This window comes from Leucoraja erinacea, unplaced genomic scaffold (assembly GCF_028641065.1).
Source record: "Leucoraja erinacea ecotype New England unplaced genomic scaffold, Leri_hhj_1 Leri_272S, whole genome shotgun sequence".
NCBI classification, from domain to species: Eukaryota; Metazoa; Chordata; class Chondrichthyes; order Rajiformes; family Rajidae; genus Leucoraja; species Leucoraja erinaceus.
Genome location: NW_026576173.1, coordinates 9096 through 81184, shown reverse-complemented (window position 1 = coordinate 81184; position 72089 = coordinate 9096). Strand labels below are relative to the sequence as shown.

Here is a 72089-nt window from a genome sequence, read left to right as displayed (position 1 = left end):
TATGTTACTTGCTTGGTTGCGTAATTCGTAGGTGAGGTACCCCAGCTTTTTTGCTGAGTGATCTGTCCTCACTGAGGTGGTTACATGTGGTGCCACTAGGGAAGCATTCTGTTTCCACAATCTTGCACTATCACGCAGTGCCGGGTTCGCCTGACACTGTTCCTATCAAGTGGATCGTGGACGCCTTCCCTATCAGTGGTCTAAAGCAATCTCCAATTTCAGAATTGCACCCTGTGGGATCATAAAATAAAGTCACATGCGGATCGAGTGTATTTCTGAAGACTGGTGCTGACAAAAAAATCAATGGCCCACCCTGGTGCTGGGAAATGTGCATCATCTTCTGCGTCTGGAGGTGAATTCCCTCTTCAGTGCAGGTAATTCCTGCTTTTAATCCTATCAATAGGTCTCTGCCTGTGAGGTTGCAGCCTAGATATGCGGTAACAGAAAAGGAGAGGGTGCATTGTTCCTGTCCATAGGTTACAGTCAGAGGCTGAGTTGGGGGGGGGTAACGCCGTACTTTCCTGCCAATCTTGATAATCGCGTTACATGGTCTGACATGGGAACTCCCAGAGATGCTGCAAGCTCCTGATTCAGGGTAGATGAGGTTGCTCCTGTATCAATCAAAAACGGAACTCTGGTGTCCCCCAGCATCATGTTTACTATGGGTTCCTCATTGGGGTTGGCGATTAGTGGGAATTGTAGAGGAGGGAGCCCGTCGAAACCCCTCCCTCTACCAAGGCGTATCCCGTTCCCTGGTCTCATGCCAGAATCTGGGAGCATTCCTCAGCTGCTGGACCCCACATATAATATTCTGGTTTTATTCTGCGTGTACTGGTGGCAGCAGTGTTTCCGGCACAATCGGCCCAAAAAGCAGTTACTGCAGTCTCATTTGGGTTATGTCGGGCTGTCCAGCTTAAGTTAGTTTTAATCATTGACTGTACTTTGAGTGGAGACAACTCATCAATATAGCATTCACAGCTGGGGATTTGTTTCCAGCGTTGTATACAGGGTCTCCTGCATGGGTTCTATAGATACTAGTGAAACGATCCAGATCCTGGGGGTCTTCTTTTGGACCGGGCTTACAATCCGGAGGGTTTTTTTTTCAAACATCCAAAGATGTTTTTAAGTGGCCAGTGTCGTTATAGAAATTCATTTATTCAAAAAGACTGGTCATCATAAAATTTACACAAACTGCCTGATCTGAATGCCCTGACGCATCTTTTAGTGCCTGCCATGTCTGATGTTTCATAGTATTCTTCCACTTCTGTTGTTCGGCCGCCGACAGAAGCGACATAGTCATGGACCAAATATCACGGTCTGTAGCCTGATAATATTCTACTGTACTATGGAGGTAGTCTACAAATTCCTGAGGGGTCTTGCGGCGGTCTGGGGCTTTATCCCGTTTCATACATTGTTCATGTGGTTTCCATGGTGCGTATATCTGCATGGTATTGTCCTAACTGCCTTCTCCTGCCCTAGGGTTTGGGACCGTTCTCATAGGGAGGTTCTGTGCAGCCCTTCTAGGGTTGTTTTTTACTCGCTCCCCAATTGATCCCTCTGTTAATTGCAAAATTTTGAGCACTTTCTATTACCGCACTCATTTCTTCCTTTGGTATTTCCCGTCTGGGTGAGTCTTCCTGTGTTCCCAATTATGGGGAGCTTTGTAAGGACGGAACTTCGGGGTATGTGGATGTGACTGACGTAGCTGCCACAGGTAATGGGGCCATCGCTACTGGTGGGGCATATGGAGGTGGGCACCTCCCGGGATTATCTAACTCCTCATCTTCACTACCAAACAGGGTCGTCGTGCCAGACATGAGGTCTCCTCCGGAAGATTTACCAGTACTGGGTTTATTTTTACTAACCATCACCTCCCGACTGTCCCTTAATTATTTACTCTTGTTTGTCTGCCCACTGGCATTCTGGTTGTAATACCTTCCATCCTTTCATAGTGTCATCCTTGATTCCTAACTATCCCTCTTACATGCAGTATCCATCCAACTTCGGTCTCTACTCTCCTCGTGCTTCTCTTCTGCTTCCGCTTTCCATTCCTTAATTCCTTTCTTCCATTTCTTTCCTGTATTCCATTCCCATATCAACATCTCTGCTCTTTTAATTGTCTGTACATTTCATGTGCCCCCTGCTGGCCAAGCTTCATCTCCCAAACGTTTTGTCAATTTATAACTTAATATTCTATAGTCATTGTTACTTTTAGGGTTCAAATAACATATATGTTGGACGGGCATTCTCCCATTACTTTTACCCAAATTATTCCCCTTAGCCGACAGTTTCTCTCTGCCCGGCAACTTCTACCTAACCCAGCCCTACCCAGCTAACTTAGCTGCGAGGTTTCTCAGCCCGGCTAATACAAGCTACCCTAGCCGTACCTAACCTAGCCACGAGGTTTCTCAGCCTGGCTAATTCTACCTAATCTTTTTTAAATTTCAAAATAGACTTTATTCAAGTAATAAATTTATACAATACGGAACCGTGCAAAAAATTCATCCGACATTTTCGGAGGCTATACAAATAGTTCAATACAGTCTATACATTTCTCAATTTTCACAGATCTGTCCCCCACCCATGCCACTCATGTGGCCCCCTGGCGTGGGATACCTTCCCGTATTTTGAGGGGCGTCTCCACCATACCGTGCCCCCCATGTCCAGCAGCGGAAGGACCCTAGACTGTGGCCCTCCCCCACCGAGCCTTGGCGTTGGCTGCACCGAGCTTCAGTGCGTCCCTCAGCACGTACTCCTGCAGTCTGCAGTGGGCCAGTCGGCAACATTTCCTGACGGACATCTCGCTCTGCTGGGTGGTGAGCAACGCTCGGGCAGACCAAAGAGCGTCTTTCACCGAGTTGATGACCCTCCAGCAGCACTCGGTCTCAGTCTCTGAATGTGTCCCTGGGAACAGTCCGTAAATCACAGAGTCCACTGTGATGGAGCTGTTCGTGATAAATCGTTCCAGGGACCCTTGCATACTTCTCCAGACTCTTTTTGCAAATCCACACTCTGCAAAGAGGTGGGCAACCGTCTCCTCTCCGTAGCAGCCGTCCCGAGGGCAGTATGCACTGGCAGTGAGGTTCTGACGGTGCAGTAAGGATCTGACTGGGACCCTCACCGCCAGCCAAGTCTTGGTGTTTGTTGGTCAGTTCTGGCGATGAGGCATTTTGCCAGACAAGCTGGGCAGTCTGCTCTGGAAACCACGCCACCGGATCCATCGAGTCCTTTCCCTGCAGTGCCTGCAGGACATTCCGTGCTGACCACTGCCCGATGGACTTGTGGTCAAAGGTGTTGGTCCGGAAGAACCTTTCCACAGACGACAGATGGAGCGGCAATGTCCAGCTGACTGGCACATTGCGTGGCATCTGCACCAGGCCCATCCTTCGCAACAGGTAGTGACGCTTGGTGCCGATGTGCCTTGGCTCTACACTCCGCCTGATGCAGCCACACACAAATGTGGTCATCAGGGTGAGGGCGACGTTGGGCACGCTTTTACCCCCGTTGTCTGCTGACTTGTACATTGTGGCCCGTCGCACCCCGTCTATCGTCGAACCCCCAGATGAACTGGAAGACGGCCCGGGTGATCGCTGTGGCGTAGGAGGGAGGGACAGGCTGCACTTGCGCCAAGTACAGCTGCCCCGAGAGCACCTCACACCTGATGTCCTCCAAGACCTCCGTGATAGAGGACAGGAAGTTCTGGGAGGTGGTGCTGTCTGTGCCCTTTTTGTCATACAAATCCATGTAAAAGGATTTGCAGATCCTCAGCGATGTCCATCTGCGAGGATGCTACCGAGCAGTCCTCCTCCCTAAGGCTGTTGATCACAGAGTTCCCCCTGTGAACCTTATCGAAGAAGAAACGTCTCATCCTGCTCCACATGGCGGACGATGATCTTGAAGAATTCAGAGGCAAAGAGCCGAGCTTGCTGGTCCTTCACCTCTCTAAGTTCCTCCCTCACATCCAACCCTCTCGACTGCAGAAGGAGCAGTTGTTGCAAATCTGTCTGGAGTTGGCACATTTCCCTCTGATTCTGTCTTGCTCTTTGAACCCTTTTAACTATGAAGAACCTCTTAATGAAGGTAACCAAAAAAGCTGGAGAAAGTCAGCGGGTGCAACAGCATCTATGGAGCGATGGAAAAAGGCAAAGTTTCGGGCCGAAACCCTTCTTCAGACTGATCGGGGGTGGGGGGGCGGAGAGAAGAAAGGGAAAAGGAGGAGGAGCCTGAAGGCTGGGGGATGGGAGGAGACAGAAGGAGGGCTGAGGAAGGGGAGGAGATGGCAAGGACTAACAAAATTGGGAGAATTCAATGTTCAAGCCCCCAGATGCAGACTCCCCAAGTGGAATATGAGGTGCTGTTCCTCCAATTTCCGGTGTTGCTTGCTCTGGCCATGGAGGAGACCCAGGACAGAGAGGTCGGATACGGAGTGGGAGGGGGAGTTGAAGTGCTGAGCCACCGGGAGGTCAGGTTGGTTATTGCGGACTAAGCGGAGGTGTTCGGCGAAACGATCGCCCAACCTCCGCTTGGTCTCACCGATGTAGATCAGCTGACATCTAGAGCAGCGGATGCAATAGATGAGGTTGGAGGAGATGCAGGTAAACCTCTGTCGCACCTGGAACGACTGCTTGGGTCCTTGAATGGAGTCGAGGGGGGAGGTAAAGGGACAAGTGTTGCATCTCTTGCGGTTGCAAGGTAAAAAGTGCCCGGGGAGGGGGTGGTACGGGAGGGAAGGGAAGAATTGACAAGGGGGTTATGGAGGGAGCGATCTTTGCGGAAGGCAGATATTGGGGGAGATGGGAAGATGTGGCGAGTGGTGGGGTCACGTTGGAGGTGGCGAAACTGATGGAGGATTACTTGTTGTATGTGATGGCTGGTGGGGTGAAAGGTGAGGACTAGGGGGACTATGCCCTTGTTGCGAGTGGGGGAGGGGTGGGGAGAGAGAGAGCAGTGTTGCGGGGTATGGAAGAGACTCTGGTGCGAGCCTCATCTATGGTGGAGGAGGGGAACCCCCGTTCCCTGAAGAATGAGGACATTTCAGATGCCCTGGTGTGGAATGCCTCATCCTGGGAGCAGATGCGGCGTAGATGGAGGAATTGGGAGAAGGGGATGGAGTCCTTACAGGAAGCATGGTGGGAAGAAGTGTAGTCCAGATAGCCATGGAAGTCAGTGGGTTTATAGTGGATGTCGGTCAGAAGTCTAACACCTGCAATGGAGATAGTGAGGTCAAGGAATGGCAGGGAAGTGTCATCAATGGTCCAGGTGTATTTGAGTGTCAGATGGAAGTTAGTGGTGAAGTGGATGAAGTCAGTCAGTTGTGTTATGGGTGCAGGTGGTGGCACCAAAGCAGTCGTCGGTGTAGCGGAGGTAGAGGTCGGGGATGGGGCCCTGGTATGTATTGAACAAGGATTGCTCGACGTAACCGACAAAGAGGCAGGCGTAGCTGGGGCCCATGCGTGTGCCCATAGCTACGCCTTGTATTTGGAGGAAATGGGAGGAGTCAAACGTGAAGTTATTGAGGGTAAGGACCTGCTCCGCTAGGGGGAGGAGAGTGTCAGTGGCCGGGTATAGGTTGCTTCTCTGGTCGAGGACGAACCGGAGGGCTTTGAGACCATCCTGGTGGGGGATGGAGGTGTAGAGTGACTGGACGTCCATGGTGAAGATGAGGGGGTGAGGGCTTAGAGAATGGAATGCGTGGAGACGACGGAGAGTGTCTGAGTTGTCTTGAACATAGGTGGGGAGGGATTTAACCAAGGGGGATAGGATGGAGTCAAACTATTTGGAAATTAGTTCGGTGGAGCACGAACAGGCAGAGACAATGTTTTTTTTTAGAAGGAACTGCAGATGCTCAGGTACCCGGCATCCCCACTGGAGTGGGTTTCCTGTGGCGTAACCCAAGGTTTAGTTGGAGGGGGACCTGCTCGTTCCACCCCCTTCTGGGTGCGCCGCTTCCGCCGTCTCCTGTAGCTGGGATACGATGGCAGATTCACTGTTCCCGGAAACTCGGAGCTGGGGCCCATCAGCCGCTGCACTGCTCCTGGTCGCCCGGAGCTGGGGCCCATTGGTCGCTGCAATGCTCCCGATCGCCCGGAGCTGGGCCCCATCAGCTGTTACGATGATCCCGGTCTCCAGGGGCTCGTCCGCTGCACTTCTTCCGATGTCCTGGGGCTGGAGCCCCTCAGCCGCTGCTCTGTTCTCGGTCTCCTGGGCTGGGGGACAATCGGAAGAAAAACTCCCCGGTTTTTTTCCTGTTCCTCCGTCGTTGGGACTTCTCGGTCGACTCATCCTCCGACGTGGAGAGGTTGCTGCCTTCTGTCAGGGAGGGAGATCTTTTTTGGGGGCTATTTTTGGACACCAGCCTCTTCCGTCCTCGGCTCTTTGGGCTGAACCCTCTGGTGTTTCTTCTTCGTCACCGTCGTCCATTTAGAAACATAGAAACATAGAAACATAGAAAGTAGGTGCGAGAGTAGACCACCAGGTCCGTCGAGCCCGCACCGCCATTCGCTCATGGCTGAACACTAAACAGACACACTTACCCACAAACAGTAGACACAAGACACAGAACACAAGACACTACCCTCCCCCTTATACCGCTATCACCCCTCTCCACCCCAAGAACCTCGTGATCTCCTGGGGGAGGCAAAAAACCGGATAAAAACCCAGGTCCAATTCGGGAAAAAAAATCCGGGAAATTCCTCTCCGACCCCAATCCAGGCGATCGACACTTGTCCAGGAGATCACTCAGGTCTTACTATACTAACCATACCTAGGTCCATATCCCTGCCCTCTCCCCGTAGCCCCTTATCCCCTTGGCAGCTAAAAAACCATCTATTTTAATCTTAAATATATTTAAAGTTTCTGCTTCCACTGCTCACTGGGGCAGTGAATTCCATAAATTAACCACCCTCTGGGTGAAGAAGTTCTTCCTCATCTCAGTTTTAAAAGAGCCCCCCCTTATTCTGCAACTATGTCCCCTAGTTCTAGTTTCCCCGATCATTGGGAACATCCTCGGTGCATCCACCCGATCAAGGCCCCTCACGATCTTATATGTTTCAATGAGATCGCCTCTCATTCTTCTAAACTCCAAAGAGTAGAGTTCCAGCCTACTTAACCTTTCCTCATATGTCAATCCCCTCATTGCAGGAATTAATCTTGTAAACCTTCGCTGCACTGCCTCCAGGGCTAGTACATCCTTTCTTAAGTATGGTCCCCAGAACTGTACACAGTATTCCAAATGTGGTCTCACTAATACTGTGTACAGCTGCAGCAAGACCTCCGTGTTTTTATACTCAATCCCCCTAGCAATAAAGGCCAAAACTCCATTGGCCTTCCTGATTGCTTGCTGCACCTGCATACTAACTTTCAGTGATTCATGTACTAATACCCCTAGATCCCTTTGCGTTGCATTACAACGCAGCTCCTCCTCATTTAGAAAATAACTTGCCCTATCATTTTTTTTTCCCAAAGTGAATGACTTCACATTTATTAGTATTAAATTTCATCTGCCAAGTTGTTGCCCACTCACCTAGCTTATCTATATCCTTTTGCAGACTCTTCCTATCCTCCTCATCCCCTACTTTTCCTCCCATTTTTGTATCGTCCGCAAATTTTGATATATTACACTTGGTTCCCTCCTCCAAATCATTTATATAAATTGTGAACAACTGGGGTCCCAGCACCGACCCTTGCGGAACCCCGCTAGTTACCGGTTGCCATCCCGAGTATGAACCATTTATCCCCACTCTCTGCTTCCTATTTGTTAGCCAATCCTCTACCCATGCTAATATATTACCCCCAATCCCATATTTTTTTATTTTTAGCAATAGTCTCTTATGTGGCACCTTGTCAAAAGCCTTTTGGAAGTCCAAGTATACCACACCCACCGGTTCCCCTTTATCCACCCGGGTTGTTACTTCCTCAAAGAATTCGAGCAGATTCGTTAAACAGGACTTCCCCTTCACAAAACCATGCTGGTTCTGTCCGATGAAGTCATGTTTATCCAAGTGCCCCGTTAGTGTTTCTTTAATAATTGTCTCTAACATTTTACCCACCACCGATGTTAGACTAACCGGTCTATAGTTACCCGCCTTCTGTTTACTTCCTTTTTTAAATATAGGTGTTACATTGGCCATTTTCCAATCCACTGGGACCGTTCCTGCCTCCAGGGAGTTTGGGAAAATTATCACCAATGCATCCACAATCCCCACCGCTATCTCCCTCAAGACCCTTGGATGTAATCCATCAGGCCCAGGGGATTTATCCTCCTTCAGTCTCATTAATTTCCCTAATACCACCTCCTTGGTGATCTTAATAGTATTTAGCTCCTCCATTCCTACCGCCCCCTGTTTATCCAGCGTTGGAATATTTTTTGTGTCTTCTATGGTGAAGACTGATACAAAATACTCGTTTAATGCCTTTGCCATTTCCATGTTCCCCACCAACAACTCTCCAGTCTCACCCTCCAATGGACCAACGTTCACCTTAGCCACCCTTTTTCTTTTTATATAGCTATAAAAACTCTTACTATTAGTTTTTATGTTGTTCGCTAAATTCCTTTCATAGTCTATTTTCCCCGTCTTAATTAATCTCTTAGTTATTTTTTTGCTGACCTTTAAATGCTTCCCAATCCTCTACCCTCCCACTATCTCTGGCTACCTTATATGCCCTTGCCAGCCGAATACTATCCTTTATAGTTTTACTGAGCCATGGCTGACTGTTCTTACCCTTACCCCTTTTTTTCTTCATAGGAATAAATTTTTCTTGAAGATTATACAGTATACCCTTAAACGTACACCACTGCTCATGTACCGTCTTATTCTTGAGTCTGCTATCCCAGTCAACTTTGATCAGCTCAGTCCTCATACCTTCATAATCCCCCTTATTTAGACTAAGCACCCTAGCCTGAGTTTCAACCTGCTCCCCTTCTATTTGAATATGGAATTCGACCATATTGTGGTCACTTGTTCCCAACGAGTCCCTAACTATGACATTTTTAATTAATCCTGCTTCATTACACAGGACCAGATCCAAGATTGCCTCCCCCCTTGTCGGTTCTGTGACATACTGTTCTAGGAACCCGTCTCTAATACATTCTATAAACTCTTCCTCTAGTCTACCCTGCCCAGTTTGGTTTGCCCAATTAATATGAAAATTGAAGTCCCCCATGATTACAGCAGTTCCCTTTTTACATGCGTCAACTATTTGCAGATTTATGTTCTGACTAACAGCGTCACAGCTATTTGGAGGTCTATAAATTACACCCACTAGTGTTTTTTTCCCCTTATTATTCTCTATCTGTACCCAAGCTGTACAGCTGTATTTCCCTTGCTGTTCCCCCTCCTCCATCGACTCTCCCTCCTGGGCAGGGTGCTGGGGGTCTCCTTCTGGCGCTTGGGGGCTCGAGCTGACCGGGCTGTCCTCATCTCTGTTCCCCCATTCTGCTGGGGACTTGGCAGTGGTGGGGGGTGTCTCGCCCACCCTGGGCAGCAGCCCCTCTTGTCGCCTGTGCATAGGTGCAGGCTCTTTTAGGGCATGCCCTGTAGTGGCCTGCCTCCCCACACAGGTTGCAGTTCTTGCTGGCCTGACAGTCCTTTGTCTCATGGCCCTCCATCTTGCAGTTCTTGCAGACAACTGCAGTGCATTGGGCCATCACATGCCCAGGCTTGTTGCATTTCCTGCACAGTCTGGGCTGCCCCACGTACCTCATGTATCCTCGGTTTTCTCCAATCCCGAAAACCGAGGGAGGGTGGAGGAGAGCTCCTTCCTTGTCCACCCTCAGCTTTACCTTGACCTGCCGCTTGCTCGTTGAAATCCCATGCAGGTCCTTCACGTCCACGCAGTTCCCTGTTCCCTCGACGTAGCGAGCAAGGAAGGTGAGGACATCCACTACGGGCACATGTGGGTTGAACATGTGCACCGTGATCATACTTTCCTTCTGGTTAGGGAGGGTGAACAGTGGCTGCACTTTCAACAACGACAGCGGAGCTTCATTCCCCTTCACCCGGAAGTCTTCCATCAACTTTTGCCATCCCGTCAGATACTTGAAGGTAACATCAAAATATCCGTTACCAGGGAAGTCCTGGAGGCAGTAGATGTCCTTGGCCTCAAATTTGCAGGTCTCTAGCAAGACCTACTTCACGAACAGTTCTCGTGAGAAGGGAACCCCCTCGCTGAGGTCCTTAACGCTGATTCTCAGGGTATTGCGGATACCCTGTACCCCCGCTCCAGTTGGTGCTACCATTGTGGCTGAATGAGGTGTTAGGTTGGTCACCCAACCAGCATGGATCGACCTCTAAGCCACGCAACCAACCGCCTCCTCATCACCGATTTCGCTCCGAAATCCACGGCCCTTGTCCCCAAGGGACCGCCAGAACTGTTCTAAGTAGAACTGCAAGTCTCTTTTACTCAAATATTCGTTCTGGGAGAACCGCCTTGGTGATCACGGTCTCTCCCCTGCCAGGTACCATTCTACCTAATCTAGCCGCGAGGTTTCTCAGCCCGGTTGTCCTCTCTCCACTTCACTGAACACAGAATTACATGGAATTATATACTGTTCTTTTGTCACCTTTTCACATTCCACAAACATTAGTCATGGTCAGAGGTACAGAGAATACATGTTACTACAGGATGCGTCTGAGTTGTCTTGTCACATCAGTTGCATCAAAGGCATATATCAAAGGCATCAGACATTTGTTTCAAGATACTTGCATACCAAAGTCATCAGTCACTGCATGCCTCAAAGACATCGGACATTGTCTCAATACCCCTTACTGGCATTAATCTGGGCTTCCTCTCGCCAAATGCTGGACACATTTCAAAGTCATTGGTCATTATCTCAATGTACAGCAACCTGGGGGTTCTGGGTTAGCTCAATACAGAGTAATTTGAGCGCAAGTCATAGTCTTAATACACAGCAGTCTGGGTAAATCTGGGCTTGTCTTTCTGTAAATCTACTGGAGAAAAGCCTGGTTTGAGACTAAATGTAAGTGTAAACTTAGCCCAGGAATCCATTCAATATATATATTTATATTAAACCTCATTCAGCCTTATCATATGCTCCCTCCTCTTTGGCCTGAGCAGCAACACAGTAAAAGGTGGTGATTATGACATAGGAACATAAAAAATAGGTGAAGGAGGAGGCCATTCGGCCCTTCGAGCCAGCACCGCCATTCTTTTGTATTGTATTCAATTTATTGTCATTATCTCATCTCAGAGACAACGAAATGAATTTTCCTTACAGTCAAGTAACATAAAAATAAATAATAAATAAAACATATTAAAATTGGAAAAGAATAAAAAAGCGCAAACACAGAAGTCCACGACACAACATAACCACAACACAACACAGTGGCACCAAAGTTGAGGAAGGTACCATAGTCCAGCCAGCCATTCATTGTGATCATGGCTGATCGTCCCAATCAATAACCCGTGCCTGCCTTCTCCCCATATCCCTTGATTCCACTAGCCCCTAGAGCTCTGTCTAACTCTCTCTTAAATCCATCCAGTGATTTGGCCTCCACTGCCCTCTGTGGCAAGGAATTCCACAAAAATTCACAACTCTCTAGGTGAAAAAGTTTTTTCTCAACTTAGTCTTAAATGGCCTTACCTTTATTGTAAGACTGTGGCCCCTTGTTCTGGACTCGCCCAACATTGGGAACATTTTTCCTGCATCTAGCTTATCCAGTCCTTTTATAATTTTATATGTTTCTATAAGATGAGATGCCCCCTCATCCTTCTAAACTCCAGTGAATACAAGTCTAGTCTTTTCAATCTTTCCTCATATGACAGTCCCGCTATCCAAGGGATCAATCTCGTGAACCTACGCTGCATTGCCTCAATCACAAGGATGTCCTTCCTCAAATTAGGAGACCAAAACAGTGTGCAATACCCCAAATGTGGTCTTACCAGAGCCCTATACAGCTGCAGAAGAACTTCTCTACTCCTACACTGAAATTCTCTTGTTATGAAGGCCAACATTCCATTAGCTTTCTTCACTGCCTGCTGTTCCTGCACGCCAACTTTCAGTGACCGGTGTACAAGGACATCCAGGTCTCGCTGTACCTCCCCCTTACCGAAGCTAACCCCATTTAGATAATAATCTGCCCCCTTGTTTTTGCCTCCGAAGTGAATAACCTCACATTTATCTAAATTATACTGCATCTGCCCACTCCCTCAACCTGTCCAGGTCACCCTGCAACCTCCTAACATCCTCTTCACAGTTCACACTGCCACACAGCTTTGTGTCATCCGCAAACTTGCTAGTGTTGCTCTTAATTCCCTCTTACATTCCCTCAATAATTAATTTATATGGTAAACAGTTGCCACCCCAACACCGAGCCTTGCGGCACTCCACTCGCCACTGTGTGACATTCTGAAAAGGACCCATTCACTCCTACTCTATGCTTCCTGTCTCAACCAATTTTCTATCCACGTCAACACCCTACTCCCAATACCATGTGCTCTGATTTTAGTCACCAGTCTTCCGTGCGGGTCCTTATCAAAGGCTTTCTGAAATTCTAGATACACTACATCCACTGCCTCCCCTTCATCCATTTCACTTGTCACATCCTCAAAAAATTCCAGAAGATTAGTCAAGCATGATTTTCCTTTCATAAATCCATGCTGACTTGGACTAATCATTTTATTGCTATCCAAATGCCCCATTATTACCTCTTTAATAATAGACTCCAGCATCTTTCCCACCACCGAAGTCAGGCTAACTGGTCTGTAATACCCCGTTTTCTCTCTCGCTCCTTTCTTGAAAAGTAGTATACCATTAGCTATCCTCCAATCCACAGGAACTGATCCTGAATTTATTGAACATTGGAAAATGATCACCAATGCATCCACTATTTCTACAGCAACCTCCCTGAGGACCCTGGGATGCAGTCCATCTGGTCCTGGGGATTTATCATCCTTCAGTCCCATTAGCCTACCCAATACTATTTCTCGCCTAATGAAAATTTATTTCAGTTCCTCGACCCCCTTAGATCCTCTGCCCTCCAGTACTTCTGGGAGATTGTTTGTGTCTTCTTTAGTGAAGACAGATCCGAAGTACCTGTTGAACTCTTCTGCAATTTCCTTGTTCCCAATAATAATTTCACCCGTGTCTGCCTTCAAAGGGACCCACATTTTACTTTGCTACTCTTTTTCCCTTAACATACCTAAAGAAGCTTTTACTGTCCTTTTTTACATTCCTGGCCAGCTTCCCCATGTAATTAATCTTTTCAGCCCGTATTGCCCGTTTTGTTTCCTTCTGTTGTCCTATGAAAGTTTCCCAATCCTCTGGCTTCCGGTTACTCTTTGCTGTGTTATACATCTTTTCTTTTAGTTTTATTCTAACTTCTCTTGTCAGCCACGGTTGCCCCCTACGCCCCTTAGAAACTTTCTTCCTTTTTGGAATGATATGATCCTGCGTCTTCCGGATTATGCCAGAAATTCCTGCCATTGCTGTTCCACTGTCATTCCTGCTAGAATCCCTTTCCAGTCTACTTTGGCCAGCTCCTTTCTCATGCCATCATAGTCCCCTTTGTTCAACTGCATCACTGACACCTCCGATTTCACCTTCTCCTTCTCAAATTGGAGATTAAAACGAATCATATTATGATCACTACCTCCAAGCGGTTCCTTTACCTCGAGTTCTCTTATCAAATTTGGTTCATTGGACAACACTAAATCCTGAATTGCCTTTTCTCTGGTCGGCTCCATTACAAGCTGCTCTAAGAATCCATCTCTGACGCATTCTACAAAATCTCTTTCTTGGGGTCCTGAACCAACCTGATTTTCACAGTCTACCTGCATATTGAAATCCCCCATCACCACAGTGGCATTATCTTTGTTACATGCAAGCTTTAACTCCTGCTGCAATTTACACCCTACATCCGGGCTAATATTTGGGGGTCTGTAGATAACACCAATTAGTGTCTTCTTGCCTTTGCAATTCCTGAACTCAATCCACAGTGACTCTACCTCGTCAGTCCCTATGTCTTCCCTCGCAAGTACTGAATTTCATCCCTCACCAGAAGAGCTACCCCCACCACCCCCACCCCCGCCTCTGCCCACCTGCCTGTCATCATAGAAACATAGAAACATACAAAAATAGGTGCAGGAGTAGGCCATTAGGCCCTTCGAGCCTGCACCGCCAATCAATATGATCATGGCTGATCATCCAACTCAGTATCCCGTACCTGCCTTCTCTCCATACCGTCTGATCCCCTTAGCCACAAGGGCCACATCTAACTCCCTTTTAAATATAGCCAATGAACTGGCCTCGACTACCCTCTGTGGCAGAGAGTTCCAGAGATTCACCACTCTCTGTGTGAAAAAAGTTCTTCTCATCTCGGTTTTAAAGGATTTCCCCCTTATCCTTAAGCTGTGACCCCTTGTCCTGGACTTCCCCAACATCGGGAACAATCTTCCTGCATCTAACCTGTCCAACCCCTTAAGAATTTTGTAAGTTTCTATAAGATCCCCTCTCAATCTCCTAAATTCTACAGAGTATAAACCAAGTCCATCCAGTCTTTCTTCATAAGACAGTCCTGACATCCCAGGAATCGGTCTGGTGAACATTCTCTGCACTCCCTCTATGGCAATAATGTCCTTCCTCAGATTTGGGAGACCAAAACTGTATGCAATACTCCAGGTGTGGTCTCACCAAGACCCTGTACAACTGCAGTAGAACCTCCCTGCTCCTATACTCAAATCCTTTTGCAATGAAAGCTAACATACCATTCGCTATCTTCACTGCCTGCTGCACCTGCATGCCTACTTTCAATGACTGGTGTACCATGACACCCAGGTCTCGCTGCATCTCCCCTTTTCCTAGTCGGCCACCATTTAGATAATAGTCTGCTTTCCTGTTTTTCCCACCAAAATGCATAACCTCACACTTATCCACATTAATCTGCATCTGCCAAACATTTGCCCACTCACCCAGCCTATCCAAGTCACCTTGCAGTCTCCTAGCATCCTCCTCACAGCTAACACTGCCCCCCAGCTTAGTGTCATCCGCAAACTTGGAGATATTGCCTTCAATTCCCTCATCCAGATCATTAATATATATTGTAAATAGCTGGGGTCCCAGCACTGAGCCTTGCGGTACCCCACTATTCACTGCCTGCCATTGTGAAAAGGACTCGTTTACTCCTAATCTTTGCTTCCTGTTTGCCAGCCAGTTCTCTATCCACATCAATACTGAACCCCCAATGCCGTGTGCTTTAAGTTTGCATACTAATCTCTTATGTGGGACCTTGTCGAAAGCCTCTGGAAGTCCAGATACACCACATCCACTGGTTCTCCCCTATCCACGCTACTAGTTACATCCTCGAAAAATTCTAGAAGATTCGTCAGACATGATTTACCTTTCGTAAATCCATGCTGACTTTGTCCAATGATTTCACCACTTTCCAAATGTGCTGCTATCCCATCTTTTATAACTGACTCTAGCAGTTTCTTAAATAAATATTTTTTATTGGAGATAGGTACATAACCTATTACATCATTACAGTCTTACATTTTTAAATTGATAATATTGTCAGTTATTATTACATTGTCTCCAATACCTTTTGCCTTTTTCTTCCTTTTTTTAAAAACTAGATAGAACTAAAGAGATAGATGAAGTAAAGAAAGAAAAGAAAGAGAAGAAAAACAAAAACAAAAAAAACAAAAAACAAAAAAAAGGAAAAAGATAGTTAAAGAAGAATGGAAAAATTTATTAAAATAAAAAACTTCGTTCGAGATATGTTCGTACATTTCAGAGTATAGCATTTCATCCATTCTTTAGCCCGAGTGCTAGTCAGGTTCCTGTGCTGAACTATTCTGACCCTTTAAGTAATCAATAAAAGGAGACCATGTTCCAACGAATAATTCCTGTTTGTCCAACAGGGAAAATCTGATTCTTTCCACGTTTAAGGTCTCCGTCATTTCTATAATCCACATTTTGATTAGGGCCTTTCCAAAATTTTAGAATTAATTTTTTTCCTGTTATTAAACTATAATCAATAAAGTTTATTTGTGTTATTCTAAATGTAAGATTTAATAGTGAGATTAAACGAGTACTTACCAGTACAAAGTTTGATCTGTATTTTATGAGGAGTTACGATGAGGGATTACGTGAAGAACCCACCCAGCGCGCAGGCGCGGCATACTTCCAAGCAGCGGTGTGGAATCACAGATAGACACAAATTGAAGTAAAGATAGTAAAGATTAATGAGACATCAGGCCGAGTTTGATCTATACAATGAGGGTGGGAGCGGAGGGCACGTAATCCCTCATCGTAACTCCTCATAAAATACAGATCAAACTTCGTACTGGTAAGTACTCGTTTAATCTCACTATTTTACTTCGGAGTCACGTGAGTGACTACGTGAAGACTTCAAAGGTCTGTGATTTCAAACCGTGTAACAGTTATATCACTCACTGCCGAAAGATCATCGAGGGAGGAAGTGGTATCTAAAGACCAACGAATTTGTTAGTTTTAAAAAACAAATGTTTATTAACAACAACAAAAAATAGCTCCCCCTGGGCTTTAAATTATAAATTTGCGGTTTCTAAAATTCTCTCCGCAAAGACGTCCTTCTCCATCAGCGGTTTGTGGTAGAATTTTTGGAATGTCGATTCCCTTGACCATCCTGCTACACTAAGGATGTGGTCTAGGGGAACCTGCATCCGATCCGCCGCTGACGTGGACGCTGCCCTGGTTGAATGGGATTTAAAAACATCCGTGTTAATCCCTGCCGTATTATGGACCTGTTTCAACCATCTGGATATTGTCTGGCTGGTAACCCGTCCAAAAGGCTTTCTATGGCTGACCCATAAGGCTTTCTCTCTCCCTCTAAGAGTTTGGGTTGTGTCTATGTAATCATAAAGGTGGGTCACCACACACAGCCTAGGTTCTGGAGGGTAGGCCCGGAAGATCAACGGGGAGTTGGATATACCTGGCCTGCTCTGTTTAACCAACCCCGGCATGGTAAAAGTAATGGAATCTGGGGTGGTCACCATGTGGTCCAGACTTAACTGATGCAGCGACTGAACCCTCTGAGCAGAGACAAGCGCCATGAGCATAAGGGTCTTGTAAGTGGACTGTTCCAGGCTCAGGGATCCCACCGGAGGCCAACCTCGAAGGTGTGACAATACTACACTAACATCCCACACATGGGTGTATCTAGGTGTAGGGGGTTTGGTGTTATAAATCCCTTTAAGGAGTTTGATAACCAGAGGGTGGGATCCAATACTATGCTGTCCTGTGGGCATAAGGTATGCGGACAGGGCGCTCCGAGCTGCATTGATGGCACTGTAGCTCATCTTTTGGTCATGGTGCAGGTGGGCCAGGAACTCCAGCACATCCGTGATCGAAGCCGTCTTGTAAGATGTCCCTGCTTTCAGGCAGTACTGTTCCCATTTCCTGATGTAGGTCAGGTACTGTTTCTTGGTGGAAACTCGCAGGGATGCCGACATGGTGGTGATTGTTCTCTCTGATAACCCCAATCCCTGGTAAGGTCTGTTCAGAATCTGGAAACCAGGAGGTTCAATTTTTGATGGCATGGATGACTTATGCCAGTTACCGGGTGAGTCAATAATTGGGGGTGGTTGTGAAGGACCATAGGTGTCTCTACCACCATGTCGTGGAAAATTGGGAACCATGGTTGGGTAGGCCAGTCGGGTACGACCAGAATGCCTGAGGCTGAGTCAGCTTGAATTTTCTGGAGTACCCGACTGATGAGGCAGAAGGGAGGGAAAGCATAGAAAAAGAAATTTCCCCAATCCAGCGTGAAGGCATCTACCGCTGCTGCCTCTGGGTCTGGTTCCCAAGCCACATACATGGGTAGTTGGTGATTTAGTCTAGACGCAAACAAATCTATATCTGGCGTACCATATTGCTTAACAATTCTAGCAAATAGTTTCAGGTCCAACATCCATTCGATGTTGTCGTTGAATTTTCGTGACCTGGTGTCCGCCACTGAATTTAGCTTGCCTGGTAAATAGGCAGCTGATAGCCAAATATGTCTCTCGACACACCATTGCCAGATTATAGTAGTCAATTTGTCGCATGATACTGATTTTATGCCACCCATGTGCTGGATGTAAGATACCGCCGTTGTGTTATCAATCATAATCCTAACATGCACATGCCGCATATCAGATGCATATGCTTTTAGCCCATAAAAGGCGGCGAGCATCTCCAAGAAGTTAATGCCCAGTGTTTGTAGTAGCGATGCCTCTGAGTTAGTCCATCTGCCACCTGTGCTGTTTATAGAGTTAGTAGCTCCCCAGCCTAAAGCACTGGCATCCGTTGTAATGGTTATGTTAGGATTGGCGACGGCGATAGGACTGTGACTGTGCCAAATGTTATCCACCCACCACTGAAGTTCTGATCTGGCTTCAGCGGGTAACTCCATTTTACGGTCATAATGCCCCCTATTAAGACGTAATGCATGTGTCCTTGCTCTTTGCAAATTTTGATAATGCAAGGGCCCATATTGGGCAGCCGGGAATGCTGCTACTATAGTACCAATGACTCTGGCTACGTGCCGTATCCTTGGTTGCGGTATTGCAATTAAATGGTTACAGGCTTCTGTAAGTGTAACTTTTTTGTCTCTGGGCAGAGTGACAGTCATATGGATAGTGTCAATAGTGAAGCCTAGGTAATCCATGTTAGTAGTAGGCTCCAATATTGATTTATCTGGGTGTAGAATTAATCCCAAAGTTTCAAGGAGTTGTTTAGTGGCTAAAACTCCTGCGACAGCTAGTTCGCTTGTTCTCCCTAATATGAGAACATCTCTCAATTTTTTCATGGCCACTTTAAGAATTTTTGTAAATAATCTGGGAGCTGTCGTTAAACCATTGGGCAATGCTCTATACTGCCATAGCTGGCCCATCCAGATAAATTTCAGATATTTGTAATAATCCTTATGAATGGGTACTAAATAGTAAGCATCCTTGATGTCTATGCTTGCCATGTAGTATCCCTTGGAGATCAGTTGTCTGGCAGTGACAAATGTCTCCATTTTGAAATGTTGATACTCAACAGACTGATTAAATGACGTCAAATCAATAATAATACGACATCCACCATCTTTCTTGGATTTGAGAAAAATATTCGATACAAATTCCTGCGGCTCGTGTGTGGTCATTTCTATGATGCCTTTAGCCACGAGCCTGTCTAGTTCAGCTTGTCCTTCTACCTTCTCTAATTTTGAGGGAAGGAATACCCTTTGGGGCATGTGCTGAACTGGCGGTTCTATGCCTGGTTTGAATTCAATTTTGTATCCACTGATGCTGTTGAGTATAAACTTGTTGTTAGTAAGGGAGCACCAAACATGCTTGAAGAACCTCAAACGCCCTCCTGTTAACACAACACCCTTTGTCTGTGCATGTTGGCAGGAACCAGACCCACCTACCTCCATGTTTATTTGTGGGGGCGTTTCCGATGGGTTTGGCCCGAGGGTGTCCGTGTTGGTGCTGCGGTGGGGCGGCGCATCTTCCCACGGCTCCGCCTGGGCCCCGCTCTAAAAAAGAGCTCTGGGGGTAGTGGGAGGCGGTCACCAGGCTTTCACCAGCTCGGTACCTACTGGTGGATGCCGAGGCGTGCTGCCAACTGGGTGTCTTCACCCTGCTCGGTCCTGGCGCTGCCCTCATGAGGCCTACAGGTTTGGCCGCCTCTTCCAATTCTTTGAGTTTCTTGGCCAAGTCTGCTCCAAATAGCAGCGCCTCCCGTTCCGGAGCTGGAGCTTTGCAGAGGCCCGCGTATTTGGGATTGAGGGCGGGCCTGATGTTATCCCGCCGTAGGCTGTTGAGCTCGTACGTAGTGTTGCACATCAACGCCAGCGCATCCTGCTGGGGTATGGAGAGCTCTTCGTTACCGACGGACCGAGCAAAGGCGGTGATGGCTGCAGTGTGGAGCTTCAGGAGCCGCTGCATTTTTACCTCCTGAGTCCTGATCTGCTGCCCCAGCTGGTTCCATATTTGCCCGTTGACAGTTTTCACCCGCAGCGCCTCGCAATTTTCTGGCGCTGTATAGGTGTCAAGGGCCTGCTGAACGACCTTCTCCTGCAGCGGCTTGTTGGAAAGCCTATTGATACTGGCCGCCATTCTAGGTGGTAGTACCATCCCGGTCGTTGGGGGCGCTGCGTACCGACCGACTACACCCAGTAGCTCTTCTTCCAGCTCGCCCGGCATACTTATGTTGTCGTCCGCCTGCCCTTGTGATAGGCCAGCCCAGTCCTGGCCTCCCTTACTGCCCTCGAACAGAGAGGGTACAGAAGGGTGTGGCGATGGTATGGAGGAGGCCAAAGCCCGTCCTCCTTGGAGATGCCTAGCCTGCATCTCCTCATTGATCATCTGCTCCAGGAGCTGCCTCATGCAGCTGATGCGGGCGTCTCCCCGTTTCGCCGGTGGAGAGCGTTCCCGTTCCTCCGACGAGTCGGAGGACACCGGCCGGTCAGTTTTGCGGGTTGCCTTCCTCCCTGTGCGGGGCGTCGAAATCGGCGGCACAGGGAGCGGCTCGGTGTCGGGTGAGCGGGAGCGTTGAAATAGCTCCTCCGCTACTGGTGGCTGCCGCCCAGATATAGACCCCTCCTCGGGTGGAGTTGGGCAGGCAGTCCTTCTAGCTGGTCGCTTTCGGGTGGCCATAATTTTCTCACCGTTGAGCGACTCTGTAACACAAAAAGGCACTTACCTGAGGTCTTGTCTTTATGCTGCCGCTGGAGAGCCTGGCTCCAGCTGCTGCCGCTGTTGCAGTGCTGACGTAATGCCGCGCCTGCGCGCTGGGTGGGTTCTTCACGTAGTCACTCACGTGACTCCGAAGTAAAATTCTAATATTCCGAGTATTATTAATTTTGGATCTGGTTCCAATTGTGTGTTGGTTACTTTAGATATTATACTGAAAATATTTACCCAGAATTTTTTAATTTTTATACAGTTTGCAAACATATGAGATAATGTAGCTTCTAAATGTTGACATTTATCACATATAGGTGAGATATGTTGAAAATTTTTATGTAGTTTTGTTTTTGAATAATGTAACCCATGTATTACTTTAAATTGTATTAGAGAATGTCTGCCGTTTAGTGAACACTGATGTATGTGTTGCAAACTTTCTTCCCAAGTATCTTGCGTTATTACTTCATTTAATTCTTTTTCCCATGTTTGTCTGTGTAAGTCCGTCGAAGGAATGTCACTGTCTAATAATATATTATATATATAAGATATTAATTTTTCTGTATTAGGATGTTTGTTCCAACATTCATCAAGAATTTCTGAGTTTCTAATTCGAAAATTTTGAGAGTTCGATTTTACATAATCTCTAAGTTGAAGATATCTGAAATAATCATTTCCTCGAAGTCCATAAGTCTGTTGCAACTCCTGAAATGTCAGAAAAGTGCCTTCCTTGTAAAGTTGTCCCATATTTTTAATTCCATAATTCTTCCATTGTGTAAAACCCCCGTCTAACCATGAAGGCTTAAACAAAGGATTATTCACAATTGGAAGAAAAAGTGATAAATTATCTAATTTTAATGTCTTTTTTAATTGTTTCCAAATTCGTATAGCACTAAATATTATAGGGTTTTCCCTATAAATTTTTTTGTTTAATTTAGACGTAGCAAATAATATCGAACCGATATCAAAAGGTAAACAATCTTCCTTTTCCATTTTTAACCAGTCTGGTTGATGATCTATTTCTTCCAACCAGAAATTCATATTTTTAATATTAACTGCCCAGAAATAAAACAAAAAATTAGGTAAAACCAAGCCTCCATTTATTTTTGATTTACACAAGTGTCTTTTGTTTATCCTATGATTCTTATAATCCCAGATAAAATCATTAACAATAGAGTCCAATTTAAAAAAAAAGTTTTTTGCCAGATATATCGGAATTGTCTGAAAAAGGTATAATATTTGCGGTAAAAAAATCATTTTTATGGCATTAGTTTTGCCAAACATTGAGATAGGAAGTGTTTTCCAGTATTGAATATTCTTATGTAGTTCAGTAATGGGGGGAAATTTGCTTTAAATAATGATGTATATATCTTAGTTACAAAAATACCTAGATATTTAAATTTTTCATTTACTATTTTAAATGGAAATTGTTGTATTATCTGTTTGTTATGTTCCCTTATTGGCATAATTTCGCTTTTATTCCAATTTATTCTGTATCCTGAGAGTGAACCAAATTGGGTTATTAACTTTAATACGTTTGGGATACTAATTTCTGGTTTTGTAATGTAAATTAATACATCATCTGCGTATAGAGAAATTTTATTCACTGTTTCCTTTGTGTTATACCCATGTATTTCCGGATGCCCCCTAACTCTTTCTGCCAGTGGCTCAATAGCAAGCGCAAATAATAATGGAGATAACGGGCATCCTTGTCTACAACCTCTAGATAGGCTAAATTTAGATGACAACCTTTGGTTTGTAAATATTCTAGCCGTGGGATTTGTATATAACAGTTTTATCCATGTACAGAATTTCTCCCCTAGCTGCATCTTTTCCATCACCGAAAATAAATAAGACCATTCGACCTGATCAAATGCTTTTTCAGCGTCAAGTGAGATTATTGCTAGATCTTCATTAATAATTCTCTTGGAATATATAATATTAAATAATCTTCTTAGATTATAATACGAGTACCGTTTCTGAATAAAGCCTGTTTGGTCAGGGTGTATTAATTTATTCATCACTGTACTTAATCTATGCGCTAGTATTTTAGTTAATATTTTCTGATCTGTATTTAAAAGTGCAATTGCTCTGTATGATCCCGGGTCTTCCGGATCTTTAACAGCTTTAGGAATAAGTGTTATTATAGATTCATTTAAAGTGTCTGGAAGTTTCTGTTGAGTATAGATATACTCATACAGTCTTTGTAAACGTGGGCAAAGCAAATCATAAAATTTTTTGTAAAATTCGGAGCCTAAACCATCTGGTCCTACTGCTTTACCATTTTTTAAAGAGCCAATAGACTCCTCAATATCCTTTATCGTAATCTCCCTTTCTAATAATTCTCTATCGTTTGAATCTAAACCTTTTAAATTACATTTTATTAAAAAATCTGCTATTCCTTCTGATTGTGCTACGGTTTTAGTTGAATAAAAGTTATGATAGTATTGGAGAAATCTATCATTTATGTCCTTGGGCATTTTTAATAATTCTCCTGTCTCTGTTCTAATTTTATGAATTATTTTTTCCCCTTCCATTTTTCGTAACTGGCGTGCTAATAGTTTTTGTGGTTTGTCTCTAAATTCAAAATGTAATTGTTTTTTTGATAAAGTTTTATTACTTGTTCTGAATACATTTTATTTAATTTATATTTCAATACAGCAATTTTATTATGTTTTAAAGTAGATGGCATTCTCGCATTTTCTATATCTAGTTGCTTGATTTCACTTTCCAATGTTTGTTGCTTAAACCTGTTCTCTTTATTATAAAATGCTTGAGCAGAAATTAATGTACCTCGAACATATGCTTTGAACGTTTCCCACATAAGAGAAGTAGGTGTGTCAGGGTTGTCATTTACCTCAAAAAATATTTGAATCTGTTTAATAATATATTCCTGGCATGATCTTTCGTTCAAAATTTGTGGGTTAAATCTCCAATATGCTTGTTTCTCGGACATTCCATTTAATTTAATCATGAATGTTACAGGTGCGTGATCTGAGATTATAATGTTATGGTATTTTGAATTATAAATAAATGGGATAAACGTAGAGTCAACTAAAAAATAATCTATTCTTGAGTATGTTTTGTGTACTGGTGAGTAAAATGAATATTCCCGTCCAGTTGGGTTTTCTATTCTCCAGACATCCATAATGTTAGTGGTATTAATAAATGAATTTAGAAATACACTTGATTGAGATTTTACTTTTTTTTGCCTTGATGATCTATCTAAGTATGAATCTAATGTACAATTGAAGTCTCCTCCAATTATTAATTTATATTGTGTAAATTCAGGAATTTTATTAAATGTTTTATTAAAAAACGTGGGGTTATCAAAATTAGGCCCATAAACATTAAGAAGGATCACTTTTTCTCCATTTAACTCTCCAACTAATATAATATATCTACCATCAATATACACTATTGTTGAAGAGTTCGTAAAAGGTATTCCTTTACGAATTACTATTGCAACTCCTCTGGACTTGTGGGAAAAGGAGGAATGATATGATTCAGCGATCCACTTAGCTTTAAGTCTATGTTGAGATTCCTTTTTAAGGTGTGTTTCTTGAAGAAATATTATATCTGTTTTGATTAAATTTAGATGTGCCAAAACTTTACTTCTCTTAATTGGTTCATTGATTCCCTTGACATTCCAACTACAAAATGTTATTCCCTGACCCCCTCTAGTCATGTTAACATCTTGCATATTGTTTCTAAGGTGGTCTATAACCGAGCCGAAGGTACAACACATAGAACCTGACCCTGCTCCCGAACCTCAAATAGATGAATTTAAAATCATATACATCGCTCTTCCGAACACATCTCCTTGTATTAGTCTTATTTTTCCATTCAAACATTAAGTTATAAAAATATTTAAAGTGAAAAAAGTGATAGAGTTGATTAGTGTAGAGTGAAAGAAAAAGAACTACATCTACAATTAGTGTAGTTAGTGATAGCCACACTAACGTGGCTAGAATTCTAAAGACTTCCGTAGCCTTTGTAAGAAAAAAAAATTCCCAGCTCCGTGCCCGAAGAAAAAAAAAAAAAGATTATTTCTAACATTCAAATAACTTCTTTGGGAGTAACAAACTTATTTACATACCCATATATACACACACACATATATATATATATATATATATATATATACCCATATGTATACATACATAAGCACGTAACCCTGCAGAAAAGTTCAAGAACAGCAAAAATTCACAACGTTATTATTCTCTACATATCATATAAATTTTTTCGCTAAATCTATAAATTTAATTTTAAATTGAAAAATAAAGAGAAAAACCGTCAAACTTTATTATGATGTAGGCTAATTTACCTCTTACATATCTTCCTATATAATATAAGTATGTAATTCATTTCTACGTTAATCGAAGACTATTAATTATTAATCATTGTTATCAATCATATACAGTATTAACTTTTTATGAGAAATGTTAATGTTAATAATTTTAGTGGTAATATGGATATTTAATAAGTATTAGTTGTTACATATATAGTTAGATATGAATATACAGATAATAATAATGATTAGTAAACAAACAAAAACAAAAAAAAACAAATTATTATTTTTTTTTTTTCCTTTCTTTCTTTAAAAAAAAAAAAACAAAGATCACGGTTTTATCCAATGTCCTCCATCGATTTCGGTTTCCGAATGTCCTTAAAGCTCTTGAAAGATCTTTAAAGGTCCTTTTAGATCTGGCGGTCCTGTTAGTCCTTGACTCCTAAGGAGTAGTGTAAATTCTTCAGTCTATGGTCATGTTACCGACTTCTTTGGCATATTCCAGTGCTTTTTCGTGGTCTGTAAAAAAGTGCTCCTTGGACTTGTAGGAGACTCTTAGTCTTGCGGGATAAAGCAAGCTGTATCTCAAATCAGGTACATTCTTCAATATTCTTTTTGTCTCAGTGAACAGCGCTCTTTTCTTGAAGACTTCTGCCGGATAATCTCGGTAAATACTGAATCTCACACCTTCAAAGAGGAGCTGTCCGCCTCGAACAATTTTCTTCATTATATCGTCAAATTCATGATCCAGTTGCACTTTTACGATAATTTGTCTTGGATGGGCATCATCTTGTGTACGACGTCGCTGCGCTCTATGAGCTCGACCGAGTGAAGGTTTGTGATCCAATTTTAAGGCTTTTTGTAATAGGTCTGCCACAAAATCCCGAGTGCCCATTTCCCTCTCACTTCCTTCTTTCACCCCTACAATTCTTAGATTCTTACGTCTTTGACGCCCCTCCAAATCGGTACATTTATCACTTAATTTGATCACCATATTGGAGAGGCGTTGGTTTTCAGTAAGGAGTCGACTTACAGTTTCCGCACTTGTCGTCGCCCATTTCTCAAGTTCGGTTATCGCTATTCTATGTTGATCAAGTTCGTGATGAATGGGGTCCACCTCCGTTTTAACCTTCGTTTCCACCGAAACGAGCCTGGCTTCCAGCACTCCCTTGCACCAGGGAGGCAACATGCCATCCTGGAGTCTCGTTTGCGGCCACAGAAACGCCTATCTATTCCCCTGACAATTGAATCCCCTATTACTATTGCCCTTCCACTCTTTTTCCCCCCCTCATGTGCCGCAGAGCCACCCATGGTGCCATGAACTTGGCTGCTGCTGCATTCCCCTGATGAGCCATCTCCCTCAACAGTGTCCAAAATTGTATACCTGTTTAGGAGGGAGATGACCGCAGGAGACTCCTGCACTACCTGCCTACTGCTATGCTGGCTATTGGCCACCCGTTCCCTTTCTGTCCTCTTACCTTTTACCTGCGGTGTGACCAACTCGCTGTACGTGCTATCCACGACTTTCTCAGCATCGTGGATGCTCCAGTATGAATCCAGCCGCAGTTCCAATCGTTCAATGCGGTCTGCCAGGAGCTGCAGCTGCACACACTTCCTGCAAACGTAGTCACCAGGGACACCGACCATATCCCTGATCTCCCACATGTTGCAGGCTGAGCAAACCACGGGGCCAATCTCCACTGACATATCTTACTCCCAAATTGACTCTATATTAAATATTAAAAAACACAAAACTTTATCCTTTAAACTTTACTAATAAATACTGTACACTTAACTCCCAGAATCCTTAACTCCCAGAATCCTTAACCTGAAGGTAGAAGTGTAAAAATGTAAACCCGGTCCTCTTCCACCAATCAGAGGCTTCCCCCAGACTCCTTCTCTGGAACGTTGCCGATTTTTGTGTACTTACAGCAGGTACTCCTCCCCTCTCACCAACGGCTCCCTGGGCCTCTGTGAAAACAAGCCCCGCGATGTATTTTATACTTACAGCGCAGGTACTCCTCCCCTCGCACCAACGGCTCCCTGGGCCTCCTATAGGATGCATAACCCTGAATATTAAGTTCCTAGACCCGATCCTCCTGCAGCCACGTCTCGGTAATCCCAACAATGTCATATCTACCAACCTCTAATGGCCGCTTCTCACGGTGCGACCTGACGCAAGATGTGACCAGAGTGAAGTGGTCGTGGTCCAGCACGAGTTCCGCACGATATAACGGGGGGTAGATAAAGAGTTCCCACGGTACTCTGCAATTCTGTCATTTGTGCGAGTGACTTGTCCGTCTCCCGATCTTTCCCGTTAATCGTGAATGAACATCGTGGACTGTAGTGTAGTTAATCACGTGGCACAAATGATGTCACTTTTTTTCACACACTATATAAATATCCTCCGTTCGTAGAATTGGCTCATTTGCAGACATGCCTATACAAAGTTGGTTCGAGTACAGGCTGGTTGTTATTTTCATTGACGCGCTGTATGCATTAGCGCAACATGTGCATCGAAAACGCTTGCGTGAAGGCAGAAGGGTGAGATTAATTAAAAAGAGAATTAAGAGGAAGTCTCACTGGGTTAAGCCCATGTTTCAACGGAGACCTCAATTTGGACAATATGATCAACTGCTTAATGTGCTGTGCGAAGAGGATAAAACAGACAGACATAAGATAAATTAAAGGTAACTGCAAAAACAGCACTTTTACATCTGTAGCATTGTATGTTTTTAAATCATGGATAACATTAAATTGTTCTCCTGTACATAAACTAATATATTGTTATAGATACTCACATGAGCACCCGGGATACTCCGCAGCCTTCGTCTCCAGCAGGTTGCGCTTTCTCTCCCTATTTCTATAATCCTCTCTGGATTTGTCATAGAGAATCTCATTGCATTGGTACCACTCCACCAGTTCCCCCTCAAGTCAAGTCAAGTCAAGTCAAGTTTATTTGTCACATACACATACGAGATGTGCAGCGAAATGAAAGTGGCAATGCTCGCGGACTTTTGTGCAAAAGACAAACAACAAAACAACCAAACAAATTATAAACACAATCATAACACACATATTCTTTTACATAATAAATAATAGAAGGAAAAACGTTCTGTAGAGATAGTCCCTGGTGAGAAAGGCGTTTACACTCCGAATTGCCTCTGGGAAGAAACTCCTTCTCAACCTCTCCGTTCTCACTGCATGGCAACGGAGGCGTTTGCCTGACCGTAGCGGCTGGAACAGTCCGTTGCAGGGGTGGAAGAGGTCTCTCATGATTTTGTTTGCTCTGGAGTTGCACCTCCTGTTGTATAGTTCCTGCAGGGGGGTGAGTGAAGTTCCCATAGTGCGTTCGGCCGAACGCACTACTCTCTGCATAGCCTTCTTGTCCTTGGCAGAGCAATTCCCGAACCAGATGGTAATGTTCCCGGACAAGATGCTTTCCACCGCCGCTGCGTAGAAGCACTAGGATCCTCGGAGACACTCTGAATTTCCTCAATTGCCTGAGGTGGTAAAGATGCTGCCTTGCCTTACTCACCAGTGCTGAGGCGTGTGATGACTATGTCATATCCTCAGAGATGTGGACTCCCAGATATTTAAGACAGTTCACCCTATCCACAGGATCCCCATTTATACTCAATGGAGTGTACGTCCTCGGATGATGTGCCCTCCTAAAGTCCATGATCATCTCCTTCGTTTTTTTGATGTTCAAGAGGAGGCTGTTCTCCTGGCACCAGAGTGCTAGATCAGCCACCTCCTCCCGGTAGGCCTTCTCATCGTTGTCTGAGATCAGGCCCACCACCACAGTGTCATCAGCAAACTTAATTATTGAATTGGAGCTGAACCTAGCCACACAGTCATGTGTGTACAGGGAGTACAATAGGGGGCTGAGGACGCAACCCTGGGGCGATCCTGTGCTCAGGGTGAGGGACTTCGATGTATTCCCTCCCATCTTGACTACCTGGGGCCTGGCGGTGAGAAAGTCCAGGACCCAGGCACACAGGGAGGTGTTGAGCCCCAATTCCAGTAGCTTCCCGGCCAGTCTGGTGGGGACTATCGTGTTGAAGGCTGAACTGTAGTCTATGAACAGCATCCTCACGTAGCCCCCCTTCTGGCTGTCCAGATGGGAGAGAGCGGTGTGCAAGACCTGGGAGACCGCATCGTCCGTGGACCTGTTCGGACGGTATGCAAACTGCAACGGGTCCATGTTCCGAGGGAGGAAGGCGCAGATGTGATTCTTCACCAGCCTCTCAAAGCATTTCATGACTACCGAGGTAAGGGCCACCGGACGGTAGTCATTCAGGCAGGCTGGGGAGGCATTTTTTGGTACCGGTACAATGATGGATTTTTTGAAGCAGGCAGGGACCACGGACTTGTTCCCTCTTGTTCCCTGTTGAAGTTATATGGCCTTACCTTCTGCCATCTTCCCCTAATCTTATTGTCTGCTGAGGCTATTGGGGAGGCAACAGCTACTGGGGAGGCAATCTCAAATCCACCTTGATCACCCTCTCCCTGCTCCAAGGAGCCCACAGGCAGTGGTATCTCTGGCATCTCCTCTTGCCTCTCCACCTGTCTCTCTTGCTGAGTCTCCTCCTCATTTACCTGCATGGCTAAAAACTTTCTGACTTTCTTTGACCCCTTTCTTTGCGCTTTTCTGAGAGGCATCTCTGCAAGTCTTACTGTGAAAAAGATTCTCAAACAATGACAATTAGGTGGGACGTCCTCGATGGACACATGGTCCATTGGCGATATTGAGACCACCTTTTTTACTCACCTTATGTCCCCTCTGTCAAGCTTCCGGGTTTACCATTCGCAGGAGTTCCCACGCTACGCGCAAGAGTCATTACGGATATCGCACGGATATCGCACTGGCATCTGCGTTAATACAGTGTTGCAACGCTCACTAAATAGTGCTCAAGTCACTCTTGGAGAAATTCAAAAATGTTTGAATTTTCTCCCGACCGTACAAAGTTACACGACTACCTGCCGTTAGCACCACGGAGGTCCTCGGTGGTCCACGAATGCCGTACTGTTGTTAAGTCTTGCGTCAGGTCGCACCGTGAGAAAGCCCTTTAACTGAGCCTCAAATACAATATTCAAATACTTTTAATTCCTTGCGCAGCTCACCGTTCACATCGAGGGAAACACTGTTTTAGCAAATCTACGTATTTGAAGATACCTGAAGAAATGAGATCTGGGTATATTGTGGTCTTTAGCATTTCAAAGGAAGTGAGCGTTCCATCAGTAAACACGTCCACAAATATGCCAACATGAAAACGCAGTATCCAACATGGAGGATGTAACAAAAAGGATTATTTGCCACTGGAAAAGCCTGCTCGTACCTTTTAGTCCAAAATGTTTCCTGAACTGTAGCCATATTTTAAGCGCGGTTTTAACCACCGGGTTTGTCATTTGTATTTTATAATTATAAGGCAGTGAGCAGTAGATTACGGTAGAGGATCAAATAGGAGTTCCATCTGTGCCCAGACTGTGCCCTGTTTACTTTCATATGAATATGTTCAATGTAAAGGTTTTCCAATATTTGTAGCCCAGAAGTAATAGTTAGGCCTTCTTAGGAACTTCCAAATATATTTTCTTCATCCTGGGATTTGAATTGTTCCAAATAAATGATGAGATTTGTCTTATCTAATTGTTGAAAAGTTGTCCTAGGTATGAATATGGAAAAAGATAAAGAAATCTAGGTAAAACTGTCATTTTAACGATATTGATGCGGCTTACTAATGAGAGTGGTAGTGTTGACCATTTTTTGAAGTCCTGTGTTGTTCGTTCTAATAATGATTTAAAGTTATGGCTGTGTAAACCTCCCATGGTATGGGTGACTTTAATTCCCAGGTAAATAAATACATTTTTCTCAAGTTTAAATGGAAAGCTGGAGTAGTCGCCGTCAGTGTGATTGATTGGGAAAAGCAAGCTCTTTGAGTAATTTATCTTATAACCTGACAGGCGGCCAGAATTCTCTAATATATGCAGTAGCTTTGGTATGGAGTCAGTTGGGTTGGATATATATACCAGCACGTCATCCGCGTACAGCGATACTTTGTGAAATTTACCACTTCGAAAGATACCTCTGATACCATCTTCTGCCCTAAGAGCTATAGCAAGTGGTTCAATTGCCAAATCATATAAGTAGGGAGAAAAGGGCCTGTCCCACTTGCATGCGATTGCCTGCGTTTGGCTCGACCGGGCAGAAGCAGAGACCGCTCAAAGATTTTGCGCGTGACTTCATTTACGCATATAAAGGGGGGTTGCTGGCTGCTATTCCATGATCATCATGGAAGAGATACAGATTGCATTGCTGCAACAGCAACAGCAACAGAGACTTCTGTGAGCAGCAGCCCTCAACTCATGCTTATAAATTATCTAGGCAGGAGTACAACAAGGAAGGTTATCAAGAAACCCAGGAAGAGGTCTGTGTGGACGAGGTCTTTGTTCTGGATGAGACCCACTTTGGGCCAGTATGAGATGGAAAGATGAGGCTGCCTTTAGAAACTTCACCAGGATCCCCCCTGACCTGTTTCAGGAGCTAAAGACATGACGGTGTCGGTCCTCTTCTCCAGGAAACGGACACCTTCATGAGGAAGGAACTGGAACCAGGCCTGCGTCCAGCCATCACCCTCCACTACCTTGCATCAGGGGATTCCTTCAAGAGCCTCTCCTACAACTTCCGTGTGGTTCACAACACAATCAGCAAGGTCGTCCGAGAGACCTGTGACGCCATCAACAATGCATATGAAGAAATGATTGACTGCCCTACTACACCTGACGAGTGGAGGAGGGTGGCGCACGGATTTCAAACCAGATGGAACATGTGGGGCAGTTGACGGGAGGCATGTGGCCACCCAGGGGAGTGTACTTTAACTACAAGAAGTTCCATTCCATTCCGTTAGCTGTGGTCGATGCAAACTATAACTTCCTGTTTGTGGATGTGGGTACACCTGGCAGTGCTGCAGATGGAGGGATCTGGAGAGAGACCACGATTTCTAGAGCCACTTCCTTAAGTACCCTGCGATGCAGACCATCAGGCCCTGGGCATTTATCAGCCTTCAGTCCCATCAGTCTGTCCAACACCATTTCCTGCCTGATGTGGATTTTCTTCAGTTCCTCCGTCACCCCAGATCCTCAGGCCACTACTATATCAGGAAGATTGTTTGTGTCCTCCTCAGTGAAAACATATCCGAAGTACCTGTTCAACTCATCTGCCATTTCCTTGTTCCCCATAATAAATTCACCTTTTTCGGTCTTCAAGGGTCCAACTTTGGTCTTCACTAATTTTTTTTCCTCTTCACATACCTAAAGACTCTTTTACTATTATATATTCTTTTATATTCTTGGCTAGCTTACCTTCGTACCTCAAACATTACCCAATCCTCTTGCTTCCCGCTCATCTTTGCTACGTTGTACTTTTTCGCTTTAATTTTTATACTGTCCCTTACGTCCCTTGTCAGCCATGGTTGTCCGTTTCTCCCCTTGGAATCTTTCTTCCTCCTAGGAATGAACTGATCCTGCACCTTCTGTATTATTCATAGAAACACCTGCCATTTTTGTTCCACTGTCATCCCTGCTAGTGTATCTTTCCAGTCCACTTTGGCCCCCTTTATTCAACTGCAACACTGACACCTCCGATCTACTCTTCTCCCTCTCCAGTTGTAGATTAAACCTGACCATGTTATAGTCACTTCCTCCTAATGGCTCATTAACCTCGAGGTCCTTTATCAAATTACATAACACTAACTCCAGAATTGCCTTCTCCCTTGTAGGCTCCAATACAAGCTGTTCAAAGAATCCATCACAAAGCCACTCTCCAAAGTCCCTTTCTTGGGGTCCAGTACCAACCAGATTTTACCAGTCTACCTGCATGTTGAAATCTCCCATAACAACCACAGCATTACATTTACTACATGCCAATTTTAACTCCTGATTCCACTTGCCGCCTATGTTTGGGGGCCTATAGATTAGTCCCATTAGGGTATTTTTACCCTTACAATTCCTTAGTTCTATCCATGCTGACTCCACATCTCCTGTTTCAATGTCACCCCTTGCAAGGGACTGAATTTCATTCCTCACCAACAGTGCAACCCCACCCCCTCTGCCAACCTGTCTGTCTTTTCGATAGGAGGTATAGCCTTGAATATTCAGTTCCCAGCCCTGACCCTCTTGCAGCCATGTCTCAGTAATTCCCACAACATCATACTTGCCAGTTTCTAACGGAGCTTCAAGCTCGTCCACTTTATTCCTTATACTTCGCGCATTCATATACAGCACTTTGTATTCACTCTCCCCCTCGCAATTGGCCCTGACCTTACTCTGTTGTCCATTCTCAAGCTTTCCTTCCCATTAATTTGAGAATCTTTTGTAATTTTTCCTGTAGCCACTTCCCCTTCAACTCCATCTTTTTACTCCCAATTTGTCAATCCCTCCCCCCCACTATTTAGTTTAAACCCACACGTGTAGCCCTAGCAAACCTGCCTGCCAGAATGTCGGTCCCCCTCCAGTTAAGGTGTAACCCGTTCCCTTTTGTACAGGTCACCCCTACCCCAGAAGAGATCCCAGTTGTCTATAAATCTAATTCCTTGCTCCCTGCACCAGCCCCTCAGCCACACATTCAGATCCCCTTTCTCCCTGTTCCTGTCCTCAATAGCACGTGGTGCTGAAAGCAATCCAGAGATAACCACCCTAGAAGTCCGGCATTTCAGTGTTCTTCCCAACTCTCTGAAGTCATGTTGGCGAACCTCCTTCCTCTTCTTCCTGATGTTGTTTGTGCCTACGTGCACAACTACTGCCGGCTGTTCACCTTCTCTCTCTCTCTCTCTCTCTCGAATGTTCAGAATTTGGCTTGTGACATCCTGAACCCTGGCACCAGGGAGGCAACAGACTATCATCGCATCTTGTCTGCCGCTACAGAATCTCCTGTCCGCTCCTTGGACAATAGAGTCACCCACCACTAGGGATCTGCCTGACGTCGGTCTCGCCGGTCGAGTCCCATCTCCAGGATTGGAGCAACCGACGTGTTTGCCGCTCGGACTGGAAACATTGTCTCCCTGGACAGTTCCAAAGAGGGTGTACCTGTTTTCATTAGGCACAGCCACCTGAGTCTTCTGCACTCCACGATTTCCACCCTCCCTCTCCATCACACACCTTGTTTCTTCCCGTAACCTCGGCGTGACTACCTCACTGTAGGTCCTGTCCAGGAAACACTCGTTTTCCCGGATGGCCCTGAGATCATCCAGCTGCTTCTCCAGTGCCCCAACACAGTCCTTTAGGAGCTGAAGCTGGACGCACATGCCAAAGTTGTAGCAGCCAGTTGCGGAGAGTAAACAGACATGTACCTGAAAGTTCAAGTTCAAGTGAGTTTATTGTCATGTGTCCCTGTATAGGACAATGAAATTCTTGCTTTGCTTAAGCACACAGAAAATAGTAGGCATTTACTACAAAACAGATAAATGTGTCCATTTAAAGCCAATAAGGCCTGTAAAATTGTTGCCCTGTTTTAATAGCGTGCTTTCCGCATATTAATGTGGTTTTTCTTGAAGACACGATTCAAAGTTCAAAAGAAACAGCCTTTTTTAAGACAAGCATTACATGTGTTAATTGCCTGTCCTCACGCATATTTAATTTTATGGGCTTTTGGAGACAGGATTCCAACCTGTGAAAGTTGTCTGCAACTTATAATTTTACCGCTGCAGGGCACAGACATAGAAACATAGAAACATAAAAATTAGGTGCAGGAGTAGGCCATTCGGCCCTTCGAGCCTGCACCGCCATTCAATATGATCATGGCTGATCATCCAACTCAGTATCCCGTACCTGCCTTCTCTCCATAACCCCTGATCCCCTTAGCCACAAGGGTCACATCTAACTCCCTCTTAAATATAGCCAATGAACTGGCCTCAACTACCCTCTGTGGCAGAGAGTTCCAGAGATTCACCACTCTCTGTGTGAAAAAAGTTCTTCTCATCTCGGTTTTAAAGGATTTCCCCTTTATCCTTAAGCTGTGACCCCTTGTCCTGGACTTCCCTAACATCAGGAACAATCTTCCTGCATCTAGCCTGTCCAACCCCTTAAGAATTTTGTAAGTTTCTATAAGATCCCCTCTCAATCTTCTAAATTCTAGAGAGTATAAACCAAGTCTATCCAGTCTTTCTTCATAAGACAGTCCTGACATCCCAGGAATCAGTCTGGTGAACCGTCTCTGCACTCCCTCTATGGCAATAATGTCCTTCCTCAGTTTTGGAGACCAAAACTGTACGCAATACTCCAGGTGTGGTCTCACCAAGACCCTGTACAACTGCAGTAAAACCTCTCTGCTCCTATACTCAAATCCTTTTGCAATGAAAGCTAACATACCATTCGCTTTCTTTACTGCCTGCTGCACCTGCATGCCTACCTTCAATGACTGGTGTACCATGACACCCAGGTCTCGCCGCATCTCCCCCTTTCCCAATCGGCCACCATTTAGATAATAAACCTACTAGAGAAGTTTAATTTTACTGAAAATACAGGACTTTTACATCAATAACACTGTAAATGTTTAAATCATGGATAAAATAAAATGGTTTACCTGTTGATGCACTAATATATCATAATATACTCACATGTGCACCCAGGATACTCTGTAGCCTTTTTCTCAAACAGAGCACGCTTCTTGTCCCTATTGCGATAATCCTCTGGATTTATCATAGAGGATTTCATTTGACTGATACCACTCTACAAGTTCTCCCTCTTGCTGCCTGTTGAAATGAAATGGTCTCACTTTATTCCATCTTCCCTTACTGAATGGTGCATCCATGTCTGAAGATGTTTCACACACAGCTACCTGGGAACAATCTGCAGATTTTCAAACTCACTGTTCCCCTGCTCCAGGGAGCCCAAAGGCAGTGTTTCCTTCTCCTGTGGCATCTCCTGTTGAATCTCCTCCTACCTCTCCTCCTCCTCTTGTATGACCAAAGCCTTCATGGCAGGTTTTTTGTAAGGCTCTGCTCTTCCCTTGCGTTGCACTTTTCTGGGAGCCATCTCTAGCAAGCTTCTTCTCAAAAAAATTCACCAGCAATGAGGTGAAACGCCCTCGATTGACCCAGGTCACGTGCTGATGTTGAAATCACCTTTTCTTTACTCACCTTTTTTTTTCCTCTGTCCAGCTGCCGAGTTCAGAGTGCCCGTGAGTTAACACGGTAGACTCAAGAGTCACTAAGGTAAACTTAAGTGCAACTACGTTCTTACAACGAGTTTAAATGTTTCAATTCCTAACCCCAAGAGTAAATTTCACTCGTGGAAAACATGTTTGAATTTCTTCAAAAGTTGACAAGTTTCACGGGTACCTGCCGTTAGCGCCACGAGTCTCTAAGTTGCGTCCACGAGTTCCGACATTCCAGCTACGTTAATTGTACGTTATTACCATGAGTTTTACCTCGGGGTTCCTCGTAGGTCAACTCGCACCGGATTTCACTTCTAACTCTCCTCCCACGGGCTAGAGCCAATCAGTGCTTTTTCCTGCTTCTCTTACTGTTGCTTCAAAATCCACGGGAAATCTGAATGGGGACATCACACCAGGTTCATGGAGTGCTGTAAGACAGGCTGCACCAATGTTGGCACGAGGCACATTGCAAGGAAACACCAGCAACAAAAGAGCCAAGGGGCAGATGGACCATCTCTGTGTTTACTACAACTCCGAGCGAGGCAATGTACCCTGGCAGAACGACATCTGCTGAAGATCAGCAGCAAAAATCCCACACCACAAACAGAGGACCACCACTGCAGGAACTGATCTAAAAAAAGGAGGATCTATGTATGTTAATGGAGGATTTTTCTATGTGAAATTAGTTATACCGTGATAATAATAATAATAATACCTCACACATAGGATTTTCTTTGAAATGTCATAATTTTAAAAGCGGTTAAATGCCTTTGTCTGCTTTATATGACGTTTCATGACACATTTTGCAAATCAATGCAGTTCAATGTCTGTGTGTTTTATTTATCTAATAAATCAAGGCTTTTATATGTGAGATGCATTCCATGATTAGGTGTGGTTTCCATATGTGAGATCAATGCCATGATTAACTAACTGCGTTTTCCACTGCACAAAAAGGTTACACTGAAGTTTAATAATCAAGTTGTAGGTGAAGTTATTTGCGATAAATACAAAGGCCCATGAATTTATAAGAACTAATTTGTTTATTTAGTGCAAGCAAACAAATGACGTATTGAAAAACAAGAAACTAATTTTTAATGTGAACACAAGTCAACAGAATATTGTTTAATTAGTGCAAGCAAACAAATGACGTATTGAAAAACAACAGGAAATAAAATTTTAATGTGCAACACAAGTAAACAGTATAATGAATGTTGGTTAGAGAGCATCATTCTTTACGGCCAATAAGCACTGGCATTCCTCAATCAAATAGTCGGAGAGATTCAGGCTCAAGTTGGCACTTGTGTTGTAACTCTCCAATCGCGCCGAGAATTCTGTTGATCCGAGCCTATCCATGCCGGATGCCACATGATGTGGCATTGAGCTGGCTGCCCTGACGTTGGGCGGGCCTGCCATCCATGGGTGTGCCATAGGCCGGGATCCCATCATTGCCTGTGGGCAAAGCACATAAACGTATCAATATTTATGGGAGCCAAACAAATCATATAAAACAAATCCCAACCTTTCACAAGCTGTGTGTCACAGACAATCCTGAGTCAGACTAAAGACTCAGAAAGGTTTCACAGTGTACCTGGTGAGCATGCTGTGGTGCCATCATCCCCATACATTGGCGGAAAACCGGGGGGGGGGGGAGGGGGGATCCAGAGAACCTGCCTCCACCGCCCTCTGAGGCAGAGAATTCCACAGACTCACCACTCTTTGTGAGAAAAAGTGTTTCCTCGTCTTTGTTCTAAATGGCTTATTACTTTTTCTTAAACTGTGGCCCCTGGTTCTGTACTCCCCCAACATCGGGAACATGTTTCCTGTCTCTAGCGTGTCCAAGCCCTTAACAATCTTATATATTTCAATGAGATGCCCTCTCATCCTTCTAAACTCCATAGTGTACAAGCCCAACTGCTCCATTCTCTCAGCATATGACAGTCCCGCCGTCCCGGGAATTAACCTTGTAAACCTACGCTGCACTCCCACAATAACCATATAACCATATAACAATTACAGCACGGAAACAGGCCATCTCGACCCTTCTAGTCCGTGCCGAACACATAATCACCCCTAGTCCCATATACCTGCGCTCAGACCATAACCCTCCATTCCCTTCCCATCCATATAACCATCCAATTTATTTTTAAATGATAAAAACGAACCTGCCTCCACCACCTTCACTGGAAGCTCATCCCACACAGCTACCATTCTCTGAGTAAAGAAGTTCCCCCTCATGTTACCCCTAAACTTTAGTCCCTTAATTCTCATGTCATGCCCCCTTGTTTGAATCTTCCCTACTCTCAGTGGGAAAAGCTTTTCCACGTCAACACTGTCTATCCCTCTCATCATTTTAAAAATCTCTATCAAGTCCCCCCTTAACCTTCTGCGCTCCAAAGAATAAAGCCTTAACTTGTTCAACCTTTCTCTGTAACTTAGTTGCTGAAACCCAGGCAACATTCTAGTAAATCTCCTCTGTACTCTCTCTATTTTGTTGACATCCTTCCTATAATTAGGCGACCAAAATTGTACACCATACTCCAGAATTGGCTTCACCAATGCCTTGTACAATTTTAACATTACATCCCAACTTCTATACTCAATGCTCTGATTTATAAAGGCCAGCACACCAAAAGCTTTCTTTACCACCCTATCTACATTAGATTCCACTTTCAGGGAACTGTGCATAGTTATTCCCAGATCCCTCTGTTCATCTACATTCTTCAATTCCCTACCATTTACCATGTACGTCCTATTTTGATTTGTCCTGCCAAGATGTAGCACCTCACACTTATCAGCATTAAACTCCATCTGCCATCTTTCAGCCCACTCTTCCAACTGGCATAAATCTCTCTGTAGACTTTGAAACTCTACTTCATTACCCGCAACCCCACCTATCTTAGTATCATCTGCATACTTACTAATCCAATTTACCACACCATCATCCAGATCATTGATGTACATGACAAACAACAGTGGACCCAACACAGATCCCTGTGGCACCCCACTCGTCACTGGCCTCCAACCTGACAAACAACCATCCACCATTACTCTCTGGCATCTCCCATTCAGCCACTGTTGAATCCATCTTGCTACTCCACCATTAATACCCAACCATTGAACCTTCTTAACCAACCTTCCATGAGGAAGGTTGGTTCTTCAATAGCAAGAATGTACTTCCTCAAATTATATTGTTGGTCTGCACAGCTGCCTTTGGGCACAAAATATAATATTTTAATCCATGAAAAAAATGATGGACCTAATACTTTACCTCTCTTGATTGGTTCATTAATTCCCTTAACGTTCCAACTATAAAATGTAATTCCTTCATCCCTAATTTTCATATTAACATCTTGCATCTTATGGTTAAGGTGGTCGATAAAAGAGCAAATGGTTCAGCACACTAAACCCGACATTAGCCCCCTTAGATCCTCTGTCCTCCAGTACATCTGAGAGATTGTTTGTGTCTTCCTTAGTGAAGACAGATCCGAAGTACCTATTCAACTCTTCTGCCATTTCCTTGTTGCCCATAATAATTTCACCCGTGTCTGCCTTCAAGGGATCCACATTTGACTTTGCTACTCTATTTCCCTTAACATATCAAAATAAGCTTTTACTGTTCTTCTTTATATCCCTGGCCCACTTCCCTTTGTACTTCATCTTTTTAGCCCGTATTGCCCGTTTTGTTTCCTTCTGTTCTATGAAAGTTTCCCAATCTTCTGGCTTCCGGCTATTCTTTGATGTGTTATACATCTTTTCTTTCAGTTTTATTCTATCCCTAACTTCTCTTGTCAGCCACGGTTGCCTCCTACTCCCCTTAGAATATTTCTTCCTTTTTGGAATGAAATGATCTTGCGTCTCTCGGATTATGCCGATAAATTCCTGCCATTGCTGTTCCATCGTCATTCCTGCTAGGATCCCTTTCCAGTCTACCTTGGCCAGCTCCCCTGTCATGCCTTCATATTCCCCTTTGTTCAACTGCATCACTGCCACTTCCGATTTAACGTTCTCCTTCTCAAATTGCAGATTAAAACTAATCATATTATGATCACTACTTCGAGTTCTCTTATCATATCTGGTTCATTGGACAACACTAAATCCAGAATTTCCTTACCTCTGGTCGGCTCCATTACAAGCTGCTCTAAGAATCCATCTCGGAGGCATTCTATAAACATTCTTTCTTAGGGTCCTGAACCAACCTGCTTTCCCAGTCTACCTACATATTGAAATCCCCCATCACCACAGTGGCATTACCTTTGTTACATGCCAGTTTTAACTCCTGCTGCAACTTACACCCTACATCTGGTCTACTCTTTGGGGGTCTGTACATAACACCAATTAGTGTCTTCTTGCCTTTACAATTCCTCAACAATGCACAGTGATTCTACCTCATCAGTCCCTATGTCTTCCTTCGCAAGGGACTGAATTCCATCCCTCACCAGCAGAGCTACCCCCTTCCTCTGCCCACCTGCCTGTCCTTTTTATAGGATGTATAACCCTGAATATTAAGTTCCCAGGCCCGATCCTCCTGCAGCCACATCTCAGTAATCCCCACAGTCATATTTACCAACCTCTATCTGAGCCTCAAGCTCATCTACTTTACTTCTTATACTTTGCGCATTCATATACAATACTTTTAATTCCTTAAGCATCTCACCTTTCACATCGATCCCTATTACACATGGCCATACTCTCCTATCCCTTTTGTGAGCTTTCTTTCCCATTAATTCTGGGGTCATTTACCATCCCTTTACTCTCTTTCCCTTTAACTCCGTCCTCGACTACCCCATTTGACACCACCCCCTTTATTCAGTTTAAAACCACCTGTGTAGCAGTGGGAAACCTACCTGCCAGAATGCTGGTCCCCCACCTGTTAAGATGCAATCTGCCCCTTTTGTACAGTTCCCCCTTACTCCAAAACAGATCCCAGTGATCTAAGTATCTAAATCCCTGCCCCTTGTACCAGTTCCTCAGCCACATATTCAGGTCCCGTATCTCCCTGTTCCTGCTCTTGGCAGCAAGAGGAACTGGAAGCAAACCAGAGATAATAACACTGGAGGTCCTGCTTTTCAGCATTTTTCCGAGCTCTCTAACGTCATGCTGCAGAATATTCATCCCCTTTTTTTTGACATAGTTTGTGCCGACATGCACTACGATTTCCGGCTGTTCACCTTCGCCCTTGAGGATTTTCTGCACTCTGTCCATGACATCCTGGATCCTGGCACCAGGAAGGCAGCACATCATCCTTGAATCCCGTCTGTTTCCGCAGAAACCCCTGTCTGTACCTCTCACAATGGAGTCTCCAACTACAATGGCGTTGCCTGACGTTGGCCTCTTTGGTTTTGACTCGACAGCCTTTTTTTGTTTCGCAAGCCAGTCCGCTGCTCAGTGTGATAACGTCTTCTGTCCCGACAGCTTCTAAGTGGGTGAACCTTTTCACAAGAGGTACAACACCCGGGGATGTTTGCATTCCATGTTTCCCTCCCTTTCTCACCGTCACCCACCTTCTCTCTTCCAGTACCTCTGGTGTAACAATCTGATGGGAAGCAAGATGGGAGATACATTTGGGAACATTTTGTTCAGTTTAGTTTTTGAGTAATATAATCTGTGTTGTATTTTAAATTGGATTAGAATACGTCTTACATTAATCGAACAATTATGTACATATAAAATATATTTTTTCCATCTGTCTTTGGAAATTTTTACGCTTAATTCCTGTTCCCACTCTCTTCTAATTCGATCGAATTTCTATATACAAGAATGATATTAAATTATTTGACTGCGTTTCTATTCATACCTTCATCTAATATGTCTGGTAACAGTTTGGTATTTGTGGGTATATGCTTTCAAATAATCACGAATTTGAAGATAACTAAAATATTGGTTACCTTTCAGATTGTATTTTAATTGTAATTTCTGAAATGATAAAAGGTTTCCCATTTCGTACAAATCTCCAATCTTTTTAATTCCTAGTGTTTCCCAATGAATAAACGTTTTATCTATAATGGATGGTTTGAACGACGGATTATTAGCTATTGGAAAAAGAAGAGATAGATTTCTTAATTTAAATTTTACTTGTCTCCAAATTCGTAAAGTGCTATGAATAATCGGGTTTTTCTTGTATATCGTATTTTTCAACTTTATTGGGGAGAGAAGGATTGCGCCTATGTTAAAAGGTGAGCAATCCTCTCTCTCCATTACTAACCAATCTACCTGTTGACATGAATTGTCCAGCCAGTGAATTATATTTTTTAAATCAAAATCTTTTTTATTTAGTTTTCGGGACATAACAAAGTGCAAAGTTGTCCATTTGTTACAGACAGAGTGTACGAAAAGAATAAATAAAAAACAACTTATGATAACATATAACAAGACAACAACAATAAAAGAAAAATGAGATACCAAAATAATCCCTACCCAGTCACTGCCAGTGAGCATATGCAAAAATCAGCATGTCACAACAATAATCCACGATAAATGAATGGGTATACTGTTACTGTTAAACTGTGCTTGGTGATCAAGTATTTACAAAGCCTGGAATTCATTTAAAAAAGGTCCCCACGCCTTCTGAAATCTTCCATTTGAATGTTGAAGTGAGTACCTGATTTTCTCGAGCTTTAGACAGGACATAATATCTGTCAGCCATTGAGTATGAGTGGGCGGGGTAGGTTCCTTCCACCTGAGCAGGATTGTTCGCCAGGCCAGAAGAGAAGCAAAAGATATAGTGCGGCGTTTATCTGCAGTTAATCTATCCTCCTCACCAGTGACCCCAAAAAGAGCGATTAGAGGCTTTGGTTCCATTTTGATGTTTAACACCTGGGATAATGTATGAAAGACCTCTAGCCAGAACTTGTTACAGGGTTTTACAGGGTTTCCTTTATTGTCATTCAGACCGAAGTCTGAATGAAATTTCATGCCTGCAGTCATACATACATACAATACAATAAAAAACAACAATAAACACATATTAACATCCACCACAGTGAGTCCACCTAGCACCTCCTCACTGTGATGGAGGCAAAAAGTCTTAGGTCTGCAGTCTCTTCCCTCCTCTTCTCCCTCTGCGCTGAGGCGATACCCCACCGGGTGATGTCAAAACAATCCTTGCGAATCAATTGCAAATCAATCACCGCGGCCCGGGGTGGTCGAAGCCGCCGTCCACCAGTCCCGCCGACGCAGCCGCTGGCTTGCAGCCGAACCCCGGACTCAGGTCACCGCCACCAAAAAGCCGTCCCAGCCACCGGAGCACCGTTCCAGCCCCGAGCCGGATCGCCCTAACGTAAGTACCGTTCAGTCGCGCGCCAGGCCGCCCCGACATGGGCGCCGCTCCTCCCTCAGGCCGGGCTGCCCCGACATGGGCGCCGCTCCTCCCTCGGGCTGGGCCGCCCCGACATGGGCGCCGCTCCTCCCTCGGGCTGGGCCGCCCCAACATGGGCGCCGCTCCTCCCTCGGGCTGGGCCGCCCCGACATGGGCGCCGCTCCTCCCTCGGGCTGGGAGCGCCGTACCTCCCCGAGCTCAGCCACTCCGACGGGAGCACCATTCCCCCCTCGTACTGGTCGCCCTCACGGGATCGTCACAGCCCCTCACGGAAGCCCTGTTCCAGCACCGAACCAGACCGTCCTCACGTCAGCGAGCTCAGGGCGAGTCCTGGCGGACTCTGCCTCCTGAGCCTCGAGGTCGCCAGCTCCGCCATTAGGCCTCAGGGCAGACAGAGGCAGAGAAGGGGAATACGACCAAAAAAGTTGCATTCCCCCGCAGGGAGAGACAGCAAGCCCCGTTTCAACCCCCCCCCCCCAAAACACAAACTAAAAACCAAAAACTAGACTAACCAAAACGAAAAAAAACAACACAAAAAAAGCAAAAACAAACGGACTGCAGGTGAGCCGCTGCTGCCAGGGCAGCGCCGCCACTTTTTTTTTTTCAAAATAGACTTTATTCAATTGATAAATATATACAATTCCTGAACCATTCAAACAAACAAAATTCATCCGACATTTTCGGCGACTATACAAATTTTTCCAATACAATTTTTTTACATTTGTCAAATTTCACCAAACAGTCCCCCACCCGTGCCACTCTGTGGCCCCTGTCCAAGTAATAAATATATACAGTGTTTACACAGTGCGTAAATTCCATCTGACATTTTCATTTCCACAAAAATGTCCCCCACCCGTGCCACTCATGTGGCCCCCTGGCGTGGGATACCTTCCCTTAATTTAATTTGAGGGGCGTCTCCACCATACCGTGCCCCCTATGTCCAACAGCGGAAGGACCCTAGACTGTGGCCCTCCCCCACCGAGCCTTGGCATTGGCTGCACCAACCTTCAGCGAGTCCCTTAGCACGTACTCCTGCAGTCTGCAGTGGGCCAGTCGGCAACATTCCCTGACGGACATCTCGCTCTGCTGGGAGGTGAGCAACGCTCGGGCAGACCAAAGAGCGTCTTTCACCGAGTTGATGACCCTCCAGCAGCACTCGATGTCAGTCTCTGAATGTGTCCCTGGGAACAGTCCGTAAATCACAGAGTCCTCTGTGACGGAGCTGTTCGGGATAAATCGTTCCAGGGACCCTTGCATACCTCTCCAGACTCTTTTTGCAAACTCACACTCTGCAAAGATGTGGGCACCCGTCTCCTCTCCACCGCAACCGTCCCGGGGGCAGCGTGCGCTGGTAGTGAGGTTCCGACGGTGCAGGAAGGATCTAACTGAGAGGGCTCCCCTCACCGCCAGCCAAGCCAGGTCTTGGTGCTTGTTGGTCAGTTCTGGCGATGAGGCATTTTGCCAGACAAGCTGGGCAGTCTGCTCTGGGAACCACGCCACCGGATCCATCGAGTCCTTTCCCTGCAGAGCCTGCAGGACATTCCGTGCTGACCACTGCCCGATGGACTTGTGGTCAAAGGTGTTGGTCCGGAAGAACCTTTCCACAGACGACAAATGGGGCGGCAATGTCCAGCTGACTGGCACATTGCGTGGCATCTGCGCCAGGCCCATCCTTCGCAACACCGGGGACAGGTAGAACCTCAGCAGGTAGTGACACTTGGTGCCCACGTGCCTTGGCTCTACACTCCGCCTGATGCAGCCACACACAAAGGTGGCCATCAGGGTGAGGGCGACGTTGGGCACGCTTTTACCCCCGTTGTCTGCCGACTTGTACATTGTGACCCGTCGCACCCGGTCCATCCTCGACCCCCAGATGAACTGGAAGACGGCCCGGGTGATCCCCGTGGCGTAGGAGGGAGGGACAGGCCACACTTGTCCCAAGTACAGCAGCCCCGAGAGCACCTCACACCTGATGACCAAATTTTTTCCAGTTATGGAGAGGGAGCGTTGCCTCCACAGCTCCAGCTTCCTCCCCACCTTGGCTATCCGCTCCAGCCAATTCTTGTTACTCGCCTCAGCCCCCCCGAACCATATCCCCAGCACCTTCAAGAAGTCAAGCTTGATGGTGAAGGGGATGGAAGATCGGTCGGGCCAGTTGCCAAAGAGCATGGCCTCGCTCTTCCTGCGGTTCACCCTGGCTCCCGTGGCCGACTCAAACTGGTCACAGATGCTGATCAATCTGCGGACCGACCTTGGATCCGAGCAGAAGACGGCGACATCGTCCATGTACAGGGAGGTCATTACTTGAATGCCTCCACTGCCTGGCAATTTCACTCCTCTTATGCTCGCATCCTTCCTGATGGACTCGGCAAAAGGTTCAATACAGCAGACAAACAAGACAGGAGAGAGAGGGCAACCCTGCCTGACTCCAGACCTTACAGGGAAACTGTCTGATTCCCACCCATTGATTTGGACTGCACTACTGATATTGGTGTAGAGCAGTTTAATCCAATTTCGGATTCCCTCCCCAAAACCCATTTTGGAGAGCACGTCCCTCATGTACGTGTGCGATATCCTGTCGAAGGCCTTCTCCTGGTCCAAACTGACTAGGCAGGCATCCACCCATCTGTCCTGCACGTAGGCAATGGTATCTCTCAGCAGCGCTAGGCTGTCTGAGATTTTCCTGTCAGGTACAGCACAGGTTTGGTCCGGGTGGATTACCTGTCCCAGAGCAGACTTGACCCAGTTGGTGATGGCCTTAGACGGGATCTTGTAATCTACATTCAACAATGTTATGGGTCTCCAATTCTTTATATCCTTCCTCTCCCCCTTCTGCTTGTAGATTAGGGTAATGCTGCCCTTCCTCATGGAGTCTGACATGCTGCCTGCTAGAAGCATGTCGTTGTACACTTCCAGCAGGTCCGGGCCCACCCAGTCCCACAGAGCCGAGTACAACTCGGCCGGTAAGCCATCGCTTCCGGGAGTTTTACTCGAGTCAAAGGAGCGGATGGAGCCAGTCAGCTCCTCTAGGGTCAGTGGTTGGTCCAGACTCTCCCGCTTGCTGTCCTCCAAGACCTCCGTGATAGAGGACAGGAAGTTCTGGGAGGCGGTGCTGTCTGTGGCCTTTCTGTCATACAAATCCGTGTAAAAGGATTTGCAGACCCTCAGCATGTCTGTCTGCGAGGATGCTACCGAGCCGTCCTCCTCCCTAAGGCTGTTGATCACAGAGCTCCCCCTGTGAACCTTATGGAAGAAGAAACGTGAGCACGTCTCATCCTGCTCCACATGGCGGACCCTAGATCGGAAGATGATCTTGGAGGATTCAGACGTAAAGAGCCGAGCTTGCCAGTCCTTCACCTCTCTAAGTTCCTCCCTCACATCCACCCCCCTCGACTGCAGAAGGAGCAGTTGTTGCAAATCTGTCTGGAGTTGACACAATTCCCTCTGACTCTGTCTTGCTTTCTGAACCCCTTTGGCTATGAAGAACCTCTTAATGGTCTCCTTGGTTGCTTCCCACCAGAGTGTCGGGGAGTCAAAGAGTTCTCCAACGTTCTCCAACATGCGTAGTCCCTCTTTAGCTCCTCAACGTTCTCTGGGGTCAACAGCTTCACGTTTAACTTCCACGTCCCTCTGCCTGCCTTCCGGTCCTCCTGTAGGTGACAGGAAGCCTGAAGGAGGCAGTGGTCAGAGAAGAACACCGGCGTGAGGTCGATGTGCGTCACCGTGACGGCCTTCGTGGTGAAGACGAAGTCTATCCTTTGCGTCTTTTACCATTTCCATCAGGAACTTGGACGTGATGTCCAGTCTGTTGTCGGCACTGCCGGATCGTCCAGCCGCATCAATGATGCAGTTGTAGTCGCCGGCCAGAACAAGCAGCCGGGACGTGGCCAACAGCACTGGGAGCTGCTGGAGAACGGCCAGCCGCTCGCTCCGCACGGGTGGGGCATACACATTAATCAGCCGGAGCGGAGAACCACGGTACATAACATCCACCACGAGGAGACTCCCCGCAACCACCTCCCTGACCTCAGTGATAGCGAAGTTCCCTCCCCGCAGCAAGATCCCCAGGCCGGAAGCACGACAGTCATTGCCCCCCGACTACACCGACAGTCCGTGGGGCCACCATCACGACCACCTCCGATAGCAGCGGAGGTGTGGCAACCCGCACTCTTGAAGAAAAGTCACATCTGCCTTGACCTTGGCCAGGTACTGTAAGGCATTAACACATCGCGCAGTGCTCTTCACACTGCGCACGTTTAAGGATGCCAGTTTCAGCTCCATTAGAGTCACTGACCATTTTCATGTTCCCTCATGCCCACCGCTTCAGTGAATTGGCGCACCTGTCCTGGGCTCAGGTACCCGCCCTCCTCAACGAGTTGGGTTTCCTGTGTCGTAACCAGAGGTGTCGTTGGGGGGGGGGGCTGCTCGTTTTACCCCCTTCTGGGTGCGCCGCTTCCCCCGTCTCTCGTGGCTGGGGCACGGTGACAAACTTACTGCTCCCGGTTGCCCGGAGCTGGGGCCCATCGGCCGCTACACTGCTCCCGGTTGCCCGGAGCTGGGGCCCATTGGCCTCTACAATGCTCCCGGTTTCCCGGAGCTGGGGCCCAACGGCCACTGCACTGCTCCCGATGCCCTGGAGCTTGGCCCCACCGACTGCTGCGATGATCCCGGTCTCCAGGGCCTGGGGCCCAACGGCTGCTGTACTGCTCCCGATGTCCTGGGGCTGGAGCCCCTCGACCGCTGCTCTGCTCCCGATGTCCTGGGGCTGGGACCCCTCGACCACTGCTCTGCTCTCGGTCTCCTGGTGCTGGTGAACAATCGGCATGGACCTTCTCCTTTCCTCCCCGGTTTTCTTCTTGTGGGGTTTCCCGGTCGCCTCATCCTCCGACGAGGAGAGGTTGCTGCCTTCCGTCAGGGAGAGAGACCGTTTTTTGGGGGGTTTTTTTGCGCTTGCCAACCCCTTCTGGCCTCTGCTCCTTGTGACCCTTCTGGTGTTTTCCATGCTTCACCATCGTCCAATTCTGCTCTCCCCCCTCCTCCTCCTCCATTGACTCTCCCTCCTGGGCTTGGTGCTGGAGTTCTTCTGGCACTTGAGGGCTCGAGGTGGTTGGGCTGTCCTCATCCCTATTTCCCCTTTCTGCTGGGGGCTTGGCAGTGGTAGTGGGTGTCTCACCTGCCCTGGGGGTGCTGGAAACCGCCCCTCTTGTTGCCTGTGCGTATGAGCAGGCTCTTTTTGGGCAGGCCCTGTAAAGGTGGCCTCCCTCCCCACACAGGTTGCAGTTCTTGCTGGCCTGGCAGTCTTTGGTCTCGTGGCCCTCCGTTTTACAGTTTTTGCAGACCACTGCAGTGCATTGGGCCACCACATGCCCAGGTTTGTTACATTTTCTGCATAGTCTGGGCTGCCCCACGTAACTCAGGTAGCCTCTGTTCCCTCCAATTGCGAAAACCGAGGGAGGGTGGAGGAGAGCTCCTTCCTTGTCCACCCTCAGCTTTACCTTGACCTGCCGCTTGCTCGTCCAAATCCCATGCAGGTCCTTTACGTCCACGCAGTTCCCTGCTCCGTCGACGTAGCGAGCAAGGAAGGTGAGGACATCCACTACGGGCACATGTGGGTTGAACATGTGCACCGTGATCGTCCTTTCTTTTTGGTTTGGGAGGGTGAAGAGCGGCTGTACCTTTAGTAAGGACATCGGAGCTTCGTTCCCCTTCTCCTGCAGATCTTTCATGAACTTTTGCCATCCTATCGGAAGCACAAAGGTGACATCGAAATATCCATTACCCGGGAAGCCCTGGAGGCAGTAGATATGTGTGGGCTCAAACTTGCAGGTCTCCAGCAAGACCTTCTTCACAAACGTATCTCGACTGAAGGGCATCCCCTTCCTTGAGGTCTGAGGTCCTTCACACTAATCCTCAAGGTATTGCGGATACCCTGTCCTCTCGCTCCAATTGCAGCTGTATTTGCTACGATTTTACACAGCAATCTGCAGCTCTTGTCCTTAATGGACCGCCAGGACTGCTCTAACAACAGCAGATAGCCCTTTCACTGTTCTGATAAGAACAGATGTTCTCTTTTGTAAATTTTGATAGTGCAAAGGTCCAAATTGGATAGCCGGAAATGCTGCTACCATTTCCCCAATTACTGCTGCCACTTGTCGAATAGTTGTTTTTTTGTTAATCTTTAAGTTATTGCATGATTGTCCTAATGCAATCATCTTTTCCCTTGGCAGGGTAATAGTCATTTGGACTGAGTTAATTGTGAAACCCAGGTAGTCCATTATCGTGGATGGATTTAACTTGGATTTATCTGGATGTAAGACGAACCCTAGTGCTTCTAGCAGCTGTTTAGTAGCTGATACTGCTGCTACAGCCAATTCCATAGTTTTCCCAACTATGAGGATGTCGTCCAAATATGCCATGACTATATGATTATGTTATCTTAATATTGCCATGGCTGGTTTTAATATTTTAGTGAATAATCTTGGGGCTGAAGTGAGCCCATTACGCAGTGCTTTATACTGCCACAGCTCCCCCATCCAGATAAATTTAAGGTATCTGCTATAATCCTTATGTATAGGTACCAGATAGTAAGCATCTTTGAGATCAATGCTTGCCATATAGTATCCTTTGGAAATCAGTTGTCTAGCAGTCACAAATGTTTCCATTTTGAAATGTATATACTTAACAAAATTATTCAGGGATGTTAAGTCAATGATGATGCGACATCCACCATCTTTTTTAGTTTTTGTAAATATGTTGGAAACAAATTCCAAGGGCTCATGTTTGGTCTTTTCTATGACCCCTTTGTTTATAAGTCTCACCAGTTCAGCTTGTCCCTCCTGTTGTTCTTTTTTGGAGAGAAAAAATACCCTTTCGGGCCGGTGTTGAACTGGCGGTGTTTTTGAAATAAATTCAATTTTATATCCTCCAATGCTATTGAGTATATATTTATCATTAGTGATCAATCCCCATGCTTCTTTAAACAAGTGTAACCTTCCTCCTGTTAGTAAGGCACCCTTATTCTCTGTATGCTGGTAGGAACCAGATCCACCTACCTCCATGGTTATTGACGACTTTGTGATTTCTTTTTCCTTAGAGCTTTGCCTTGTCGACGTGCTGGCGATGTTGGGGGGAGGCGCATTTTCCAGGGGGTCCGCGGCGGGCCCTGACCTAAAAAAGGTCTTTGGGGATATTGCGGCCCCAAGCTTCACCAGTCCCATGTTCCAGACGTCGGCTGGTGGATGCCGTGGTGTGCTGCCGCTTGGGTATGAGAATTGATCTTGGCTTGCTCGTCGCTGGGCCTGCCCTCATGAGGCTGAAGGTTTTGGATGCCTCTTCCATATCCTTCAGCTGTTTGTTAAGGTCGTTCCCAAATAATAACGAATCTGCCTCCATAGCTGGAGCTTTGCACAAGCCAGCAAATTTTGGGTTGAGGGCAGGTCTTATGTTTTCCCTCCGGAGGTTGTTTAACTCAAACTGAGTTGTACACATCAACACCAGCACATCCTGCTGGTGTGTACTCATCTCCGTAGTCTGCACGCAACGAGCAAAGGCTGTGATGGCCGCCGTCAGGAGCCGAAGTATCCGCTGGAGCTTTATTTCTTGTGCCCGTATTGGGCCCCCCACATTTCCCCAGATTTGACTGTTGAGGCTCTTGACCTTAAGAGCCTCGCAGTTGTCTGGCGCTGTGTGTTCTTCCAGTACTTGGGCGAGCACCTTCTCCTGTAGAGGCTTATTAGACAGGTGGTTTATACTAGCCGCCATCCTCGGCTCCAGAGGTGCTCCAGCCCGTGGGGTAGCTACAAAACGATCAACAATACCCAGCAGCTGTTCCTGTTCCTGCACACCCGGCACATTCCCGATTCCTTCCGCCTGCCCCTTTTCCAGACCAGCCCTGCCCTGGTCACCAATGCTAGCCTCCAGTTCTTGATCTGAGGTAGCAAAGGGAAGTGCCGGACTCGACACTATGGAGGAGGCGCCTGTCCTGTCTGCCCGAGAGCGCTGCTGTTCCCGGTAGACCATCCCCTCCAAGAGCTGCTGAATGCAACTCAGGCAGTTGTCTCTCCTCCGTTTTGGGGAGGACATTTCCCCCTCCGACGAGTCGGAGTCGACCGGCCGATTTGTTTTCCGGGTTGCTTTCCCAGCCCGCCGTGCAGGCTCTGGCGTGACTGGGTCCGGCTCGGTCTCAGGGATTGCAAACCGCTCAACGAGCGGTGCTACCGCCGGTTGCTGCCCCGCTGGAATTGGCTCCTCTGGTGGAGTTGGAGCACGGGCAGTTTTTTGAGAGAGCTTCCTGCGTTGAGACATTTTTTGCACTGCAAAACACTAACGCCAACTCTCCTCCGGTTAGTCCCAACGCACCGTCCACTTACCTGACGGTCCGTTTTAAAGTGCAGCTGGAGAGCCTGACTCCAGCTGCCGCCGCTGTTGCACTGCTGGGCGTAATGCCGCGCCTGCGCCCTGAGCGGGCCTCTTCACGAAGTCACTCACGTGACTCCGAAGTAAAATAAGTTTTGTGCCTGGACTTAAAAGAGTCGATGGAGGGGGCAGATCTGATAGGGAGGGGGATGCTGTTCCACAGTCTAGGGGCCGCAACAGCAAAAGGTACGGTCACCCTGAGCTTAAGTTTAGATCGCGGGACAGCCAGGTGCCCCAAGTCAGACGACCTGAGGAACCTGGAGGTAGAGTAAGAGGTAAGGAGGTCTGTGATATAGGGGGGAGCAAGCCTGCTTAATAGACGAACAGGAGAACCGTAAAATCAACTCTGAACCATACTGGCAGCCAGTGGAGAGAGGCCATAATGGGGGTAATATGGTCCCTCTTCCGGGTACCTGTCAGGATCCTGGCTGCGGCATTCTGGACCAGTTGCAGGCGCGACAGGGACGACTAACTGATCCCAATATGCAGTGGCGTAGCGTGGGGGGGGGGGGGGGGGCCGGGGGGGGGTGGGGATAGAAGGGGCGGGGGGGGTGGGGGTAGGGAGGCGGGGGGAGCGGTGGGTGAGGGGGGGAGTTACCTGGGGCTGTGAGTATAAAAAATAAAATTAAGAGGCCCGGGGAGCTGTTGGAGCGAGGAGGGATTACCTGGAGCTGTGAGTATAAAAACAGCGCTGGCCAGGCCGCCGCTGCCACCGCCCCAGCTCCGAGTTCTGGTCTGTCCCAGCCGCCGCTGCCTCCCCCCCCCCCCCCCCCCCGCCCTCGCCCCCGCCTCGCCCCTGCCCCCCCCCACTAATGAGGAGGCGCAAAACTTTAAACTGCCCCGGGCGCTCAAAACGCACCCTACGCCACTGCCAGTATGCAGGGAGTTGCAGTTCTCCAGATCTTTGAATGAGAGGAACGGTTTTAATTTGGAAATGGTACGAAGCTGGAAGAAACTGGCTTTTACTACTGAATTGCAGAATCAGATATCACACCTAGGTTTTTGACACAGGGTTTGACGAGGGTGGATAAGTTGCCAAGACTGCAGGTAATGTCGTGGTTTTCAAGACTCAAAGTTAGGATAAGATGACACAGACACGAAGAATTCTTTAAGAAGATGAAAAGCCTTTATTTGCAAACAATTTGGCTTGGAACATTCATGGCAATTCTACAAATGTTCTCTGATTCATAAATTCAAAAAGCTGTTTATTACAGTTTCAGTCTATCTTTGGCTGCTTGGCATGCATGTTTCACTAACCTTAATCTCTAACTGTCCTTGCCCTTTACCTCTAATCTCTGAGTCTACTATGGTGTTCTTAGCTAAAGCAAAATAATAAATAAAAAGCAACTTGTTTGTGTGCCTTGAAGTCTGATCACATAAAAATAGCTGACATTTGCGAGCTTTAATGTTTTAAATATATTGGTAAAATTAAGAAGTAACATGTTTCTTCTATATACATTCTATATAACTTCTATAATAATCACTTTGATGGAGTCAGGGGGACCAAATAGGATGACTTCAGACTTGTTCTCATTCAGCTGTAGGAAATTCTGTGCCATCCAACATTTTATGTCCTCATTTTATGTTCATGAGAATGATTAAATTTGACTGATTTCAAGGTGGGATAAAGCTGTGTGTCATCAGCATAACAGTGGAATGAAATGTTGTGTTTTTGGATGATTTGACCGAGGGGAAGCAAGTACATAGAGAAAAGGATGGAACCTTGTGGGACCCCGCAGGAGAGGCTCGCTATGGGAAGAGGAAAAATTGCCTATGTTGACAGAGAAGCTCTATTTTTGAGGGAGGATGTGAACCAGTTCAATGCAGCGCCATCTACACCAACCCCAAACTGGAGACGGTCAATTAAGATGTCGGAAGGTTTTTGTTTGAACACAATCCTCCACACATTTCCTTATGAAGTCTGTAACGACTATGGCGTATTCATTCAGGTCCGTTGCCGATTCCTTGGACATTGCCCAGTCTACAGACTCCAAGCAGACCTATAGAAACATAGAAACATAGAAATTAGGTGCAGAAGTAGGCCATTCGGCCCTTCGAGCATGCACCGCCATTCAATATGATCATGGCTGATCATCCAACTCAGTATCCCGTACCTGCCTTCTCTCCATACCCTCTGATCCCCTTACCCACAAGGGACACATCTAACTCCCTCTTAAATATAGCCAATGAACTGGCCTCGACTACCCTCTGTGGCAGAGAGTTCCAGAGATTCACCACTCTCTGTGTGAAAAAAGTTCTTCTCATCTCAGTTTTAAAGGATTTCCTCCTTATCCTTAAGCTGTGACCCCTTGTCCTGGACTTCCCCAACATCGGGAGCAATCTTCCTGCATCTAGCCTGTCCAACCCCTTAAGAATTTTGTAAGTTTCTATAAGATCCCCTCTCAGTCTCCTAAATTCTAGAGAGTATAAACCAAGTCTATCCAGTCTTTCTTTATAAGTCCAGTCCTGACATCCCAGGAATCAGTCTGGTGAACCTTCTCTGCACTCCCTCTATGGCAAGAATGTCCTTCCTCAGATTTGGAGACCAAAACTGTACGCAATACTCCAGGTGTGGTCTCACCAAGACCCTGTACAACTGCAGTAGAACCTCCCTGCTCCTATACTCAAATCCTTGTGCTATGAAAGCTAACATACCATTCGCTTTCTTCATTGCCTGCTGCACCTGCATGCCTACTTTCAATGACTGGTGTACCATGACACCCAGGTCTCGCTGCATCTCCCCTTTTCCTAGTCGGCCACCATTTAGATAATAGTCTGCTTTCCTGTTTTTGCCACCAAAATGCATAACCTCACACTTATCCACATTATACTGCATCTGCCAAACATTTGCCCACTCACCCAGTCTATCCAAGTCACCTTGCAGTCTCCTAGCATCCTCCTCACAGCTAACACTGCCCCCCAGCTTCGTGTCATCCGCAAACTTGGAGATATTGCCTTCAATTCCCTCATCCAGATCATTAATATATATTGTAAATAGCTGGGGTCCTAGCACTGAGCCTTGCGGTACCCCACTAGTCACTGCCTGCCATTGTGAAAAGGACCCGTTTACTCCCACTCTTTGCTTCCTGTTTGCCAGCCAGTTCTCTATCCACATCAATACTGAACCCCCAATGCCGTGTGCTTTAAGTTTGCATACTAATCTCTTATGTGGGACCTTGTCGAAAGCCTTCTGGAAGTCCAGATACACCACATCCACTGGTTCTCCCCTATCCACGCTACTAGTTACATCCTCGAAAAATTCTATAAGATTCGTCAGACATGATTTACCTTTCATAAATCTATGCTGACTTTGTCCAATGATTTCACCACTTTCCAAATGTGCTGCTATCCCATCTTTAATAACTGACTCTAGTAGTTTCCCCACTACCGATGTTAGACTAACTGGTCTGTAATTCCCCGTTTTCTCTCCCTTCTTAAAAAGTGGGGTTACGTTTGCTACCCGCCAATCCTCAGGAACTACTCCAGAATCTAAAGAGTTTTGAAAGATTATTACTAATGCATCCACTATTTCTGGAGCTACTTCCTTAAGTACTCTGGGATGCAGCCTATCTGGCCCTGGGGATTTATCGGCCTTTAATCCATTCAATTTACCCAACACCACTTCCCGGCTAACCTGGATTTCACTCAATTCCTCCAACTCCTTTGACCCGCGGTCCCCTGCTATTTCCGGCAAATTATTTATGTCTTCCTTAGTGAAGACGGAACCAAAGTAGTTATTCAATTGGTCCGCCATATCCTTGTTCCCCATGATCAACTCACCTGTTTCTGACTGCAAGGGACCTACATTTGTTTTAACTAGTCTCTTTCTTTTCACATATCTATAAAAACATTTGCAGTCAGTTTTTATGTTCCCTGCCAGTTTTCTTTCATAATCTTATTTTTCCTTTCCTAATTAAGCCCTTTGTCCTCCTCTGCTGGTCTCTAAATTTCTCCCAGTCCTCCGGTATGCTGCTTTTTCTGGCTAATTTGTACGCATCATCCTTCGCTTTGATACTATCCCTGATTTCCCTTGTTAGCCACGGATGTACTACCTTCCCTGATTTATTCTTTTGCCAAACTGGGATGAACAATTTTTGTAGTTCATCCATGCAGTCTTTAAATGTCTTCCATTGCATATCCACCGTCAACCCTTTTAGAATTAATAGTAAGATTAAACGAGTACTTACCAGTATGAAGTTTGATCTGTATTTTATGAGGAGTTACGATGAGGGATTACGTGAAGAACCCGCCCAGTGCGCAGTTGCGGCATACTTCGAAGCAGCGGTGTGGAATCACAGGATAGACACAATATTTGAAGTAACATAGTAAAGATCAGTGAGACATCAGTTTATTAGTTTGATCTATATATTGAGGGTGGGAGCGGAGGGCACGTAATCCCTCATCGTAACTCCTCATAAAATACAGATCAAACTTCATACTGGTAAGTACTCGTTTAATCTTACTATTTTACTTCGGAGTCACGTGAGTGATTCCGTGAAGATTTCAAAGGTCTGTGATTTCAAACCGTGTAACAGTTTTTATTTCACTCACTGCCGAAGTTTTTGAGGGAGGAAGTGTTATCGTAATCAACCAATGGATCTGCTTTCTGAAGAAACAGAAAGGTATTTGTTAACAATAACAACATAAATAGCTCCCCTGAGCTTAAATTAAATATTTGCAGTTTGTAATATTCTTCCTGCAATTAAATCAGGTTTATCAACGGTTTACAATAAAAAATGTTCTGAACGTCGTTTCCCTTGACCATCCTGCCGTATTGAGAATGTGGTCAACCGGGATGTCCATTCGTTCAGCCGCTGATATCAATGCTGCCCTAGTGGAATGGGATTTAAATGTATTATTATCTATTGCGGCAGCTTTCAGTACCTGTTTGAGCCACCTTGAAGTGGTTTGGCTCGTTACCCCGTCTTGGGGTTTCTGTGGTTGACCCGTAGGCTTTCCTCTCCCTCCAAGATTGTGGGTTGTGTCTATATATTGTTGTAGATGGGTCACCACACTCAAACTGGACTCTGGTGGGTAGGCCCGGAATCCCACCAGCGAATTGGGTGTTCCTGGTCCATATAACCATGTAACAATTACAGCACGGAAATAGGCCATCTCGACCCTTCTAGTCCGTGCCAAACACATAATCTCGCCTAGTCCCATATACCTGCGAGTTAGGTTTTACCAGACCTAGAATGATGAACGTGATGCGTCTGGGGTAATCACCATGTTATCCAGTCTAGTTTTATGGAGTGACTGGACTCTGAGCGTATACGAGAGCCATAAGCATGAGCGTTTTTAACATAGATTTGAGCAAGACTGAGAGATCTGGCTGGTGCCATTCTCTGAGATATGTCAATATCACACCGATATCCCATACATGGGTATACCTGGGTTTTTGGGGCTTATTATTATAATTGCCCTTCATAAGTTTATCTTCAGTGGATGGGATCCCATGCTCTGCTGTCCTGCTGTTTTTAGATAAGCAGACAAGGCGCTTCATGCTGTATTTACGGCACTGTAACTCACCTTTTAATCATGGTGTAGATGGTCCAGGAACTCCACTACGTCAGTGGTTGAATAGTTTGGTATGTTGTCCCTGTGTCGTGGCAGTATTTTTCCCATGTTTCTCTTGGTGACTTCGCAGGGATGCCGACATGGTGGTAATGGTTCATTTGGATAATCCCAGTCCCTGGTAAGGTCTATTCAAAACCTACACCCAGGAGTTTGATGTTTTTATGGCATGGGTGGCTTATGCCTGATACTGGGTTGAGTCAGCAACCATGGTCCACTAGGGAAATCCGTAGGTGACTCGCCCACCATGTCGTGATGAACTGGGAACCATGGCTATGTAGGCCGGTCGGGCACGTTCAATATCCCGGAGACAGATTCCATCTGTATTGCAAAGTGCCCGACTGATGAGGCAGAAAGGAGGAAGGCAAAGCAGAAATTCCCCCTTCCAGCGCTTAGGCATCTATCGCTGCTGCCTCCGATCTGGTTCCTAAGTCACATACATAGGTTACTGGCGATTCCGTCTTGTGCAACCAAATTGATATCTGGCGTTCAAACTGCTTAATACCTTTAGCAGATATTTTGGGTTTGACATCTATACAATGTTATCATAAATTTTCCCCCGTGACGTGGTGTCTCCCACTGTGTTCTAGCTTCCTAGGAAATAGGCAGCTGATAGTTAAAATGTCTTTTGACACACCATTGCCAGATCTGTTTGACCAATTTGTTGCACGATAATGATTTTATGCTCCCCATATGGTTGATATAAGCCACCACCATAGTATTATCAATCCGTAACCGCATATGTACGTGCTGCATTTGAAATGCATATGCTTTTTAACCCAATAGGCGATCACCAATCCCAAATAGTTGATGCCCGGTGTGTGTAGTAACGATGATTCTGAATTGGTCCATCTGTTACCTGTGCTGGATATGGAGTTAGTTGCTCCCCAGCCTAAAGTACTGGCATCGGTTTTTAATAACCAAGTTAGGATTGGTGATAATAATAGGGCTGAAAACTATGCCAAACATTGTCTGCCCACCACTGTAATTGTGATATAGCTTCAGTGGGTACATTCATGATTTGATTATAGTGCCCGAGCACCTTGGCAAAGTAACAGTCATATGGATAGAATTGATATTGAAGCCCAGATAATCCATGGTAGTTAACGGCTTCAATTTTGGTTTATCTGGGTGTGGGATGAACCTCAGGGCTTTAAGGAGCTGTTTCGTAGCTAGAACTGCTGCCACAGCTAATTCCTTTGTTTCCCCTAATATGAGGATATCATCCAATATATGCCATGATTATGCTTGTTTTCTTAATATTTTCATGGCTATTTTTAATATTTTTGTAATTAGTTTAGGGCTGAGGTTAGACCATTGGGAATGCTCTATACTCACATAGTTGCCCTAACCGGGATGTCCATATCCAGGTAAATTTTTAGGTATCTACAATGATCCTAGTGTATGGGTATAAGATAGTATGCATCTTCCATATCAATGCTTGCCATAAGGTATCCTTTGGAGATCAGATGTCTGGCAGTGACAAAAAACGTCTCCATCTTAAAGTGTATATACTCAACAGATTTATTTAGTGATATTAGGTCAATGATGATGCTACATTCACCATCTTTTGTAGTTTTGGTGAATATATTTGATACAAATTCCAATGGTTCATGTTTGCTCCCATGATCCGTTTTGTAATGAGCCTTTCTAGTTCAGCTTGACGTTCTCGCTTCTCTTTCTTAGAGGGAGAAAATGCATTGCTGAACTGGCGGTAATATGCCCAATTTGAATTCAAGTTTTTATCCACTAATACTGTTGAGTATATATTAGTTATTTGTGACAGCACCCCATGCTTTTATCAACAAGTGTAAATGCCCCCCCCCCGCAGTTAGTAGAGCACCCTTATTTTGTGTAAACTGGGAGGAACCAGACTACCTACCTCCATGTTCATTGTTTTTTCATGAAGGCTTAGTTTTGCTGGTATGCTGGTGCTGTCGGTGGGGCGGCGCATTTTCCCACGGCTCCGCTCTGGGCCCCTGTCTAAAAAGAACTTTGGGGGTAATGTGAGGCGGTCGCCAGGCTTTCACCAGTCCTTGATCGATATTTGCTGGTGGATGCCGAGGGGTGCTGCCAGCTGGGTGTTGGATGCGATGTCCTGCTCGTTCCATGGCCTGCCCTCATGAGGCGCACAGGTTTAGCTGCCTCTCTTCCCGCAGCAGCGGTTTGCATAGCCCCGTATATTTGGGGTTGAGGGCAGGTCTTATATGCTCAAATGTCAGTCGAGTATCCCAAATTTGGGAACATCTTAGGCGTCAGCACACTCGAAGTGCAACGGGATAGCCTCATCCTGGGAGAACCACCTTGGTGATCATGGCGTCTCGCCTGCCAGGTGAGTATGATCCGTGGAAACGAGCAAAAGGCGGTGACATCTCGACCCTTCTGTTAGGAGCTTCAGAATTCGTTGCTTTTAGCTCTTGTCTGCGAGTCTGCTGACCCAGCTGCCTGCAGATTTACCTCTAGAAAGGCCTACTCCTGCAGGGCTTTGTTGGGAAGATGGTCGCGTGGAGGAGCCATGTAGTGGCCCACGACACCCAGCAGCTCTTCCTGATCCTGCTCCCCTGGCATACTCCTGTTCTCGTCCGCCTGCCCAGCGTTTAAGCCAGCCCAGCCCTGGCCTCCTTAGCTAGCCTCAAAAGAGGGAGCAAAAGGGTGTGCTATAACTTGGAGGAGGCATAGCTCAAACTCCGTTGTCGTATCAATCCCTCGACAAGGGAGATGGCTAGTGCAATAGCACTGGGGTAGGAGTGTCAGCTCCCTTGGCATTCAGCCAGTGACCCCTCGTTTTCCTGGAGGTTTTGTAACTCCATGACCTCCTCTGGCTTGGGGAGACAGACATACTTGTTTTTGCTGTCTCCAGCCTGTTCCAGTGTTGGAGGAAGTTGGTTCCTGTAGAACCTATATTTTTGGTAAGGTTTTTGTCTTACCTGTAGTTAGAGGCTGCCTGCCGTTTTTCAGGCGGCATTGTAGCGGTTCCGGGCGGCGATTCTCCTTGTCAGGAGTCTGCAGGGCTGCCGGTCGGGTTTTTAAATTTCCCTCCGGTCCGCTGCTGTTAACCAAACAGCTGTTCAGCGGACCGGCATCAGCGCAGCTCCCCGTCAGCGGTCCCCAGCGTGTGCGGTCCCGTTTGCGCCTATCCCCCTCCACTGTCGGCTCCTTCGCTGGAGTCGAACTGTTAAGTACTGGAGTCAGATACTTAAATAACCATCGAGAAACCATCAGGTAAAACCAACGTGCCTTTAATCATGGTTTCAGAGGGGGAAAGGAAGAGAGAGTGCTCACACTACCACCAGGGCTTTTATACTAAGCAAGCCCCCTTTGGTGGCTACCGGTATTACAATAGGTGTATGATATCTCTTAAAGGGGCATACACCACAATCCTCCCCCTTTAAAACCCTTAGTTTTACACAAAAACTAAGGGGAAAAGTACACCATACCTACAACAGATCATATAATAGATGACAAAATTACATTATCACCTTATATTTTGCAAGCACAATATAATAACACCATCACCAATACGTGAGGGAAAAAAAAAAAAAAAAACAAACACACACAGGAAACATCACTTAGTCAGTCCCGTATTCAATGTCAAAGTTCATCAATCAACCTCTGTGGCGGCCTTGATATTCTGGTTGAGCGTCAATCCAGATTCTTCAGGCGAACACCGCACTTCCGAGCTAGGGAACACCTGTTTTGGTATTGCAACCACCTGGTCAGGAACCTGTACTGCTACTTTAGCTTGTGAAATATCCAACGAAGGCATAGGTGCTTCTTTGGCAGCTAGAACAGGATAACAAGACATAGGCACAATAGGTTCCAATTCCTTATTCGACCATTGGCCCCCCATTGATACTGGCTGATCCGAAGCACTTAACCGAGGTTCCAGATGAGGAGCAATAGTAGACTGTACGATTTGATCCACATGCCGGCGAATCTGGCCATCGGCCGTGTTGACTGCATACATTAGAGGTCCTTGTACCTCCGCAACAACTCCCGGCTGCCATTTCTGCTTTCTATAATCGCGGGCAAGTACAGCTTCACCAACCTGGAAACTCCTGGTAAGACGTTGAGGTGCACAATGGAACACTTTCTGTTCCACTTGTCTTCTAAGATCAGGACGAACTAAGTCCAATTTGGAACCCAACTGTCTGTTGAAAAACACCATCGCAGGTGATTGACCTGTTACAGCATGAACCGCATTTCTATAGTTGAACAAAAAATTGTCCAATTTATGTTGCATAGGCAGATCCTCATGTTTCATTGCTTTAAGCGCCTTCTTAAAGGTCTGTACAAAACGCTCCGCCAGTCCATTTGTTGCTGGATGATAAGGTGCCGACGTATAGTGTTTAATGCCATTAGCCTTCAGAAACTTCTTAAAGTCTTCAGATACAAATTGAGGCCCGTTATCCGAACATATTTGTTCAGGCAAACCATACCTTGCAAAAATTGTTCGTAACGTCGCAATCGTCTTCTGAGACGTAGTCGAGGACATCTTTATAACCTCTGGCCATTTCGAATGCGCATCTACTACCACCAGGAACATACTCTTGAAAGGGTCCTGCATAATCAATATGAACCCGTTTCCATGGACCAGACGGCCATTCCCATGGATGGATAGGGGCCAATGGAGGTGTCTTCTGCTCAAGCCGACAGCCAGAACAATTTTTGGCCAATTCCTCAATCTGGCCATCAATACCTGGCCACCATACATATGCACGAGCCAGACTTTTCATCTTAGTGCATCCTAGATGACCAACGTGTAGTTCCTCCAAGATTTGTTTATGTAACTTTTGGGGGATCACCACTCTAGAACCACACATCATGGTACCCCTGCACGTAGACAATTGTTCTCTTCTTGCTGAATATTGAGGAAAACGAGAATCTCCTTCCGCTGGCCACCCTCGTACTGTTACATCATATACCCTTGAAAGAGTCCTATCATTCCTTGTCTCACGCTCTATACGTTTGTTATCCACTGGCACCACTTCACAAATGGACATATGAAACAATTCTGCCACATCAGTCATTGGTACATCACTTACAATCGGTAATGGCAATCTTGACAAACTATCTGCATTCCCATGCAACTTTGTGCCTCTATACTGGATGTCATAACGATGTGCACCCAAAAACAAGGCCCATCTCTGCAAGCGCTGTGCCGTCATCAAGGGCACCCCCTTTTTTGGATTAAATATCGAAACCAACGGCTGATGATCCGTAATCAATGTAAATTTCTGTCCATATAAGTAATGATTAAATTTTTTAACACCCCATACAAGGCTAAGAGCCTCCCTATCAATTTGGGCGTAATTCTTTTCAGCCGTGGACAATGACCTTGATGCAAATGCAATTGGTCGTTCATGACCCCCTGGAAACTGATGTGAAAGCACTGCACCTATACCATAAGGAGATGCATCACAAGCCAGCTTAATTGGTATTGCTGGATCAAAATGTGCAAGCACCTTCCTTGATGTAATCAAGGCCTTACTATCAGCAAATGCCTTCACACATTCCAACGACCAATTCCATTTCACCCCTGATTTTAACAATCCATTTAATGGATACAGGATAGCAGATAAGTTTGGCAAAAATTTATGATAGTAATTTATCAGTCCCAGAAATGAGCGTAACTGTGACACATTCACCGGAGCTGGCGCATTTACCACCGCAGCAATTTTGTCTGGTGATTTATGCAACCCATGTCTATCAATCAAATGTCCACAATACGCCAGTTGTTCCTTGAAGAAGTCACACTTGGCCTTGTTAGCCCTAAGGCCATAATGTTTTAACCTGCCCAACACCCGTTCCAAATTGGAGAGGTGTTCTTCCACCGTCCTACCTGTGATCAAAATATCATCCAAGTAACATTGGGTACCTGGAATACCTTGCAGCACCTGCTCCATGGCTCTCTGCCACATAGCCGGCGCCGAAGCTACCCCAAAAACCAACCTATTATACCTATACAAGCCTTTATGAGTATTAATCGTCAGGTAATGTCTGGAATCTTCCTCTACCTCCATCTGCAAATATGCTTGTGCCAGATCTATTTTAGAAAAATGTTGCCCTCCTGCCAATGAGGCAAAAATCTCATCAATCTTTGGCAATGGATATTGTACTACTTTTAACACTGGATTCACTGTAACTTTAAAATCACCACAAATACGTACTTTCTGTGCTAATCCCGGGCCATCCGGCAAAGCCTTTTTCATAACCGGCACAATAGGTGTAGCCCATTCACTCCAATCTATCCTTGAGAGCACTCCTTGTTGCTCTAAGTTATCTAATTCAGCTTCCACTGCTGGTCTAATTGCAAAAGGTACTGGTCGAGGTCTTAAAAAACTTGGGGGCAGACCCCTCAGTAATTGATATAGTAGCTTTAATACCAACCAACTTGCCAAGTCCTGATTGAAACACCTCTGGAGCTGTTGCCAACACTTCAGCCAATTTACTTTTTGAGGGTCCTATTAACCCCCGCTCCCTATGCTTTACTTCAACCAATTTACTTTGCAAGGGCCCTGTTAACCCCAGCTCCCTGTGCTTTAATGAGTGAATAGTTGACCAATCAAATTTCAGTCTCCTAGCCCACTCTCTACCCAGTAATGGCCGTCCGCCTTCCCTCAGCACATATATAAACAGATTCCTCACTGTCATACCATTGTACTTGGCTGATACCTCAATCCTTCCTTTTGGCCTAACCTTTTGACCCGTATAAGTTTTTAAAGCAATATTAGTCTTCTGCAACCGTTTTTGTGAAAAATACCTATAATAATCCTTCTCATTTATCACCGTTAACGCTGAACCAGTATCCAATTCTAGTTTCAATGAAACTCCTGAAATGGTCAACATTACCCACATTGTATCCAGTTCTGTCGAATTCTGCACTGCTTTAATCCTTAAGCAACTTGCTTCTCTTGCTTCTAAGTCTGAGTCACTACAACTGCTGCTTACACTACTTTCCCTAACTTCATGGACTAACTTGGCCTCAGCCCCCAATGTCCTTGCTCTATAGTGTTCACTTCTACCAGGCTTCTTTGACCTACAAGTCCTTACAATGTGACCCACTTTTCCACATCCATTACATATTTTATCTTTAAACCAGCAATCTTTCTGATGGTGAGTGGTTTTTCCACACCGGCCACATATCTCAGCCTTTGGTAATACTTTATGGGTTTCAAACTCTGGATCTCTCTGTTGTATGGGCCGCCGCGCCCTCTTGGGCTTTCTCAAATGACATTGCCATTGTAAATGCTTTGGACAAATCTATATCACCCTCAGCTAACAGTTTTTGTAATAGAGTCTCACTTTTCAATCCACAAATAAATCTATCCCGTAATGCTTGATTTAAAAAATCATCAAATTTACAAAATACAGCTAATGTTCTTAGCTCTGCCAGAAATTGTGCCACAGTTTCTTCTAACTGCTGGTCCCTTTTATAAAATGCAAAACGCTCAGATAAGAACAATGGTGCTGGATTCAAGTGTTCCTTTAATTTATCAGATATCTGTTTAAATGTTGCATTTGCAGCTTTTGTAGGATGTAACAACCCCTTTGCTAATCCATAAGTCTTAGCACCCATATAATTCAATAAATTCACAGCTTTCTTATCCTCTGCTATATCATTAACAGTACAGAATACATCAAATCTTTCCAAATATGTGTCCCAAGTCTCTAAGTTGCTCTCGAAGATTCCAAATTTTCCTTTTATTGCCATGTTGCTCATCAATTAGCTTCAATAAAATTTGTAAAACTTGTAAAATGGCACCCTTTCTCTTCCGTTTTTAGGCGTGCCAAAAATGGCGGTTCCCGCTTTTGCACCCTTCTCTTCCGGTTTTTAGGCGTACCAAAAATGGCGGTTCCCGCCCTGTCTGCCGCCCCTTCTCTCGCAGAGTTTCTTTTTCCTGGACCCTCTAGGTCCGTTTCCAACCAGTCTCTTCAGCCTCCATCGGGTATACAGGCCTCTTTAACTGCTGAAACTGGAAAACCCCCACCGGCACACTATGCACACTATGCACTACCGACGGTATTCACCCCAACTACCAATGGCGTTCCTGGGGCCCGCTCTCCGAGGTCACTTCTCCCCCTTGACTGCACTTTGCCCCAACACTCACAACTTTGGAGCTCCAGTCCAGCCTCAACCACACCCTCGCCTCTACCAAGCTTCTTTGCCTTGGGAGGGTGCGGGGAGCTTTCTCCACTCGATCTTTCAGGATGCCGAGGTCGGTAAGACATCAGGGTTCTTTAATCTCGTCGCCACTGTTAAGTACTGGAGTCAGATACTTAAATAACCATCGAGAAACCATCAGGTAAAAAACCAACGTGCCTTTTATATTCATGGCTACCGTATTTACAATCAGTGGGTCACAACACCTAGCCATGGTTCTGGAGGGTAGCCCGGAAGATAATTGGTGAGTCGGGCATACCTAGGCCTACTTTGTTTTTTACTAGACCTGGCATGACAAATGTGATGCAGGCTGGGGTAGTTACCAGGTTATCCAGTCGTAGCTTGTGTAACGACTGGACCCTTTGAGCAGATACGAGCGCGCCATGAGCATAGTGTCTTAAGAGTAGATTCCTCTAACTGAGGGATCCCGCTGGTGGGCCATCCTCTGAGATGTGATAATACGACACTAATATCCCATACATGGGTATATCTGGGTGTTTGATGGGTTTGTTGTTATAAATCCCCTTGAGGCGCTTTTCCCTCACGAGCGGTGGGACCCTATGCCTCTGGTGTCCTGTTGGTCTAAGGTAAGCAACCAGGGCGCTTCGTGCTGCATTCACGGCAATGTAAGCTCATCTTCTGATCATGGGTATAAGTGGGCAGGAAACTCCAACACGTCGGTGATGATTGAGGCGATTTGTCATACGATGTCCCTGCGTCCAAGCCAGTATTTTTCCCATTTCTTGACGTACGTCAGGTACTATGCTTCCCGCAGGGGCTGCCGACATGGTGGCGAGCGTCTGTTCTTTCTATAGATAGACCCAGTCCCGGGTAAGAGTCTGGTTAGAACCTACAAACAGGAGTTTAATATTTTTGATGGCATGGGATGACTCATGCCGGATACTGGGTGAGTCAGCAGTTGTGGGTCTGGCGTAGTTATGGAAGACCATTGGTGACTCGACCCCCATGTCGTGAAGGGAACTGGGAACCATGGTTGGGTAGGCCAGTCGGGTACGACCAAAATTCCAGAAGCAGAGTCAGTGCTATTTTTCGAAGTACGAACCGACTGATGAGGCAGAAGGGAGGGAAAAGCATAGAAGAAGAATTTCCCCAATCCAGCGCGAACGCATCTACCGCTGATGCCTCAGGATCTGGTTCCCAAGCCACATACATGGGTTAACTGGTGAATCAATTCTAGATAAGCAAAACAAATCTATATCTGGCGTTCCATATTGCTTGATAAATCTTCGCAAAAATTTTTTGGATCTACTAACATCCATTCGATGTTATCATTGAATTTTTCGTGACCTGGTGTCTGCCACGTGTGTTTAGCTTACCTGGTAGATAGGCCGCTGATAACACCAAATATGTCTCTTGCCACCACCATAGCAGATTGTCATTAGACAATTGTCGCATGATAACGATTTTATGCCACCCATGTGGTTGATGTAAGCCCCCACCGTAGTATTATCGATCTGTAACCTAACATGCACGTGCTGCATTTTAGATGCATATGCTTTTAGCACATAGTACAGGCGGCCACGCATTTCCAAATAGTTTTTATGCCCAGTGAGTAGTAGTAGCGATTACTCTGGTTAGTCAAATCTGCCACCCTGTGCGGGATATAGAGTTAGTTGCTCCCCGCCTAAAGCACATGGCATCTGTTCTGCTGATAAGTTAAATTTAGTGTGACACATAGGGACTCCCTGACAACTGGTGACACCATGACAATGGGACTCAGAAACTGTGCCCAAACATTGTCTGACCACCACTGTAGTTCTGAATATAGCTTCAGCGGGTAAATACATTTTTCGGTCATATGACCCCAACATTGATGAGTGCATGTACCTTTTGCTCTTTTGCAAGATTTTTGGATAGTGCAAAGGTCCGAATTGTGTAGCTGGAATTGCTGTCTACAATAATTCAATTACTCGGGCAACTTGGCGGATTGGTGGTTCGTTTGTTTGACTATTTAAATGGTTGCATGATTGTGCCTTAATGCCCCCTTTTTATTCCCTTGGCGAGTCACAGTCCTATGGATTGAACAAATAGTGAAGCCTAAATAGTCCATAGTAGTTGATGGCTTTTCAATTTTGATTTATATGGGTGTAGGACAACCCCAACGTTTTAAGAGGAGTGTTTAGTATCTGAAACTGCTGCCACAGTTAATTCCTTGGTTCTTCCCCAATACGAGAATATCGTCCAGATAGGCCATGGAACTATATGTTTTTGTTCTCTTAGTATTTTCTGGGCAACTTTGAAGGATTTTGGTAAATAATTCTGGGGGATGAGGTAGGCCATTGTGCAATGCTTATGTTGTGTCGTAGTGTTGATCTAGTTCATGATTAATAAACGACACAATTCAGGTGGTTCAGTTTGCTTATGGTACTCCTTTATTCGCTCCTTTGTCTTTTGGCGTAGTATTATAAAGTGCTTACCTACCTAATCATCAGTGTGTGTGTTTGTGTGGTGATTGTGCTGATACAAAAGTATTGCGGAGGTTGGGACTGCTACAATTGAATTGTAGCATATGTAACATCCCCCCTTCTCAAAAGAAAGGAACAAAAATTAGTGACACTAGAGGATTGCCAGAGCGAGGGTGGGCAATCCTGTAGCGATACCGTGGGATTATTCTGCCCACATTCGTGGCATTCATGCTTTCTAATATACTACACAACAAAAATTATAGGAATGCTTTCTAATTACTACACCCAACCCCCAAAACTATATAATGGCACTGTTTTCTTTCAGGTAGTGGTCGCCACGTCCAAGACGTCATGTCCCCTCCTTGGCGTGATGTCCCTGCCAGTGCTAGCGATAAAGCACTGGGGGTAAGATGTTGCTCCTGGCTTCTAGAGATCGGTTGTTGCCTGCAGGGTGGCATCGGATGTATTGGTAACTTGTTGAGTTGGTTCCTGGCCATTTGGTCGGCCCCTGGTTGACCCCTATATGACGCACTGGTAGCAGGTGTTTTTGGGGAAGGGTGGTTGTCACATCAATGGTAGGTCGTTGCGTGTCTGAGCTTGTGGGTGGTGTCCTAGCCGGAGTTCGCTGGTGTGGTTTTTTACGTTGCATGAGGTGTTGACCACGTTCAGGTTTCCTGCCCGCGGATGTCCCATCTGTTCGATCTCAAAACTGCCTCGGGCCTGCTGTCTGTATCTATCATACATGATTTGCTGGTTCCTGTCTTTCCGTTGTTTTGGTCCCGAGGTCCATTTCTCCGCTGTTGCGATTCCTGAGCATGTAATTTTTAGCCACCCATTGTGTTCAGCAAGTACTGGGTCGAATTAGGGGGTTGATTCAAGACCCTTGTGCTGGGCCGCTGCCCAATTTGCTTATATCGTCCTGGTCGAGAGGGGGTAGCATTTCTGCAAGAAGGTAGTTTGATCTATTGTCAGCAAATTCTAGTTCGTAATTTGCCCGTTAAGTGACTACCTGTTGTCCCAAGCTGGGAGGGGGCCGTCGTCATGGACTAAAAGTCCCTCCGTTCGCCTGCGCGGATCGTTCCTTTGCCTCTTCAGGCCATTGTTTATGGTATTTTGTTTGCTGCCTTGTACGTTCTTGTAAACGCTGCCTTCTCAATAAACCCCTTGCCTCCATTTGGGGTAAGTGGTGAAGACTGTTGCCTGGTCGTTATGGCATATCCTGTCACTTCACGGTGGCTTATAGTACTGCTTCTGTAATTCTCATGAGCTGCGAATTGGGCTTAACACCTCTGCATCCTACGATCTCTGCCCTTCAACCGTATTTATTTGCTCGGCAAATAACCTTGTGTATACTATATTGACACAATTGTCCTACACGCTTTCAACATCTTTTACGCTACTGTGATAGACACAGAAATGATTTTTATCTTGGTGTTTTTAGTACGCAGGCCTATTTAATCATTTTAAAACCTATTGCTTAGTATTCTGCGTGGATTCAGGTCTGTCGTTCCCGATGGTTTGCCAATGGTGCCGGCTTGGGATATCAGGTGTGTGGCCTTTCCTCCCCCTCTGTCTGTTGTGAATCCTCCTGCTATCCTTTCTGGCTATTCTATTGTGCGCCTGTATCGACTACCCCAATCTTCTAGATGTCCTTCCTGTACATGGACATATTTCCAGCTACACCACCGTTCAGCTGAGTTAGCTCGGCCCCTGTCTTGCACTTGCTCATTACTGTCGTGGGCCCTGGGGTTCCTTTCCCCTCGAGGATTTCTTTTTTTCTATGGAATTGGGTATGATGATTCGTGATCCCGTCCATCCGGACCCTCCTTCCCTATTCTCTACCAAATATCAATCACGGATGGCCAGTAATTCGCGTTAGTAGATGGCTAGACCTCTTTGTATGTCTCCTTTTTCTGGCTAGCCACCCTGTATATACCATTTGGGTGAGGAGCTGGATTTTTCTTCATCTCTGGCTGTTTCCTCTTTGATTCTGTTTCCAGCTTCACGCTTGTCACACTCACAATGTGGTGGATCTTTATGCTCAGCCCCCTTCCCATCTCTTGTTTGTTCATGTGTGTTGATAGGCTGGAGAGGGCGTCAGCTAGCAGCAGGTGTCTTTTCCTGGGCTTGTATCTGATGATTTGGTAGTCGTATTGCTGTAGCCTTCAGTAATACCGTCTCTGTATTCTGGCTGGTGTTTTTTTTTCTTTGGTGCAGTTTTTTTTTTTTTTTCGATTTGTTTCAAGGAGGGCGGTGGTGCTGTTTTCTACTGTCGAAATTTCTTCCATATAGGCTCAGTGTGAAAGTTCTCACCCGGCAGCCATAGACTACTGCTAATAGTTCCAGTTCTCTAGCTGTTTGCGTACCTTTATTCTAAGATAGGCGTGAGTTCTTTTGGATGCATACGCAATAGGGCTCGGTTCGCTCATGGCTGAACACTAAACAGACACACTTACCCCACAAACAGTAGACACAAGACACAGAACACAAGACACTACCCTCCCCTTTATACCGCTATCACCCCTCTCCACCCCAAGAACCGCGTGATCGCCTGGGGGAGGCAAAAAACCGGATACAACCCCAGGTCCAATTCGGGAAAAAAATCCGGGAAATCCTCCTCTCCGACCCCAATCTAGGCGATCGACACTTGTCCAGGAGATCACTCAGGTCTTACTATACTAACCATACCTAGGTCCATATCCCTGCCCTCTCCCCGTAGCCCCTTATCCCCTTGGCAGCTAAAAAACCATCTATTTTAGTCTTAAATATATTTAAAGTTTCTGCTTCCACTGCTCCCTGGGGCAGTGAATTCCATAAATTAACCACCCTCTGGGTGAAGAAGTTCTTCCTCATCTCAGTTTTAAAAGAGCCCCCCCTTATTCTGCAACTATGTCCCCTAGTTCTAGTTTCCCCGATCATTGGGAACATCCTCGGGGCATCCCCCCGATCAAGGCCCCTCACGATCTTATATGTTTCAATGAGATCGCCTCTCATTCTTCTAAACTCCAAAGAGTAGAGTTCCAGCCTACTTAACCTTTCCTCATATGTCAATCCCCTCATTGCAGGAATTAATCTTGTAAACCTTCGCTGCACTGCCTCCAGGGCTAGTACATCCTTTCTTAAGTATGGACCCCAGAACTGTACACAGTATTCCAAATGTGGTCTCACTAATACTGTGTACAGCTGCAGCAAGACCTCCGTGTTTTTATACTCAATCCCCCTAGCAATAAAGGCCAAAACTCCATTGGCCTTCCTGATTGCTTGCTGCACCTGCATACTAACTTTCAGTGATTCATGTACTAATACCCCTAGATCCCTTTGCGTTGCATTACAACGCAGCTCCTCCTCATTTAGAAAATAACTTGCCCTATCATTTTTTTTCCCAAAGTGAATGACTTCACATTTATTAGTATTAAATTTCATCTGCCAAGTTGTTGGCCCACTCACCTAGCTTATCTATATCCTTTTGCAGACTCTTCCTATCCTCCTCATCCCCTACTTTTCCTCCCATTTTTGTATCGTCCGCAAATTTTGATATATTACACTTGGTTCCCTCCTCCAAATCATTTATATAAATTGTGAACAACTGGGGTCCCAGCACCGACCCTTGCGGAACCCCGCTAGTTACCGGTTGCCATCCCGAGTATGAACCATTTATCCCCACTCTCTGCTTCCTATTTGTTAGCCAATCCTCTACCCATGCTAATATATTACCCCCAATCCCATAATTTTTTATTTTTAGCAATAGTCTCTTATGTGGCACCTTGTCAAAAGCCTTTTGGAAGTCCAAGTATACCACATCCACCGGTTCCCCTTTATCCACCCGGGTTGTTACTTCCTCAAAGAATTCGAGCAGATTCGTTAAACAGGACTTCCCCTTCACAAAACCATGCTGGTTCTGTCCGATGAAGTCATGTTTATCCAAGTGCCCCGTTAGTTTTTCTTTAATAATTGTCTCTAACATTTTACCCACCACCGATGTTAGACTAACCGGTCTATAGTTACCCGCCTTCTGTTTACTTCCTTTTTTAAATATAGGTGTTACATTGGCCATTTTCCAATCCACTGGGACCGTTCCTGCCTCCAGGGAGTTTTGGAAA

General features: G+C 45.8%; 1 protein-coding gene and 1 pseudogene across 1 annotated transcript; both read right to left on the bottom strand.

Annotated features, from left to right (window-relative positions):
• Window positions 1-38562: 38562 nt before the first annotated feature.
• Window positions 38563-62173, bottom strand: LOC129693380 (uncharacterized protein K02A2.6-like). Its single transcript, XM_055630214.1, has 2 exons — window positions 60573-62173; window positions 38563-38690 (listed from the first exon to the last, which is right to left on the bottom strand). The coding sequence occupies exon 1, from the start codon at window positions 62111-62113 to the stop codon at window positions 61001-61003; it is 1113 nt and encodes a 370-aa protein (XP_055486189.1). The 5' UTR covers window positions 62114-62173; the 3' UTR covers window positions 38563-38690; window positions 60573-61000.
• LOC129693382 (U1 spliceosomal RNA) lies at window positions 59609-59739 on the bottom strand (annotated as a pseudogene).
• Window positions 62174-72089: the final 9916 nt, after the last annotated feature.

Excerpts from the sequence above, each read along its gene's own strand:
- LOC129693380 (XM_055630214.1), bottom strand. The coding sequence starts at position 62,113 with ATGTATGGTGGCCAGGTATTGATGGCCAGATTGAGGAATTGGCCAAAA.